This window comes from Entelurus aequoreus, linkage group LG05 (genome assembly GCF_033978785.1).
Source record: "Entelurus aequoreus isolate RoL-2023_Sb linkage group LG05, RoL_Eaeq_v1.1, whole genome shotgun sequence".
Lineage (NCBI taxonomy): Eukaryota > Metazoa > Chordata > Actinopteri > Syngnathiformes > Syngnathidae > Entelurus > Entelurus aequoreus.
This window is the reverse complement of record NC_084735.1, coordinates 35420637-35490462: the sequence shown is the minus strand read 5'-3', so window position 1 is coordinate 35490462 and position 69826 is coordinate 35420637. Positions and strand designations below refer to the sequence as shown.

The 69826-nt window shown below is 39.5% G+C and overlaps 1 protein-coding gene across 2 annotated transcripts; it reads left to right on the top strand.

Annotated features, from left to right (window-relative positions):
• Positions 1–9090: 9090 nt before the first annotated feature.
• Positions 9091–55761, top strand: LOC133650575 (gap junction delta-2 protein-like). 2 transcript variants are annotated; one of them, XM_062047971.1, is made up of 3 exons: positions 9091–9352; positions 12923–12979; positions 53531–55761. In XM_062047971.1, exons 1-3 carry the CDS (start codon positions 9282–9284, stop codon positions 54393–54395), a joined length of 993 nt encoding a protein of 330 aa, XP_061903955.1. In that variant the 5' UTR covers positions 9091–9281; the 3' UTR covers positions 54396–55761. The 2 variants fall into 2 exon arrangements, with proteins under 2 accessions (XP_061903955.1, XP_061903956.1); XM_062047972.1 differs by lacking the exon at positions 12923–12979.
• The last annotated feature ends 14065 nt before the right edge of the window (positions 55762–69826 follow it).

Sequence of the window (69826 nt, the reverse complement as noted above, 5' to 3'; positions counted from 1 at the left end):
ACAGAATAAACTTTTCGTGGTTAGCTTTATTACTACTTCCCTTACCGCGTGATTACGTGCGGATTCGCAAAATCTCGTAAAAAGTCTGTGCTTTTTCGCTGCACGACGGAGCCGCATCAGAACGGCGGTGGAGATTGCCGAACGACAGTAAGCGGTGCCCTCCTGCAGTGAAGCCGGTCCGCCGCTGTTTCGTATTCAGTGGAAATTCAGAATTTTAGAGGGAGGGGTACTGTAATGATCTGGCAGCTCTGCTGCCGCCTGTCTGCTTTTTGTTGCAGTGCCTGGTTTCTGGGTTACAGGGCGAAGCCACGTTCATGTTTACCTGATTCCCATTTTCTTCTGATTAATTAAACTCTCCAGTCAATTCACTGGGCACAAGTAGATTCCTGATCGTTCACCATTTCAGTCGTCTACATATACCCTGATTTGGCTCCCCTCACGCTTCTTGTTTCCTGTGGTTTCTTCTCTGTAATGAGGTCCTACTCAGTCAAAGCCGATCGTGACACTTCCTTGGCTGCTTCCCATGTGCATCCTGTTGGCTCCAGACATCTACCCATACCAGTGGCTCTGCCTGGTAGTTGTACTGACGTTTTTTCCACTCCTTTTTGAGAGTGTTTTCTTTTTCTCCCACTCCTGTTTGAGTGCGCCTTGTGTTACTAAGTTTAGTGAATTTTGGAACCTGTCTCTCTCTCTGCATTGGAGTCCTACTTCGGGTCAGCCGCCTTTAACAAATAGATTGCAAACAAAAGTCCACATTATAGGGCAATATTTTTTACAAAAATGGTAACATTGACAAAAGACATAAACCAAAAACACATGTCCACTGCAGTGGACATTTGCGTTTTGCATGACAGATTTTTTTTTTTTTTTGCTGAAACTTGTAACTGACAAAAAATGGAATTAAAAACAAATGCTGACTGTATTGGTTTTTTTTTGCATAATAGTGACAGCACTATCTGTCCACTGCAGTGGACATTTTTTGTTATGCATAATAGGGCTATTTTATTACGAATATTGTAACGTTGACAAAATCGACATAAAACACGGTCACACTTGTGTTTTGCATGACATACTGTAGATATATACAGTATGTATATATATATATATATATATATATATATATATATATATATATATATATATATATATATATATATATATATATATATATATATATGTATATATATATATATATATATATATATATATATATATATATATATATATATATATATATATATATATATATATATATATATATATATATATATATATTAGAGCGGCGAATCTTTGGGTGTCCCACGATCCGATTCAATATCGATTCTTGGGGTCACGATTCGATTATAAATTGATTTTTTTCGATTCAACTCGATTCTCGATTCAAAAACTATATTTTTACGATTCAAAACGATTCTCTATTCATTCAATACATAGGATTTCAGCAGGATCTACCCCAGTCTGCTGACATGCAAGCAGAGTAGTAGATTCTTGTAACAAGCTTTTATAATTGTAAAGGACAATGTTTTATCAACTGATTGCAATAATGTAAATTTTTTTAACTATTAGATGAACCAAAAATATGACTTATTTTATCTTTGTCAAAATATTGGACACAGTGTGTTGTCAAGCTTATGAGATGCGATGCAAGTGTAAGCTACTGTGACACTATTGTTCATTTTTATTTATTTATTTTTTTATAAATATCTAATGATAATGTCAATGAGGGATTTTTAATCACTGCTATGTTGAAATTGTAACTAATATTGATTTTGTCACCCCCGGGTGATTCCCTCGTTCTACTGGGGGCCTTCAACGCTCATGTTGGCAACGACAGTGAAACCTGGAGAGGCGTGATTGGGAAGAATGGCCGCCCGGATCTGAACCCGAGTGGTGTTTTGTTATTGGACTTTTGTGCTCGTCAGAGATTGTCCATAACGAACACCATGTTCAAACATAAGGGTGTCCATATGTGCACTTGGCACCAGGACACCCTAGGCCGCAGTTCCATGATCGACTTTGTAGTTGTGTCATCGGATTTGCGGTCTCATGTTTTGGACACTCGGGTGAAGAGAGGGGCGGAGCTTTCTACCGATCACCACCTGGTGGTGAGTTGGCTGCGATGGTGGGGGAGGATACTGGACAGACCTGGCAGGCCCAAACGCATTGTGAGGGTTTGCTGGGAACGCCTGGCAGAGTCTGCTGTCAGAGAGAGTTTAAATTCCTACCTCCGGAAGAACTTTGAACATGTCACGAGGGAGGCACTGGACATTGGGTCCAGTGGACGATGTTTCGTACCTCTATTGTCAAGGCGGCCGATTGGAGCTGTGGCCGCAAGGTGGTTGGTGCCTGTCGTGGCGGTAATCCTAGAACCCGCTGGTGGACACCAGCGGTAAGGGATGCCGTCAAGCTGAAGAAAGAGTCCTATCGGGCTCTTTGGGCTCATAGGATTACGGAGGCAGCAGACAGGTACCGACAGGCCAAGCGGTGTGCGGCTTCATCGGTCGCGGAGATAAAAACTCGGACATGGGAGGAGTTCGAGGAAGCCATGGAAAACGACTTCCGGACGGCTTCGAAGCGATTCTGGACCACCATCCGCCGCCTCAGGAAGGGGAAGCAGTGCAACGTCAACACTGTGTATGGTGAGGATGGTGTTCTGCTGACCTCGACTGCGGATGTTGTGGATTGGTGGAGGGAATACTTCGAGGACCTCCTCAATCCTACCAGCACGTCTTCCTATGAGGAAGCAGGGCCTGGGGAATCTGTGGTGGGCTCTCCTATTTCTGGGGCTGAGGTTGCCGAGGTAGTTAAAAAGCTCCTCGGTGGCAAGGCCCCGGGGGTGGATGAGATCCGCCGGGAGTTCCTTAATGTTGTGGGGCTGTCTTGGTTGACAAGACTCTGCAACATCGCGTGGACATCGGGGGCGGTACCTCTGGATTGGCAGACCGGGGTGGTGGTTCCTCTTCTTAAGAAGGGGAACCGGAGGGTGTGTTCCAGTGGCGTGCAGTCACTAGAGGCAGGGGAGGCACGGCCTCCCCTGCCATCATGGAAAGAAAAAAAAAAGTAAAAATAAAAAAAAAAAAAAAAAATTGTTATATGTATCCAGTGATTATACTAAAGTTATTTTCCATTTAACTTCACCAGTTTTAGATTATTTTTATTTTTATTTTCACATTTGCCGTTCAAATACTGAGAAGAGACGGTGCGGTGATCAGCAGCCAGTTGAGGCACGTCACTGCGTTGTGCCTCAATATGGATTGTGCACAATGACTCAGCTAACTGCTGAGCTGCTGTGCAGTGAGACCGTATTGCTATATGAATTATATTATACATTTCCATAGTTTAGTTAGCTGAGGTATATAATGTACAGTGTATTTTGTCAACAACTGTATGTGTGTAACGTATTTCTTGTGCTGAGCGATCATAAAACTGCTGCGAAGACACACTGTGAGAGGCTCGTCTCATAACCCCGCCTCCTGGTGCCAAGCACCTCCGCCGCAGAATGCACCGCCCGACGGGAGCGCCACACCAACCAAAGCCCACACCCAAACCCTCCACGTGCAAGACCGAATCCACCCAAAAAAAGTCACTTAACAAGAAGCCAAAAAGTGCAAAAACAACAATGCTCGCGAGTCGCGCTGGAGGAGCCGCGAACGACCGCAGGGACACAACATTAGGTACACCTGCAGACTGAAGCACGGATTTCATATTTCATTCATTCACAACTCTTCCAACACGAATACCACTGTTCCCGCACTTATAAGTAAAGGTAAGACCATAATAACGTTTTTTTTATTAAATGTGTTTTTTTGTGTGCTACAGTTTGTAAGTGTAAAGTTAAAGTTAGGTTAAAGTACCAATGATTGTCACACACACACTAGGTGTGGTGAAATTTGTCCTCTGCATTTGACCCATCCCCTTGTTCACCCCCTGGGAGGTGAGGGGAGCAGTGGGCAGCAGCGGCGCCGTGCCTGGGAATAATTTTTGGTGATTTAACCCCCAATTCAAACCCTTGATGCTGAGTGCCAAGCAGGGAAGAATGCTGGTATGAGCTTTTAAACATAACCCGTTAACTGCTGCCAATCAAATGGTGAATAAGATACTCTTTAGGGTTCATACGTTTGTAAATCTGACTGTGATGAAGTCAGTGCCTCACCTGACATGAACCTCACCGCACGTCACTGGTGTGTTCCAACTATCATGGGATCACACTCCTCAGCCTTCCCGGTAAGGTCTATTCAGGTGTACTGGAGAGGAGGCTACGCCGGATAGTTGAACCTCGGATTCAGGAGGAACAGTGTGGTTTTCGTCCTGGTCGTGGAACTGTGGACCAGCTCTTTACTCTCCGCAGGGTCCTTGAGGGTGCATGGGAGTTTGCCCAACCAGTCTACATGTGTTTTGTGGACTTGGAGAAGGCATTCGACCGTGTACGGGAAGTCCTGTGGGGAGTGCTCAGCGAGTATGGGGTAACAGACTGTCTTATTGTGGCGGTCCGCTCCCTGTATAATCAGTGTCAGAGCTTGGTCTGCATTGCCGGCAGTAAGTCTGACCCGTTTCCAGTGAGGGTTGGACTCCGCCAAGGCTTCCCTTTTTCACCGATTCTGTTCATAACCTTTATGGACAGAATTTCTAGGCGCAGTCAGGGTGTTGAGGGGATCTGGTTTGATGGCTGCAGGATTAGGTCTCTGCTTTTTACAGATGATGTGGTCCTGATGGCTTCATCTGGCCAAGATCTTCTGCTCTCACTGGATCGGTTCGCAGCCGAGTGTGAAGCGACTGGGATGGGAATCAGCCCCTCCAAGTCCGAGTCCATGATTCTCGCCCGGAAAAGGGTGGAGTGCCATCTCCGGGTTGGGGAGAATATCTTGCCCCAAGTGGAGGAGTTCAAGTACCTCGGAGTCTTGTTCACGAGTGAGGGAAGAGTGGATCGTGAGATCGACAGGCGGATTGGCGCAGCGTCTTCAGTAATGCGGACGCTGTATCGATCCTTTGTGGTGAAGAAGGACCTGAGCCGGAAGGCAAAGCTCTCAATTTACCGGTCGATCTACGTTCCCATCCTCACCTATGGTCATGAGCTTTGGGTCATGACCGAAAGGACAAGATCACGGGTACAAGCGGCCGAAATGAGTTTCCTCCGCCGGGTGGCGGGGCTCTCCCTTAGAGATAGGGTGAGAAGCTCTGTCATCCGGGGGGAGCTCAAAGTAAAGCCGCTGCTCCTCCACATCGAGAGGAGCCAGATGAGGTGGTTCGGGCATCTGGTCAGGATGCCACCCGAACGCCTTCCTAGGGAGGTGTTTCGGGCACGTCCGACCGGTAGGAGGCCACGGGGAAGACCCAGGACACGTTGGGAAGACTATCTCTCCCGGCTGGCCTGGGAACGCCTTGGGATCCCCCGGAAGGAGCTGGATGAAGTGGCTGGGGAGAGGGAAGTCTGAGCTTCCCTGCTTAGGCTGCTGCCCCCGCGACTCGATCTTGGATAAGCGGAAGAAGATGGATAGATGAATGGATATTGATACTGTTGTTGATAATATTCATTTTTGTTTCACTACTTTTGGTTTGTTCTGTGTCGTGTTTGTGTCTCCTCTCAATTGCTCAGTTTATTGCAGTTCTGAGTGTTGCTGGGTCGGGTTAGGTTTTGGAATTGGGTTGCATTGTTATGGTATTGCTGTGTATTGTTTTGTTGGATTGATTCATTAAAAAATAAAAATGAATAAATAAATAAATAAAAAATAGATTTTTGAAAAATGAGAATCGATACTGAATCGCGCAAATGCGATTTGAATTCGAATCGATTTTTTCCCACACTCCTAATATATATATATATATATATATATATATATATATATATATATATATATATATATATATATATATATATATATATATATATATATATATATATATATATATATATATATATATATATATATATATTATTATTATTATTATTTTTTTTTTTTACTGAAATCTGTACCAAAAGAAATAGACCTAAAACAAATGTGTACATAATAAGGCTATATTCTTTCCAAAAATGTTTAATTTTACAATGTCAAGGCCCGGGCGCATGCCAATGCGCACTCACTGTGCGCTTTGTTAATTGCGCCTCCAAGACCGCACCTGCATGCGTCACACTGCAAGCAATCAGCTCTGTGGTTGATGATCTCCCTGGGCTTCTTAAGCCAGTGCAGACCTGCGTTCCGTGCCAGAACGTAATCTTTTGTTCGCGTACAGTAAGCTGTATTCATGCTTGATGCTATTCTGCTTTCTCTGTGTTTTCCCCTACGTGTTTCATTGTGCGTTTTCCTGTGTCATGTCGTTCCTGCAACAAATCCCTGTTCCTGCGTGACAAGCTGTGCGTCTCGTCTTCCTTGTTTTTTCCCCTCTGGATTCCGGACTGCCTCCCTCGAACCTCCACACATCGCTTTGGACACGGACCTCAGGACGCCTCTCTCTAGCCTCACGGACCTCCCGCTTGGATCACAGATCTATGAGCCTGCCCTTCCCCTTTTGGACTTGCCTCTCGCTCAACATTTATGGTAACACTCAACAGTTCATTCATACACATAGTCACACACACACACACACACACACACACACACACACACACACACACACACACACACACACACACACACACACACACACACACACACACACACACACACACACACACACACACACACACACACACACACACACACACACTTTGGATTTGTCACACTCCATTTCCTTGTTGATTAATATTATTATTGTTTGTTATTATATATATATATATATATATATATATATATATATATATATATATATATATATATATATATATATATATATATATATTGATTGATTGGCATATATATATATATATATATATATATATATATATATATATATATATATATATATATATATATATATATATATATATATATATATATAATAAATCATAGCGTTTATCTACGCCCCCTTGTGGTCTGAGCCGTCTACTCCTCCTGTACATAACATGCAAAATACATAGACTAAAAACACTGGTCCACTAGGGGGGACATGTTACATGACAGATTTTTACAGACACTTGTATTTTGACAAAATACCTGTACATAGACCCAAAACAAACACTCACTGGAATAGGCATTTGTTTTTTTGCATTATAGGGATAACGCCGACTAAAGAAAGAGAGCAAAAACATATTCCCAATGCATCAAAGGGGTTGACTTTATTCTGAAAATCATAAGGCTGAGAAAATAAATTGACATAAAATAAATGTCCACTGCATTGGACGCTGGTTATGTGCTGTCAAATAGAGTGAAAACAACAGGGCAATATTTTTTCCCCAAAATTATTTAGTTTGACAAAAGAAATAGCCCAGAAACTAATGTCTACCGCAATGAGCTAATCACCCCGCCCCCCCCCAAAAAATTGTAACGCTGACAAAATAAATGATGTCCATTAGTGGGCATTTGTGTTATACATAAAAACTATTTAATTCAGTAAATTGTAACACTGACAAATAAATTCCACCAAAAGTAAATGTCCACTGTAGTGGACACTGGCGCTTAGTAGTGTATGGGGGAAAACACAGAGTACCCTCCTTTTTTATTTCCCTGAAGGTACACACAAATATGGATTTCCTGAGCTGGCTGTTGATGTGTGAGTGTATCAGTGACGCATCTTTGACTCGATGTGTGAGCATGATGGAGGGAGACCTTCCCATCTCCACATCACCTTAATATAAATCTAATGAATGCAGCTTTCAATGTCACAGCAAAATGCAGTACAGCACTCAGGTCTCCTGAGAGGGATGGGGAGCACGCGGGATGTAATGAAGGAGGAGGGAGAGAAGGGCGAAATGAGTGAAGCACACAGGGGCCAGTTAGAAGAGGGAATGACATCAGGGTTGGGTCAGGGTAAAGTAGGTGTGTTGTCATCCCTAACAGTAAGAAGTGGAGAAGGACATCAGTGGGGGATGGTGCGGGGGGAACAGAGCCACAATCCCCCTGAAATCATTTTTCCCCGGATGAGAGGAGAAACGGAACAAAGGATTGCAGCAGTGATGAGACGTAATGCAGTGTAAGATGCTGAATCCTTGCATTTGTGGCCAGAAGGAGGCATTCTTGCAAGCATAAGTGAAGCAGCGATGAGGGTAAGCACATTTACCAGCGAGGGCGGGAGAGAGGGAGGAGAGAGAGCAGATCTCTGAGTGGGTGTTGGGGGGATTTCTGCATGCTCACAATGTGACAGGGATAGAGCGACTCCATGCTGGAGAAAGAGACAGAGGTGGAGAGGAAACACAGAGATGGGGACGGTGCACTGAGAGCTAGTTGGGAAAGATCTGCACACACACGTGAGTAAAACAATAGGTGGAGGGTGAAGGAGAGGGGAGGTTTAGGGGCTAGAGGAGGTTAGGTTGGGTGATGGGAGTCAAGAGGATGGAGCCCAGAAATAGGCTTTACAGGACGGCTCTTCATGTGCCGCAGACGTGACTCTGAGCACTAGTGGGCTGAAATTGGCTAAAAGGGGAACAAGACAGGACGGAAGGTCTGCAGCGTCTTGGTTTAGCCTCACTGGATGCAGCAAGGCAGCTGATTTATTACTAAAGGGCTTGGTGGCAGCGTGCATGTGTGTGTTAGTGTATATGAGTGTGTGTGTGTTTTTTTTACGAGTCCTTGCACTGTATCGCTTGGAGCTTTGGGAGAGACCATTCCTCCAGTCATAAAATGACATTCAGCAGGCAGGAGCTGTGTGTGTGCTGCTGCAGTCCTCAGTAGGAAGTGGGAGAGTGCGCTTTTAGGTGCAGAAGAGCAGAGGGTCTTGAGACAATGCAAGGAGGGCCGCAGAGGAGCACTGATGGCAAGGAGACCAGCTGAAGTATAGAAGGAGGATCACCAAGAGGGTAAAGAGTGGAGGGAGAGAGAGGCTGCAAAGAGAGGGTGATCATGGCTGTCAAGCAGTGAGCTATAGCATATGCTGTAGTGCAGAACACAGTGGTGCGGCAGGGGAGGACAGGCATCACTGCACAGGAGAGGAGGTGGGGTGAAGGCGAGGAGAGGGAGGAGAGGGCTGAGGGAGGGGGGCGGGGGGGGGGGGTAGGCAATCAGTTCAGCACCTCTCCACCACTGGCAAGAGAATCATCGCACGGCAAGCCCGGGGGAAGCACAAAAGCATCACCCAAAAGGTGTAGAGGTCAACAGGGAGCCAGTGCAGCACAGAGGTCAACAGGCAAGGGGGGGCGCGAGGAAGAAAGGTCGAGTACCCCGTTTGGTGTGACTATACCCTGACACCTCACCATGGGAGAGTGGACCATTTTGGAGCGGCTGCTGGAGGCGGCTGTCCAGCAGCACTCTACTATGATTGGCCGGTAAGAAACTTGTTCATCTTTCACTATATGCTTGTGCTCACACTCATCTTTCTACAGTGCATCCCCTCCCACCCCTCCAGGCACAGGATTGTCCCGCTGCTGTATATTCTAACGCAGAACTCCTCAAATACTGGGACGGTGGACTTTTAGTTAGACTTTCAGTATTAATATATTTATTCCTGCTTGAACGATGCACATGCCTCCAGGAAGGGGACAGCAGTGCTCAACTCATAAAAGAAGTACACAGAAATAGAGAGGGTGTCACAGACAAGGAAAACAAATGACGATAACCGTATCAAAACGACTAAGAAATATGACAAAGCATACATAAGCCCTTTGGGTTTACCGTGACTAAGGGATGGGTACCAAATTCGGTACTACGACAGGTACTGACCGAATTGTGGTGGTACCACCGGGTACCGACTCACGTGACATCAAACAATACCTTTGTTGCACTTGACGTCATATCTGCTTGCAGAATAAACATCGGCTCAAACACTTAGCAGGGAAACAAGCACTCAAGAAGTGGACTCAGTCGGACTGCCTCTAATGTTACAAAAAAGAAGGTGCCCAAAAGTACAGAAAGCCTCCAGATTTTTTAAATGTGCTGGTTTAATGCTGATTAACATTGGATTCGCCATAGACCTGCGACCGATTAGAATTAGTGATTTTACATGGCAAGTTACATGCACGTTACAATCAAAAAGTACAATACTTACAGTATACTGTAAATGTAACAGAGGTCAGCCGGTGTGGCTGGGCCATGTGTACGTTGGTAAACCTCACTCCTTGGCAACCTCAAGAGCAGGGCTGGCTATCAGGTTGATCTCTCTGGCTTTTAACTCGGTAGCTAACACGTTCAGGCCGGCGACCCAGGTTCAAGTCCCGGGCAGAACAGAAAGCAGGCACTGAACCATGCGGGTTAAATAAACACTTTGTAGGGCGCAACATAAAACTAGACTGGCACTTTCAACTCTATAGCAAAGACTACTATGGCAACACACTTTAGACTATACACTACTGTCACCGAACATTTGGGAATTGCAACTGCATGTAAAATCTACTATAATCTGGGGTGTCAAACTGGTTATCATTGCGGGCCACATCTCAGTTATGGGTGCTGTTAGAGGGCCGCTTGCAATATTGAATATATGTGAGTATAAATGTATAATCGCCTCATTATATATTTGCACAATTGTCTACGCGTTTGATAACTTGCTTTTAAATCATAAGTCGAGGTGACAAGTAAATATTTATATGTTCATTTTATCCACATAAAATGTTTGGAATATCTTGTTGCATGATCAGATAATATTAAAGTTAAGAAGATATGAAATTGCATGTAGTACATTTCTCTATGTAAAAATTGAAAGGTCAAATAGATTTATCCATATGGATTAGGTGCTTTTATTGATACACATTTACAAGCTATCGCGGGCCAACTTAAATGATGGTGTGGGTCAGATCTGGCCCCCGGACCTTGAGTTTGACACCTGTAGACTATATAATAATTGCAAATGAGACTCAGAAGTGTAAGATAACAAGTTATAACAACTGTACAACAAAGTTATCATTATCAGCTCAGTGGTAAACGTTAACAAAAACATGAGATTTCCTTATTTTTAAACAATTAACGTTCATCAACACACACACAAAAGTACCAAGAAATGGTACCGCATCGGTTCAAAAGTGAAATGTACCCATCCCAACCATGCCTGTATTGTTGTAATTCAGTGATTGTATGCAGAAATGGTTTGTACTGATAGACAAATACATATTATCCTGTTCTCAATTCAAAGAGGGGATATGACAGTGAAACTGCGCTGGTCACCCTGTTTCCTCGCCCGTATCCTGCACACTTATACGTAGTTAGGGGATAAACTGATCACACATTATCAATAGCAGGCTTTACTGGGTATTATGGGAAGTTCAGAGAGGTTCCTGTGTTGATGCTACCTAAAAGAATAGTATTGATAGGATAAGGCTCAGACAGAAGGAGCTGGATGGTGAGGAAAAAACAAACAAAAAAACCCCGAAAATGCCATTGTTTTTATTGAGCTGCATCATCTAAACGTGTCATGGTGAAGAAGGGTTTGATTGGCGAGCGGGGTCATGCCAAAATATACATGTGCAAAAACAGTGTGCTGGGTGCTCTGTGTGAGGAACTTAAATTTGTACACCCAATGCTCATGATCCTCATGTCATGGAAATGTGTAAAATCTTCGTACTTATACTACTGGCTCATTCTCGCTGCATCACAAAGACAGAGATTATGGAAGCTGCATTATATCAACGCCAAAGGAAAACCTGCAAGTACGCTGACTGAGTTTAAAGATGCATTAAGTTATGGCTTCTCATCATTGGGATTTTATGACCGCAGTTTATGGGGCTTGCCACTGGGAATTAAGCTCAAACTTTCAAGTTCTGTAGCGTTTTGACTCATTTTCTTCAACGCAGTAAGTGCTGAGTCAGGGATGTAACGATAGGAACATTTCACATCGCAGTCATTGTGAGCAAAATTATTGCGGTATTGTTAAATATACTCAATAAGTACTTATACACACACACACTGAAATATTTTCACCAGGTTTTATTTTTTTTAATGAAATGAATAGACACACAGTACGGTCATCCCTCGTTTATCACTGTTAATTGGTTCTGGGCATTACTGCAATTAATGAATTTTCGCAATGTAGGAATCATTAATCATAAATCAAATATTTTCATAGCCAAAGAATAAAAACTGTTTATGACCTTCTAAATTTGTTTTTCAATATCGTAAGAGCCCTACATGCATGAAATAATGCCTTTAAGTGACCGTTACACTCTTTTAATCTCATATAATAATGCTGCCTGAGGCTGAGCCAATCAGTGGCCACGATACTGAACAGCGCGCTCTGATTGGTTTGGTGTCCTGTAGTGGCCAATAATTGTAGTTTATTTAGCTTGAAAACAGTTATTTAGAACCATTTGTTTTACTACGCTTTAAATTAAAAAACAAAACATTTAAAAAAATATGTGACGTGGTTAAGACGCAAAATTTGAAGTGTGTTGTGGTGAGGGGCAACTGTATACTTTCTTGGCAAAAGGAACGTTAAATATCGTTCTGGTTTCTTAAGAGCCGTATTGTTTTAGTTGAGTGTTTAAATATGTTAATCTTCTTCCATTTTGAGTTAGATTTTTAAAAAGTGTCATATTTCTTCGTGTGTCTCAATAGAGTTAAACGTGCCCAAATGAATATCTTAGTTGCTTAGACAGTAATGCGTTCAGTATGTCGTTTCTAAATGGGGAAAGACATTGTTAGCACTTAAGTTAGCTAGCGAGCTAAAGCTAGCTTGATCCACCATTAAATGAATAGTGTCACAGGGCTGAGTTAATCAAAGTGTGGTTATCAATCACGCTTTTATGATGATTTCAATTTAAAACGGTAATATTAACTGAGGTTTGTCATTATCCCATTTATCGTTACATCCCTAGCGCTGACGAATACTGTTTCATATCTAGCGAGCGATAAATACAACCAAGTACAAGGGCTAAAACGCCAGTGAATATTGGAATTGCGTCCAACAGGTGGCCAGCAAAAGGAGACCAAAGGGATGTCCGTGTTGCTCTGTTTCTACTGGATGTGTAAGTAGGCAACTGTTTGCTAACCTGTCAGCCATGACTACTTTGCTAAGCTAAATGCTAACTGTTGTGACTTTGTTTTGGAGTCTTTCCGCCCCCACTAGTGGTTTCAGAGGCAAGGAGGCAACTCTCAATTGGTCTGCTCCCTCTTTCAAAAGTCATAACAAATACTATAACCATGTAACGGCTCCCTTTCCTGTGCTTAATTAAGCCATTTGTTGATCATGCACTTCACTGGCTGAACATTAAAATGGTTCCCTGAGTCACTATAGTAATTAGCCTAGAAGCTGTTGCGGCTCCGTTTATAATAGTCCTTTAAGTACTTGTTTTTGTTTTGTTTCTACGACAGGCCACAAGTTTAATAACACAAAATGACACAAACAGGGCTAAGTGTTAATGTGAAATGGGGAAATAATCCAGAAGGTAGTTGATGCCCTCTGGACATGAACATCCCACCTGTGCTAAATAGAGTGATACACTCGGTAAATGTGTTTTGCTTTCTTTCAGACTGTGTTTGTCCTGCAAGCCGCTCAAGCGAGCCCCCGGGCATTAGATGTAACATTAGAGCTTTCCGATGAGGTTTTCCGACATCTTTCCCGCTTGCCGATGCAGTTTGAGCCCAGAAACATTGTCTGTGGTGTCTCGGTGTGCACATTTGTAGGCTGCAGGGTCTGGGATATTTTCTCCTGGTTAATTGCAAAGGCGATTTGGATTGTTTTTTTTTTTTATTGTAGCGAGGGCCCAGGCTTAGTTATCATAAAATTGTGACCTGGTTGAATGTTTTAATTCCATCTGTAAGCAGGTGTTCTTCAGTGCATTCAAGTACTAAACCCACACTGAAAATTAAAAGAAAAAGAAAAATACTAGAATAAAGTGGTAATCACTTACAGAGCCATAATTTAATTTGGAGATAAAAAAGTTGCAATATGATCAGAATTAAGTCATAATATTGAATGTTTACACGAATGAAGTCGTCTTTTACCGGAGTGAAGTTGTAGCATTATCAAGGAAATAATTTTGTGACGTACATACATACGTACTTGTAAATGCTAACTAAACCGCAGAGGTCAAGGGGCTGTTTCAAACCAAAAAAATTAGGGCACTCAAAAATAACAAGTTAAAGGTGCTGTTTGCAACTTCCTCACAGTAACATTTTTCAAAGCAAAAAATATAACAAGAACAGCTTATGTTACCATTAGTGGTTTAACAGAACGCATTTGTTTGACAATTGTCTATATTTTTCATAATTATAACAACATTTTTTACGGGCACGAGTAAAATGATTGGAGTTTACGGCTGTCACTCACCCGGTCACTTCAACACGCAAAGAGCGCATGCACACATACAAAAGCAGTCCAAGAGAAGCAACATTTTGCAGTCATGCTGTTGTTGTGATAGAATGTACATTCAATGACAGCTAACGCTAGCTATCCAAATGATTATTATTAGCTAACAACACCTAAAGCGCGTACATGTGTTACGTACGCACGTACGTAATTACGTACGAGGAGAGCAGGATGTGTGTAAAATATATTGGAAAGTTGGCGCCCCCTAGGCATCTGTGTAAATATTGCAAACAACCCTTTTAACTTGTGATTAAACACAAAAATATATTATTAATCATGTATATACTCAGTTTAATCACACAGTTTATTTTGACTGTACATGCTCCTTTACCTTAACCGCGGACGGTTACCTAGAAGGCAATGCAAGTTTTTATATGGACAATGATAAGATCAATGCATATGGAAATTTATAAACATTTTTAATATAATAATAGTTTTTTTGCAAATAGATGTAGTGCATTCAAGTAAAACATTTAAAAAACTACATGACAGTTTGGCGATAAAATTGCATTTGTGTCCAAATATTGTTTTTTTTATAAGTTAAATCAAAGTATGCAAGCGTGTAATAACGTGCTACATATCATGATTAATAATTTGACAGCACTACTTACCATTCGTGGTTTAACTGAAGATGTTTTTTAATGTGTTTATATTTTCCACATTTACTTTTTTATTGAATAAAATTTGCTCATGGGTCCGAAAAATTGTTTAACGTTCAGTCTTGTTACTAACCGCCGTCTTGTCCACACGCACATGCAAAATCGTGATGGCTAATGTTAGCTATCAGAAGTGCTATCGTTGGCTAACAACAGCACAAGCGAATGCGCGCAGTTACGTCTTTACATGGTAAGAGGGCGGGATATACAACTTAAAAATCAATGAAAAGTTAGCACCCTCTAGGCATCTGCGTAAATGTTGCAAACAGCCCCTTTAACTGGAGGCAGGCAATTTTAGTTCAAAAATTGTATAAATGTTAAAAGTCATATACTGTACACAATGGTTTGAAGTGTACAGGGAAGATGGATCTCTTGACCACATGGCCATTTTTGAACAAGTATATTGTACAACAAATGTATAATAGCGGTAATGGTTTCTTTGTAAACAACAGTTCAGCATGAGTTCCACACAAATAGCTGAGTTTTTAGCGGTAAACACATATTTAGGATGCTACAAATGCAGCTATTGCCATATTGTGGCTTTGTTAAAAACTAATCCAGGAGGTTGCCTACAGCCACAGCTGTTGATACCTGTGTTATTTGTTTTTGTAGACCAAGCATGCAGCAGTAAAATTGAATAAAAGTTTTAATTGGAGTAATATTACCATTAAGAAAAATGTCAGAATTTGAAATGGTTGTAATTTTGCGAGAATAAAACAATAGGAGAGTCAGTTTGGGCAGTTGAATGCCACAATACAGCAAAGAAAATAGACCGCAAATAGGTTCTTATGAAGATATAATATAAGTAAAGAGTTAGTGTGGGAATTTTGACATTCGATTGTTTTAATAATGACTTTATTCCAATAAAATGACCACTGTCTCAATAAAATATGACTTTATTATCATAATGTTGCAACTTTTTCCCCAGTTTTCTTTTATTTTCCTTGTGGCCCAAATACAGCAAAACCACTTTGTTAGGGCTAGTCCACTAAGCATGTGTTTGCATGGTTAGATAATAAATCCCCATTATTTTGTGGGAATGTACCAGCAAGTTGGAGAATTGTTCACCCTCTGGCACAATCTTATGCTGCACAGGTGCCTCTTAGATTGGATCCACTCCACACCATTAAGAGTGCATGGAGTCCAAATTTTGTTGCACTGACCTCTACGGGTTGAAAGGTTCAAGTTTGTTGCACCACTGATCACAGCCAACACGTCAGTTGGGTGTGGTCAGGTGTGGTCTGTTGTTGCGCACGTGCTAACGCAACCAACTGTGGTTGATCACAGTTGTGCATCCTGAAGTGCATTTTCACACCTTAGCATGCGGCAACTGGCATCACAAATAGAATTGTGTAGCTTTTGAGAAACACATGTGCATGTCTGCAGTTGGGAGTTCGAAGCCTGCTTTTCAAAATCATGTTGGCTGATGGTGTCCTTGGCTTTTATAACTGTGGTTGCATGTCAGTCATCTGTTTGACCGTTCTACTGCAATTTAAAGAAGATATTCCAACCATGACACTGTCTATTCCAGCTATAATAGGAATTATTCTTAATTGCAGACTTTAAGCTAACTGTTGATCTGGCATTAGGTGGTTGATTAGCTAGGAAGCTAGAAACAGAAGCTAGGAATAGAAAGTTGAGTTTTCTTGATTATAGTCTTTCAAACAGATACATTGAGATTTGCTTCAATGCCTCAGGTGGCCTGCATATAGTAACCAGTGTATTTACAATTCTAAATCCGGTCTCATCTTGCACAGTATGTACATGATTACCCAATGAATACATTTACATGCATTGTCCTTGTGTAGCGTTAAACACTATTTCATAATTTAACTATAGCCCATAAAGCGCTACAGCACACTAAATACTTTTTTCTCTTAAAACAGACTTTTAATAGAGGGTTTCAACGTGTAGATCTACCCTTTATCTAAAACGACCTTACCAAAGGGGTCAAATTGAGTCAATTTAAAGCATATTCTATGTACTTTTAAAATTGAAAAACAAATATTGTATTGATTTTTTACTCGTTTTTTTTACCACACAAACTTAAAAGTAGACAATATATGGAATTAAAAGCACATAATGAGAGCTCACTTTCAAATTACTGTACTGTTTTAATTACATTTAAATAAAAAATAGTAATAGTTAGAACTAGATTATGTTTTGTAGAAATTTTGTGTGAATGCTCTAATGTTGAAGCTGAACTGAAATGCTGATGAAATGCAGATCAAATGTAAGAATAGTTTGAATGTTGAAACAGTTTGAATGTTGACATTGTTCAAGTGTTGAAATGGTGTGAATGTTGAAATGGTTTAATTGTTAAAGAGCTAACGCTTAAATGAAATTCGAGTGGAATGAAGAAATGGTGTGAAAGTTGAAATAGTTTAAAGGTTAAAAATATTTTGAGCGATGAAGAGCAGAAGCTATACTGAAATGTATTATGAATGTTGAAATGCTAACTGTTGGTATAGTTAATTTAAGCATACCACAAGAGGTTACAAAGTAACAGACTCAATACATATTTGCTGTAAATATATCCCATTACCTAAAATGCTGGCATAAAGAGTTATCATGTTAACAGGGGAACAGCTGCATGTACTTCTAACATGGCGACAAGTAACAGAATCTGTGATTAAAATGTCCAAAATTAGCTAGAATGCTACCATGCTAACATTTTATGTAAACTTTAGCAACGGAATAGCTAATATACGTCTAAGATGGCGACAAGTAACAAAATCCATGTTTATCATGTTAAAAATGATAAAACTCGCTAAAATGCTAACATAACACATTAGCATGCTAACATTAGCATGGTAACATTAGCAAGGTAACAGGGAAACAGCGAGAATACTTCTTAGATGGCCCCAAGTAACCAAATCCATGTTTAGTAGGATAAAACATAACAAATTAGCTGTGCTAACATTAGAACAGTTTGCATACTTTCAAGATGGCACCATGTAATACAATTAATAAGCTGAACGGACTGGTATTAGAACTAATTGAATCGGTCAAGAAATGTGGGAATTGTGAACTTGGAAAAATGTCCCATTCATTTCAATCGAATTTTCCTGGTAATTTGGGAGATTCGGGAAAAGTAGGATTTTTTTTGTAAAATGATAATGGCACATGTGTCTTGAATGAGCTGAATTGGTTGGCATTGGAATCGTTTGAATCTGTTGAGAAATGTGGAGCTTTGAAAAATGTCCCATTCATTTATATGGGAATGTCCTTGGGAAAAGTGAGAATTTTTTAAAATGTGATAAATGGCATGAATGTCTTGAACGAGGTTGGTGTTAGAATTGTTTGAATCAGTTGGGAAATGTGTTAGAAGTGACAATTTAATTTTGAGAACAAGTGTTGCAGAATTCCAGGAATTCCATAATTTCCTGAAAAAAACTGAATTTGGTTTGGAACGTGGGAGAGTGTTCATTTAAATTTGCAAGATGTGTTGTGTTGAAGGTGGAATAATTTGAATCGGTTGAAAAATATAGGAATTGTGGAACTTTGAAAAATATCCCATTCATTTCAATGGGAATGTCCCAGAAATTTGGTAATTTGGGGAAAAGTGGAATAAAAAAAAGAAAAAGAAAAGATGAATAGCTTCAATGTTCTGAATGTGCTGAATGTGTTGCTGTTGGAATTGTTTGAATCAGTATAGAAATGTAGTAAACATTTCTATTTGAGAAATGGTATTACGGAATTCCGGGAATTTTGGGAAAACCAAGAATTTTTACAGTTTAAAAAAAAACAACATTTTTTTTTGTCCTGATTAAGAGGAATGTTTTGACGGTGGAACGGTTGAAATGGTTTTAAAAATGTGGAAGGAGTAGTTGAAAGAAACAAGACTGACTATAGGGCTTGAAAAACTGGGAATTCTGGGAATTTGAACTTGGAAATGGGTTAAAGGTGGAATGGTTTGAATCAGTTGAAAAATGTGGACATTCATTTTGAATGGGAAAAATACTTTAGAGCATTCACACAATTACAGAAAAGAAACACCACCTTGCTTATTTATGTCCACAAGTTGCAAACATTCTTCATGTATATTTCACGCTTACGTTTGTTTATCTTAAAAGTGCCACATGTAATAATGTGGCCAGAAATGGTACTGCAATCTTGGTCAAAATTCTGTAATCCCCTCCCACTCTCTATGACTGAGGTTGCCAGATACACAGCCGAATCCGAATCCTACTCCAAGGAACTTCAAATGGCAATCGACGAGTCTTACGCTGTAGGTTTCTCTTGTTTATGCTTCTTGCGAGATGGTTTACTAAGTAATTATGCCACATTTTACTGATGTCGATTAGCCAAATGTATTTGTAAAGTTACGCAGCAATATTTTAGTCGGGAGTCGGGACAGATTGTTGGCATTACCCTGCTAAAATGTCTAGTTTGACCGCACGGAACACCATCGAAATAAATATATATAATAATATATGTATATTACATATCACATAGGCCTACTTGGATGGCAAGCCAAGGCCAACAGTAAAATTACCGCCACATTTCGTTCAGCATAACTCCATATTGCATCCAACCTGACGCACTGCATTCTCTTCCATGTACGCACATCACCATCTTTCAGTGCAGAGTGCGATTCTGTGAGCCAACCCACGTTACGCATAAACCACATTACGCATAAATCATATAGCCTACTACCATGTCAATACACAAAGTAGAAAATATTACATGTAATGCATTATATTGTACCAAGCAAATACCACCCCATATGTGCCTGATGCACACACAGTACCAGAAACCGCACTTAGCCGTGCTAACACATTTCCACAGCATATCAACATATTGAAAACAAAATAGGCACTGACACTACCCATATCATCATTGGTTTTATTTGTCGAAAATATATTTTGCCCTGTCAGTTGGATGACACATCGACATACATGCTAACGGGCATATATTTCCCCCGTTAGCCCATATATCGATGTGTCATTGACCGGGCTAGCATGCTAAGCTACACTAGTGTGATGTTGCTTTGCTCCTAAGCATTCGTTGTACGATCATACTAGCTTTGTTAGACAACATCATAGACTGTATTGGACAATATAGTATACATACGAAATGTCCATTGCCATTTATTACAAGTAATAAGAAAACGTAAATGCCTGACTTACCTATCAAGGAGGAAATTAGCAAGTTTGGCGTCAAAAGAAAAAATCTTCTCCGCCTTCAATCGTCTCCATCTTTCAAAGGCATCCCCGATACAAATCCTTGTTTTGTTCCTGACTTTGTCATGAATAAGTTGAGAATCGTAACGACGCCTTTTAGATTTATTAGGTCTTACATGTTTAGTAACTTTACCAGTGGCAGGACAAAGGTGGCGGCGCGTAACTGGCAACCTGGATGTGACACACTCACTGACTTTCTAATTGGTCAAATGGTTGAAGGCAGGTCATCGAAATTAAAACAATAACAAGATTTTGGGGCTGTAAATCAAATTTTTAAATGAGCATATCCCAGCTGAACTACAGTTATCAGTTATAGAGGTTTTCAAAAAGAACATGATTTATTAATGCCTTTTGACATATCAGGGCTATTTAATGATGACTTGACATGAAATTATTACATATGGCACCTTTAAGCATTTATTTATGTCCGAACACATTTAACCCCGCACGTTAAGATCATTTGTGAACTGTTGAGAGCAATCCATAGTGCTAATATTTGTTGGTAAATACAGTAAGAGACGATGAAATAATATCATCAGACGGCAACCTATCTGTCATGTAAATGCTGCTTATTTGCAAGCAATCTGTCCAAAATTGAATAAATGAAGGTTAAATGAATATGAAACTGCATAAATGAGGAAGTGAGGACACCAGTGTGTTGCTTAATGTTCATACACTACATTACCCAGAAGGCTTAGCGCTGTAGACAGGAACAGGAAGTAGGTCTGAGCTCTGTGGCAGGATGACAATTGTGTCATTTGAGCAATAAAGAGTTGATACATGTTGCTGTTCCTGCTTCATCTACACAAGAAACAAAAATGAAATGCGATTAGACAGTTGACATATGCGGCAGAGCGCCATTATGCTTATTGGCCAAAATGTGCTCACCTCTCCTTATTTTTGGAAAAGTATCTCTAACAGTGATGAAAGTTGAAAACCCCTTGTAAAGAAGCCTTTTTAAGCACCATCTAAGCACATTTCCAAAGGGGTACTGCACTTCTTTTTTTTTTTTTGTCTATCATTCACAATCATGAAAGACAATGACGATGGAAGTTTATTTTTATTTTTATGCATTCTAACTTGTACATAAATGTAAACAAATGTCTGCTTATGGGATGTTCTCTATTCCGCCCATAAAACCCTATAAAAATCATCCAAAAAGCAGCAACAGTACTCCATTTACATTTTGTGACTTGAATATTAACCAAATATTAGTGATATTGTTATTATAAGCGCTAACACAGACAAACTATTTATAGCGGCGCGCGATCACTAGAGTGTGTCCCTATGTTTACATCATCGAGCGGTCAGCTGTTTTCTCGCTTCCCTGCTCATCAAACTTTATTCTAGATCATAAATAATGCCTCGCACCTGGATAATAGAAGGCTGAGGATGTATTCCGACAAGTTAGTACACTTTGACAGTCAATTTTGACCCGTAAATGGCGAGAACGACACGAAAAGATGCTTGGTTCCGCCTCCTTTTTATTCGCAAAGATTATGAGTCATTCTTCATCTAAACGGGGATATAACAAGACTCTATCAGTCTGCATTCTAATGACAGCAGACATTGTCTGGTAAGCAGGGGCGCCGAAAAGGGGGGATAAAGGAGACAGATTCTAGGGGCCCATGATGGAGGGGGGCCCAGAGAGGCCCCTAATGATGATGCAATTATAATACAGGGGGCCCTGTAAAGATTCTTTTCATGGGGCCCAAAATCCCTAGCGGCGCCCCTGCTGGTAAGTAATGTTTTATTATGTTTGTTGGCTCTCATGAAGTCTGCAGTGAGTTTTAATCAATGATGTAGTTTTAAAAAAAAAGCTAACATTGTGATGCGTTTTTGAAATTAAGGGGCTTTGTGTGCTTAAAATTATCAAAATACGTAAATATTCAATGTTATTATAAAAGTGCCCATTACTACATTACATATATACTTACATCATGTATATAAAACCTTGATGGACGTGTTTGGATGTTTTTCCAAGTACTTTTATAGGCAGAATAGCGCGTTTCCCATAAGCTCCATTGTAAGCGGACTTTTTATCACATTTATTTAATATTTAGAATGCATAAAAAACAAAAACATGTATGTGTTCTTGTCTTACATAAGCATTGTGAATGATAAGCACAATTCCTAATGAATTGCAGTTCCCCTTTAAACAATATTATTCTTGTCTAAAAATAGAAATTTACCTAAATTACGGGGTGCTCCTGAGTCCATCCATCCATCCATTTCCTACCGCTTGTCCCCCTTGGGGTTGCGGGGGGTCGCTGGCACCTATCTCAGCTGCAATCGGGCGGTAGGCGGGGTACACCCTGGACAAGTCGCCACCTCATCGCAGGGCAAACACAGATAGACAGACAACATTCGCACTCACTTTCACATACTAGGGCCAATTTAGTGTTGCCAATCAACCTATCCCCAGGTGCATGTCTTTGGAGGTCGGAAGAAGCCGGAGTACCCGGAGGGAACCCACGCAGTCACGGGGAGAACATGCAAACTCCACACAGAAAGATCCCGAGCGCAGGATCGAACCCAGGACCTTCGTATTGTGAGGCAGATACACTAACCCCTCTGCTGCCCTGCACCTGAGTCATTTATGTAAAATAAATTGGCAGTGACACTGAAACTGTCATTTTGTAGTAATATAATTGCATGACAATGAATAAGACTGTGTGTTGTTGAATAAATAAATATATCAAAACAGATACACTACTGATGTTACAAAAAGTATTTTAATCCATCCATCCATCTTCTTCCGCTTATCCGAGGTCGGGTCGCGGGGGCAGCAGCCTAAGCAGGGAAGCCCAGACTTCCCTCTCCCCAGCCACATCGTCCAGCTCCTCCCGGGGGATCCTGAGGCGTTCCCAGGCCAGCCGGGAGACATAGTCTTCCCAACGTGTCCTGGATCTTCCTCGTGGCCTCCTACCGGTCGGACGTGCCCTAAACACCTCCCTAGGGAGGCGTTCGGGTGGCATCCTGACCAGTTGCCCGAACCACCTCATCTGGCTCCTCTCGATGTGGAGGAGCAGCGGCTTTACTTTGAGCTCCCCCCGGACGGCAGAGCTTCTCACCCTATCTCTAAGGGAGAGCCCCGCCACCCGGCGGAGGAAACTCATTTCGGCCGCTTGTACCCGTGATCTTGTCCTTTCGGTCACAACCCAAAGCTCATGACCATAGGTGAGGATGGGAACGTAGATCGACCGGTAAATTGAGAGCTTTGCCTTCCGGCTCAGCTCCTTCTTCACCACAACGGATCGATACAGCGTCCGCATTACTGAAGACGCCGCACCGATCCGCCTGTCGATCTCACGATCCACTCTTCCCTCACTCGTGAACAAGACTCCGAGGTACTTGAACTCCTCCACTTGGGGCAGGGTCTCCTCCGCAACCCGGAGATGGCACTCCACCCTTTTCCGAGCGAGAACCATGGACTCGAACTTGGAGGTGCTGATTCGCATCCCGGTCGCTTCACACTCAGCTGCGAACCAATCCAGTGAGAGCTGCAGATCCTGGCCAGATGAAGCCATCAGGACCACATCTGCAAAAAGCAGAGACCTAATCATGCAGCCACTAAACCAGATCCCCTCAACGCCTTGACTGCGCCTAGAAATTCTGTCCATAAAAGTTATGAACAGAATCTGTGACAAAGGGCAGCCTTGGCGGAGTCCAACCCTCACTGGAAACGTGTCCGACTTACTGCCGGCAATGCGGCCAAAGCTCTGGCACTGATCATACAGGGAGTGGACCGCCACAATCAGACAGTCCGATACCCCATACTCTCGGAGCACTCCCCACAGGACTTCCCGAGGGACACGGTCGAATGCCTTCTCCAAGTCCACAAAACACATGTAGACTGGTTGGGCAAACTCCCATGCACCCTCAAGGACCCTGCCGAGAGTATAGAGCTGGTCCACAGTTCCACGACCAGGACAAAAACCACACTGTTCCTCCTGAATCCGAGGTTCGACTATCCAGCGTAGCCTCCTCTCCAGTACACCTGAATAGACCTTACCGGGAAGGCTGAGGAGTGTGATCCCACGATAGTTAGAACACACCCTCCGGTTCCCCTTCTTAAAGAGAGGAACCACCACCCCGGTCTGACAATCAAGAGGTACCGCCCCCGATGTCCACGCGATGCTGCAGAGTCTTGTCAACCAAGACAGCCCCACAGCATCCAGAGCCTTAAGGAACTCCAGGCGAATCTCATCCACCCCCGGGGCCTTGCCACCGAGAAGCTTTTTAACTACCTCAGCAACCTCAGCCCCAGAAATAGGAGAACCCACCACAGATTCCCCAGGCACTGCTTCCTCATAGGAAGACGTGTTGGTGGGATTGAGGAGGTCTTCGAAGTATTCCCTCCACCGATCCACAACATCCGCAGTCGAGGTCAGCAGAACACCATCCTCACCATACACGGTGTTGATAGTGCACTGCTTCCCCTTCCTGAGGCGGCGGATGGTGGTCCAGAATCGCTTCGAAGCCGTCTAGAAGTCATTTTCCATGGCTTCCCCGAACTCCTCCCATGTCTGAGTTTTTGCCTCCGCGACAGCTGAAGCCGCACACCGCTTGGCCTGTCGGTACCTGTCCGCTGCCTCAGGAGTCCTATGAGCCAAAAGAACCCGATAGGACTCCTTCTTCAGCTTGACGGCATCCCTCACCGCCGGTGTCCACCAACGGGTTCTAGGATTACCGCCACGACAGGCACCAACTACCTTGCGGCCACAGCTCCAATCAGCCGCCTCGACAATAGAGGCGCGGAACATGGTCCATTCGGACTCAATGTCCAGCACCTCCCTCGTGACATTTTCAAAGTTCTTCCGGAGGTGGGAATTGAAACTCTCTCTGATAGGAGACTCTGCCACACGTTCTCAATGCGCTTGGGCCTGCCAGGTCTGTCCGGCATCCTCCCCCACCATCGCAGCCAACTCACCACCAGGTGGTGATCGGTAGAAAGCTCCGCCCCTCTCTTCACCCGAGTGTCTAAAACATGAGGCCGCAAATCCGATGACACAACTACAAAGTCGATCATGGAACTGCGGCCGAGGGTGTCCTGGTGCCAACTGCACATATGGACACCCTTATGTTTGAACATGGTGTTTGTTATTGACAATCTGTGACGGGCACAAAAGTCCAATAACAAAACACCGCTCGGGTTCAGATCCGGGCGGCCATTCTTCCCAATCACGCCTCTCCAGGTTTCACTGTCACCGCCAACATGAGCACTGAAGTCCCCCAGTAGAACGAGGGAATCACCCGGGGGAGCACTCTCAAGTACTTCCTCGAGTGAATCCAAAAAGGGTGGGTACTCTGAGCTGCGGTTTGGCGCGTAAGCGCAAACCACAGTCAGGACCCATTCCCCCACCCGAAGGCGGAGGGAAGCTACCTTCTCATCCACCGGGTTGAACTCCAACGTGCAGGCTCTGAGCCGGGGGGCAACAAGAATTGCCACCCCAGCCCGTCGTCTCTCACTGCCGGCAACGCCAGAGTGGAAGAGAGTCCAGCCCCTCTCGAGAGAACTGGTTCCAGAGCCCTTGCTGTGCGTCGAAGTGAGTCCGACTATATCTAGCCGGAACTTCTCCACCTCGCGCACTAGCTCAGGCTCCTTCCCCCCAGCGAGGTGACGTTCCACGTCCCAAGAGCTAGCTTCTGTAGCCGAGGATCGGACCGCCAAGTGCCCTGCCTTCGGCTGCCGCCCAGCTCACATCGCACCCGACCTCTATGATCCCCGCTATGGGTGGTGAGCCCATTGGAGGGGGGACCCACGTTGCCTCTTCGGGCTGTGCCCGGCCGGGCCCCATGAGCTCCTGAGTCATTTATGTAAAATAAATTGGCAGTGACACTGAAACTGTCATTTTGTAGTAGTATAATTGCATGACAATGAATAAGACTGTGTGTTGTTGAATAAATAAATATATCAAAACAAATACACTACTGATGTTACAAAAAGTATTTTAATGTGTTCTCACCAAATAAGCAAACAATGCTGCAAACAATTAAACATGAAGGACATCAAGTTTCAAGGCCACTGCATTATCAGCTGGACTACACAGTCCTAAATCAGGAACTTTATATCTTCAGCCACATATAGCATATACACGATAAATAAAAAATAATAGATATAAAAACGCTGTGCTGGGCCCATATGTTCTCGGGACCTCAGGTGTGTGACTTTCTAGCGTAAAAACACAACCCCTTCAGGGCTGCATTATTAAATCTGAGGTTCACACCTTGCAGGTAGAGGAAGGAAGTATGCTGCTGCATGCTCTCCCTCGACACTGCAATCCTGGGGTGCAGGAGCCAAAATCAAGTGGAGCGGTAGAGATAACGGTAGAGTGATACTAGGAAGATAAAATCATAAATGCTGCCGCTGGATGAACAGCTGGAGAAGAGAAGATGTATGGCTGAGAAGGCCGCAGAAAGAGTCAAACAATGTTTCCTCGTTTTAATGGTTGAAAGGATATACAACTTTAACATGTGCACGCTCTTTATTAGATGTGAACCCCCCCCCCCCCCCCGCACTCAAACACACACACATTCCTCTGCACGGAATTTGGTACTGCAGTGCTATTTAGAGAGGAATGACATGCAATATTCACCATCCACACAGACACAGCAATGCAGCTTTGGCTGAATAAACAGCACCTTTAATCAGCAGCGCAGACTGCATCTTCAAATAAATTATGGCGCTTTTTAGAGCACACTTTCATACAATGCTAATATAATTCACATGAAACATTTACACACCAGCCAGTACATTCCTGAATTTGTTTCTCTTTCTGCCGACTGGCATTTATTGACCACGCAGTGTAAAAAAAACAAAACTGTTGTAAAATCTGTAAGAGTATTAGGTGGTTGTTAAAAGCTGCAACAGATGTCATGTCCTTTATTAAAAATGGATATGGACGTGACCAGCCAGGAGGAGCTACGGTTTATACACCTTGTTGCTCGCTGGCCTACTTGGTCAAACATTGGATGGCTTGGAGCGTTGGTTGTAGAGTGTAAGCAAAGCTGCTTTGACCTGCGTTCCATTTCTGGCCAATGCTTTTTGTTTGGGTATAGCTCAGCAAGCACAGCGGTTTGTAGTGAGTGTAGTGTTCTGGATTTTAATCTGGCTTCCTCTATAACAGGGGTGTCAAAGTCAAGGCCTGCGGGCCACATCCGGACCGCGAATGAATTATCTATGGCCCCTGGGATGATATTTGATTAGTATTAGAACCGGCCCGCAGGCCACAGCCACCTGCTGCTGTTTTGCACGCAGCAATACTCCATCAGTGTTGGCGCTAGGAATATTCAAAATGGGGTCCCAGGGACCCCATCAAGTCATAAAAATGGAGTCCAAAAGTAAATTTTTGGGATCCCACTTTTTTGTAACCGTTTGGAAAACAAATGATAAATGTATGCATTATCCTGTTATATCTCACATTCTATATTGTGTTTTGGAAAAAGGTTGTCATAAACGTTCCTTAATTCAATAAAAAAAATAATACAAAAGAAAACTCATTTTTATGCATATGTAAATGTATTCAGTTATAAACATTCATTCACTTTCTTCTTTCCTTCATGGGTCTAAACCAGGGGTCTCCAAAATCAGGCCCGCGGGAAGTCCCAAGTATTAAAAAAATAAAATAAATAAATAAATAAATAAATCTGTCTTTTCTTATCCACTTTGTACATGTATATATATATATATATATATATATATATATATATATATATATATATATATATATATATATATATATATATATATATATATATATATATATACATATATATATATATATATATATATATATATATATATATATATATATATATATATATATATATATATATATATATATATATATATATATATATATACATACAGCCCGGCCCCCGGCCAAATTGTTTTAACCCAATGCGGCCCCCGAGTCAAAAAGTTTGGGGACCCCTGGTCTAAACTTTACCACTGCCGGTAGTTTTTTCTATATTTTTATTGTAATATTTTCAGAATGTGTTTGTTCTATTTTTGGCCAAAGTAAGACAAAGAAAACAATCTGAAGTTGTCTTTATTTTTTTGTTTTAATGCCATGATTTTATAGTCCGGCCAGCTTGTGCACAGATTTTCCTCCATGCGGTCCCTGAGCTAAAATGAGTTTGACACCCCTGCTCTATAAAGTCCCTGCTGTTGTGTCCATGGGCAAAACACCTCACCCACAGGGCTGCCCACATATGGATGCTTCATTGACTAGTATGCTGACCCATGACCTGGTTCTGCACGATTGTTGCCCGCTGCTCCTCAAGAGGGCGGCTTGAATGCAGGGACACATTTTGCTGTACATTCTACCTGTGACAAAATAAAGATCTCATTCATTTAAAAATCGCAAAAGACGTTCCTCAGGTTGTACAAATCAGAATTTGACCAAAATCTTCAGGGGAAAAATATCTAAAATCACACTAAGTTTCAAGTGCATCATTTTGCATGAGACCTCAGTCTAGCAAGTATTTACCATATTAAAATCTCCAGGGTGTACTCTGCCTTCTGCCCATGCAGCTGGGTTAGGCTCCCGTCCCCCCTCGACCACTAAAGGGACAAGTGGTAGAAAATTGGATGGCCTAAAATAAAAAAATCTCCCATTTTTTTAATCCAAAAAATGATTGCCAGTTTTTTCCCTGCTTTTGAAATAAACCATTGCATACACATGACAGAGATAACAAGGTTGTTGTTTATTTTATCAAAAACTAGTAGATTGAAATGACACTGCATACACGGCATCTTACCTTTCGCAAAATTCTCATTTGAATAATGTTGTTCTTTTTTTAGACCAGATAAAAATTTTACTTTTTATGGAATAATTTACGTAGAACTAAATTAAGAGCTTCCTCTGGTAAGCAATAAAATACTTATGTATCAAAAATGTGTTGCATGCAAATAAATAATAATCTCAACAAAGTGCAAGCTTAAAACGTCCGTCTTGAATAAAATACTTGTGTCAATAAAAATGTATTATTATACATTGTATGCAAACAAATAAACAAGTAAAACATTGAGAGGACTAAAGTTTGTTTCAGTAAGTGGATAAAGTAAACGCAGGCTTTTTCATTCCCACATCTTGGCGGTGTCCAGAGTGACTGCTTTAGTGATCGCTCTGTGCATTGTGCTTCTTTCTCATCATACATGGCATCATGATACGTACCTTGTGTGAATGATTCTCCCTAAGTAAGTCGATTTTTAGCCCGGAGTTTGTTTGTTGTTGCAGTCTTGTTCGCCTCGTAACCAGTTGTATTTCCCGCACTCGACTGGAAGCTTCGTTTTCAGATGCAAGATATCAGTTTGTTGTGCTGCTGTCCTATTTAAAAAAAACTTTGCAGCCTGCAGTCATTTGTTCCACGCCTGTTGCGTCAAAACCAAAGTATTGACAACCCTTTCCTTTTCTTTGCAATAAACGTCTTGCTCTCGTTAGCGTTAGCATTGGCCATGTTTTCCTAGGTGTGCCGCTAAGTAGGTAAGACGACGGTGCAAGCTACGGAAGCCCCTGAGGGGCAAAAAAAAATGCTGGAGCAAGAGGAGAAAAAAAGTATTTTTTACATTTTTTAAATTGTTTGCAACAAAAATCTATGGTATTTATATATCAGCCGCAGATACATACATTGTGAAATGAGTTATTTACACAGAACTTTTTTATAAATGATTATTTGCATACCTTAATTATTTCCAAACGTTGCCTGTAACACGGCAGTAAAACGGCTGATCAAACAAAACAGAAGTCATCGTCTTGGACCCACTAGCGTTTTGGTGAAATTACGAAACTGTAACAATACGAAAATAATGCCATTGTAAGTTAATCATACTAACACAGACACTTGTAAACATTTTAGCATATTTGCTAATGCTAACGACATCAGCTTGGTTACATTACGATAGCATGTACAAATATGCATGAAAACACTTCTACAGAACTCACACGTGGGATGGATTAGTAAGTATGAATTGTTTTAGTTGTATTGTAAAACTTACAAACATTGCTTGGGGTGATTGATGACGAATCCTTTCGAGCAAAAACGATTTTGGACGGTTATACTTCCAGTTCAAGGAACGAAACAGAAAGTACATTTTTAAACCGCAGCACCTGCAGTGAGCGAAGTCATTCCAAAAATGGCACCGTAGCACAAACAATAACACACCTTTTTTGTGTCCCCGTTGGTGTAACATGAAAACTATTTGTTGAATACAATACATGGCCGTTAGCGAACAACAGTTCATAAATTAGCCACACCGTTTTATAAGCCGCAGGGTTCAAAGCATGGGAAAAAAGTAGTGTCTTATAGTCCGAAAAATACGGCACTTTTTATTCATCTGTATTTTGTCCCCAACACTGGAACAGCGTTTATACAATTTCAAATGTCACCAACTAAAACATTCTGGATTACCTGCAAAGTCGTGCAAAACTTCCTAGTTCCAACCTCCATCGTGCCTCACGCTATGCAAGCACATTCAAGAGCATGTCATAAAATTTGTATTTTCAACTTTAAACTTCGCTGACCGAAGTGCTGCACATAAAATGCACTGTATTTGCCTTTTGAGAGACATTATTCTAAACAGTGTTGAATTCAACACAAAATCCATCACTAGTCCGGACATAACAGGAACGTCACATTAACATAATTTAACACGTCCGCAAAGGAGTAGGAAGAAGATGAACTTATTCAGTCCTTTGCCTTCTCCATCATTCTGCAGTTATTGATAGTTGGTTGGCTGCCATTGTTTGGCATGGTAAATGATTAATACAAACAAACGAATAAAGTAATTAAAGATGATACAGAAGTAGAAAACTGACAGAAACAATGTATAATGTATAAATAATGGCAGAACAAAGACTAACACATCATGTATTCATGAAATTCAGGATGAATGATATCAGACTTTTTCTTCTTTAATGTACCGTGTAAACACCACAGTATAAACAGGTGATGTTTACACTGTTTCTCCAACAAGCTCATATCCCTACGTTGTTTGTGTTTGTTGCTCAACTCGTTCCATAATTACACATACTTTAATGTCACTTCACAAATTTAAAGTTGATGTAGGTCTGATGCCGATAGTTTGACCCCATTTATATTTCTCTTACTTTTAATGGGTTTTTTTTGTGAGAGATCTAAACAAATTAAAGGTAAAAAATAAAGAGAGGTTACGACAACAATTCTGAATCCTTGCCAGAGTTGGATTGTAAAGAAAAAGATAAAGATGAGAACTGACCTCTAAACCCCAAAGTAGTTGTCTGCTGCAGTAGTTATTTGTATTCTAGCCTAAATAGGTCAAGATATCTCCAGCAGGGGGAGGTACCCTACTTTGACAAGAGCACCCAGGTTCTCCTAAAATAATCTCATATGTTGAACACTGCTGACTTCCTGTAGATCTGTATATATTTCATGTATGATTTTTGTGTTATCAAAGCTTTTTGGCCTGGCATTGAGCGATCCATAATATATAATGACCTGAAGGACTTAATTTGTCTATGAGATTAAACTATTTGTCTGCACTTCTCGAAGTTGTCATTAGTTTATTTGTGCAGCAATCCGCGGTGTTGACTGCTATTGATTACACTGCTTGATGGCGGATTTTCCTGGTATAGCTGAGCTCAGCGTTTGCTCACTGCAGGATATTATTCATCCCGGCAACATATTGATGGGGTGTGTAAACTATGAGAGCATGTGTAGTGTTTGGGGGCCGGATGTTTCAGTCCGTGCTTTTTGTTTTCCGGTTCTGCAAAAGAAAGTCCACTGCAGAGGTCACTGATTCTCAGGAGGGTATAAGCACTATACTTCACTATAGTCAGCCGTGTGAAGCCCTATACACTGCCAGTGACCTAATGTTATATTATGTTATTTACTAATTACATGTGCAGCTCATGTACTTATAGTTTCATATTATGGAGTATATTTGAGTTGAGTTGAGTTTGAGTTTATTTGGAACATGCATGCATACAACATGATACATCACCATTTCCAGTTTCTCTATTCAACATGTTCCAAAAGGAGAAGGAGGAAGCAGAGTTTATTTATTCCTACCCCTTTTCCTTTACATAGCAGTTGATAAAACTTTTGTTCACTTCCTGTTCTCAATTTATTCACAATATACTCTATAAGTAATAACAATAAAAATAAATAATAATTGGTGAAGTGAGTTATATTTCATATGGTGAGATGAGTAAGATTATCTTGAAAATGAATGAATGGATGAAATAAATTCAGAATGTTTATCATGGTTCGTCTTCTTTTTACTTTGTAAACACTTTTAAGTTTGAAGAGTTTCTTGAAGTGGATCATATTTGTACATTGTTTGATTTCTTTGCTTAATCCATTCCATAATTTAATCCCACATACTGATATACTGAAGGTCTTAAGTAGAGATGTCCAATAATATCGGCCTGCCGATGTTATCGGCCGATAAATGCTTTAAAATGTAATATCAATCAATCAATCAATGTTTATTTATATAGCCCTAAATCACAAGTGTCTCAAAGGGCTGTACAAGCCACAACGACATCCTCGGTGTCGAGTGGGTCTGACATAATATTGTGAAAGTCCAACACATCAGCGAAAGTCCAGTCCATAGTGGGGCCAGCGGGAACCATCCCGAGCGGAGACGGGTCAGCAGCGTAGAGATGTCCCCATCTGATGGACAGGCTAGCGGTCCACCCCGGAGCAGAGTAGAAAAGAAAACAAAAGAAACGGCAGATCAACTGGTCTAAAAAGGGAGTCTATTTAAAGGCTAGATTATATCGGAAATTATCTGTATCGTTTTTGTTATTATCGGTATCGTTTTTGTTGTTGTTGTTTTTTTAATTTGTTTTTATTATATCAACATAAAAAACACAAGATACACTTACAATTAGTGCACCAACCCAAAAAACCTCCCTCCCCCATTTATTCTCATTCACACAAAAGGGTTGTTTCTTTCTGTTATTAATATTCTGGTTCCTACATTATATATCAATATAGATCAATACAGTCTGCAAGGGATACAGTCCGTAAGCACACATGATTGTGCGTGCTGCTGGTCCACTAATAGTACTAACCTTTAACAGTTAATTTTACTCATTTTCATTAATTACTAGTTTCTATGTAACTGTTTTTATATTGTTTTACTTTCTTTTTTATGGAAGAAAATGTTTTTAATTTATTTATCTTATATTATTTTATTAATTAAAAAAAAAAAAAGGACCTTATCTTCACCATACCTGGTTGTCCAAATTAGGCATAATAATGTGTTAATTCCACGACTGTATATATCGGTATCGGTTGATATCGGTATCGGTAATTAAGAGTTGGACAATATCGGATTATCGGATATCGGCAAAAAAGCCATTATCAGACATCCCTAGTCTTAAGTGTTGTACGTGTGTACAAATTTTTGAAATTCCATTTTTCTCTAAGATTATATTTCTCCTCTTTTATTGAGAAGAATTGTTGTATATTCTTGGGTAGCAAATTATAGTTTGCTTTGTGTATGATTTTAGCGGTTTGCAAATTCACTATGTCGTGGAATTTTTGTATTTTTTATTTAATAAATAAAGGGTTTGTATGTTCTCTATATCCAACTGTCAGGTTCAAACACTGATGACATCTATTAATCAGACAAGAAGCAAGGAATCATGCAGAGACAGAGTTCAATTTAACTCATGGGGAGAACGCATGGAGCTGCACACTTAGTCACAGTCTCGCCCTACGCTCTAAGGTTCAGCTCCTGCGTCCCTCTATTTATTCAGGAGTTCCACAGTCAACAATACGAAGGCCGCTTCTAAAAGGAGTGGTCACATATATTATGCAAAGCAGGTCCAGGACGCACGATACGTGACGGAATGTGCTGGGGGCCTTGTGATTTCGCCTTGTCCCCGCTTCATCTGCGTGTTGTCATCTTATCTTCGTTGAGGTCCTTGAAGTCTCTGCTTTGTCTGCTTGCTGTCATTTTATCTTCGTTGAGGTTGTTGAAGTCCTTGGCTGTTAAAACAAAGATAACATCTACGGCTGAGGCCACCCCTCAGACAAGAAGTCTTTGTCCTTGCACAGATTACAAAAGTCCAACTTGAGCGCAATAGCTAAATAACTAAAGCAACGGACTTTAAGCATACTAAAGTTAGTGTGATAATATATACATAATTATTCTAACACCAACATTATGTATTATTCTAACTGATCTTTTTTGTAACACCGTTAATGAATGAAGTGTACATTTGTAGTTATTTCCCCATATTTCTACACAATAACTCAGATATGGAAACACTAGCGAGCAGTAGAGAATATGGAGTGATTTTTAGTCTAGAACATGTTTTGCTTTATTCATTATTGACGTGTTTCTTGCTACTTTATGTTGTATATTTTTTATATGAGATTTCCAGTTAAATTTATCATCAATCATTATACCTAGAAATTTGGTTTCATTTACTCTTTCAATCACTAGTCCATCTATTTGTATTTGTGTTTGACTTTCTCTTCTACTGTTACCAAATAGCATTATTTTAGTTTTACTGAGATTCAAAGATAGTCTGTTTTGTCAAACCATTTAGCTCTACAAGAGCCTGGTATCCAGGCCAAGCCCCATGCTTGTGACTAAAAGCAATGTAGGCAACAAACTGTTGTTTTAAATGGTGAAACGAATGCATTGCAACTCGGTCTGGGAAGTCGTAAGCACTCAGGGGAAGGAAAGTAGGATGAGGCTGGGCTGGTGAATGATGACATGGTTCTGCAGAGGAGAGCAGAGAGAGGACAGACAGGCTCAATGGGCCATACTGCCACTGGTGTCAGATGCTCTTTTATCATCATATATCAACAAAGACAACACAGAAGGCCATAGGCCAAGGAAATACATCAATCACGACTCCACTAAGACAGGAGGGTTAAAGCTAATTTAATTTCATCCTTAACCTTTCCCTGCATACACTTTCCTATTCCCACAAAGTAAACTAGAGGCGTTGGGTTAATACACTATAATATACAGCACACAAAAGGCTTGATCTACTAAGATATAAATACCACTCGCTAAACAGCATGCGCAAACTTTAAAATTGCGTGTACTATTAGTGGGCGTGTTGTGTGTGATCTACAAGAGCAAAAGTGGTGCAGATCACCCTGTTTATGGGGATTTTGCGTGCTTAAAGTGTACAAAAACCGAACTACCACTGTGAAATATAATGTACCGGTAGTCAGTTCCTTTAAGATTTGGCTGACTTAAAAAAAAGGAAGATTGATATGGCCTAAAATGCCTGACTATGCTTCAGCTTTGTCAACAAATTGCAAAGTTTTGAAGCAATTTTTTGTCTAAAGCATTGGTTCAACTTGTGATAGCATGAAATTGTTACCAATTTTTTAAGTCTTCCTTGTAACATTCACTGCAAAAAGCGCAGGGCTTCAACAACAATGGGAAAACAAATACTGTAATGATGTTTTACTCGTTTTGTACCACATAGACTTAAAAGTAGGCACTTGAGAGCAGTAAAAGCACACACTCAGAGCTAATTGTCAAATTACTGTAATGTTATTTGATTATTATGAAATGAAATGAATTATATTTATATAGCGCTTTTCTCTAGTGACTCAAAGCGCTTTACATAGTGAAACCCAATATCTAAGTTACATTTAAACCAGTGTGGGTGGCACTGGGAGCAGGTGGGTAAAGTGTCTTGCCCAAGGACACAACGGCAGTGACTAGGATGGCGGAAGCGGGGATCGAACCTGCAACCCTTAAGTTGCTGGCACAGCCACTCTACCAACCGAGCTATACCGGTTAAATAATGATAGTAATAATTAATTATAATTAGAGAAAGAAACACCCCCTATGTCTTTCTTATTGTCCGCTGTCTGCTCTGTCGTCCGCACGTTGCAGACATTCTTTGTGTATGTTTTACGGTTGAAAAGTGTTTATCCATCTTAAAAATTAATTCATGTTCCAACAGATTTACCCACGCATGTTAAGAGCATTTGTTAACTGTTGAGAGCCATCTATATTTTTACATTTTGTCAGTAAATTAGAGATGATGAGGGATTATCATCACATATCAACATATCTGTCACATAAATGCTGCCTCTTTTCTAGGTTGGCATTGCAAAAGAGAATATGTTATTAATTTACTTACCCTGGATAAATAAAAGTTACAGATTTTCCGAGACTGGAATATAAGCCGCACCCACTAAATTTTAAAAGAAAAAAATGCATTGCAGATATGTGTGAAATGACATATTGACACAGAAAGATGCAAGAGCAAAAGCTGAAATGATTTGCTGCATCGTTGTACAAACGTATAAGCCGCAGGATTCAAGGCTTAGGAAAAAAGTAGCGACTTATAGTCCGGAAAAAACGGTAAATAAATACAATAATACATGTGAACTAGGAAGTAAATGTGGTCTGTATAATTTAGTATATAATTATCAAATAAATATATTTTGTACTGACCAGAATACAGTATAAAACAACCACTCTTTTTAAAAAAAAACTAACATTTTTGTAAAAATTTCTGGTACCAAATATCTAATGTTCTCCATATTAGTCAACTACCAATTTGTGAATTGCAATAAAAAGTTCATAAATTCATCTCTACATTTTGAATATAAGACGACTAATGTCTGACTTTGTCAGACATTTTTCAAGGGGAACAAATTCCGTCATAGGGTAAATGTGTTTAAGTACTATTTAAAACATTTGCATTATCATAAATGTTTCTATTCAGAAATCAGAATTATCCCTTTATGATAATTATGGTGCCCCAATTCACTATCTATAGTTATTGTTAAATTCTGATTAAAGTGCTGCTTTATTTTGAGGGTTTGACTGTGGCTTAAATCCAATATTAATTGTATTCAACCTTATACAAGCAAAATTATAAAAGAATAAATAAATGATTACTGTGTATTAGGGATGTGGGAAAAAATTGATTCGAATTTGAATCGTGATTCTCACGTTGTGCCATTCAGAATCGATTCTCATTTAAAAAAAATCAATTTAAAAAAAAAAAAATTAAATTATTTTTATTTATATATATGTATATATATATATATATTTTTTTTTTTAAATTAATCAATCCAACAAAACAATACACAGCAATACCATAACAATGCAATCCAATTCCAAAACCAAACCCGACCCACCAACACTGCAATAAACAGAGCAATTGAGAGGAGACACAAACACGACACAGAACAAACCAAAAGTAGTGAAACAAAAATGAATATTATCAACAACAGTATCAATATTAGTTACAATTTCAACATAGCAGTGATTAAAAATCCCTCATTGACATTATCATTAGACATTTATAAAAATAAAAAAAAAGAACAATAGTGTCGCATCTCATAAGCTTGACAACACACTGTGTCCAATATTTTCACGAAGATAAAACAAGTCATATTTTTGGTTCATTTAATAGTTAAAACAAATGTATATTATTGCAATCAGTTGATAAAACATTGTCCTTTACAATTATAAAAGCTTTTTACAAAAATCTACTACTCTGTTTGCATGTCAGCAGACTGGGGTAGATCCTGCTGAAATCCTATGTATTGAATGAATAGAAAATCGTTTTGAATCGGGAAAAAAATCGTTTTTTAATCGACAATCGTGTTGAATTAAAAAAAAAAATTTTTTGAATCGAATCGTGACCCCAAGAATTGATATTGAATCGAATCGTGGGACACCCAAAAATTCACAGCTCTACTGTGTATATAATTTGTCACAGTAGTTTTCCAATGTGCAAAATAACATGCCATGTTTGGGTTTTGAACCTTTGAGAGGCTTATTACTTAATATAGTAATAATAATAATAATAATAATACATATACTATATAATCATCATTTGCCGTAGCAGATTTCTAATGTGCAAAATGCATAAAAACAGTGACTTAGGGTCCTGATAGAATCTATAATGAACTATTACTTGCATGAAGGCCTATAAAGAGACAATGTAGGCGACTGGATGAGGATGAAAATAACACCGTGTATCAAATTAGAATTTTTATCAAAGTCGTATGGATATGCTCTGTGTTTTTTGTTTTGTTTTGGAGAGAGAAAAACACATTATGATGACATAGAAGCTGTCATTGCCCCAAAAATAGCAAAACAATGCGATTAATGGGTGATTCAGAAACTGCGTTATGATGCAATCAGCAAAACTGCACTCAGTCATTCATCTAAAACCTTTAGGAACACATATGTTTACTTTTTCCCTGTAATGTAAGTGAGATGAAAATACAATCTATAATTTAAAAATTAAAGGGTTATTCTAAAAAAAGAATGGAAAAGAGGAAGCTGTTTGTTTGTACTTCCCTACACTGTGATGGGAATTAATACCTTGTTACAGACCTCTGAACTCCTTTCCTAACTACAGAACGTTGTTCCTTTCAGTTCAATCTATTTATAAAAATGTAATCTCTGCGTAAAAATCACTGGTTGAACCGAGTGAACCTGAAAGTTGAGAGAACGCTTAAAAACATCCGTCACACTTAGAGGACCCTCAGGCCGTATGTCTGCCACATATTCCAAACTATCAAAGCGCTAAGGAGAGCATGAGTGGCAGTAGCATAGAAATGTCTGCACGCTCATCATTAATTTGCCTAATTTCTCCCGCTTGCTGAAGTCTTTATTCATTTAAGCAATCGGTGGAGCTTATTATCCGGATGAATATTTTTACTCCAGGTCTTATTGCAGAGATTATTACTAACTCTTCAGATAGGACTGACTGCACAGTGGACGGAAGTCAAACACCATATGTGACAGCTCATTTATTTGGATTTGTAAAGGATTTTTCCCTGAGGAACTAATGAAAACAGGAAATGTTTGTTCCAGAGTCAAGCTGTGAACAGTTTTTCTGTTGCATTTTGACATTCTCAAACAGCAAAAAAGTTATGTTAATTGTTGACATTATCGTGAAAGTTGTGATGCAGATTTTCCTAATGTGTCTTGTTTGTTTTTTCATTCACTAACTATAATACATAAAATCAATAAAATCTACCAAACACCCCAGAAGTTGTACAAGCACAATGTGCATGTGGAATGAAATAATAAACAATAATTAGGTAAATGTAATGAAGAAATATAAAACAAAAATAAAGTTAAAAACTAAATAATACAACTAAACAAAAACAACTAAAATACAGTAAAAATAATAGTGATGTTATAAAAGAGAACCATCATGTGTGTGCAGAATGCTACGGTCCCAAAGTAGCATTTCATAGGTATTTCTGGAATGAATAAGCCTGTCGGTTGCCAGGCAAAATAGGCACACATTATTAGGCTATTCACTTTTTGGGACATAAAATCAGTACATATTTTCCAAACTGTTTTTAGCCACATGCTATTTACATTAGTCTCCGGTTGGTAAATGCAAAATGATATATGTGGGATTTGACATTAAATTACCAAATTTTCGGGACTATACAGCGCGCCAGTATATATGCTACACCCACTAGATTTTCGAAAACAATTTAAATAAAAACATCCCCATATATTTGTCGCACTGGACTATAAGCCGCAGATATATACATTGTGAAATAAGTTATTTATACAGAAATATTTGGTCAATGTTTACTTACATACCTTAATTGTTTCCAAACAGTGGCTGTAACACGGCAGTATAACGAATGATCAAACAAAACAGAAGTCATCTTCATGGACCCACTAGCTGCGGAAGCTAGCTCTCCAATGAGTTAATCAGACTCAATAACTACACAGTGACATTTTGGTGAATTTACTGAGGAATTTGTGAAACTAAAACAATACAAAAAGAATGCCAATGTAAGTTAATAATACTATCACTTGTAAACATATTAGCATATTAGCTAATGCTAACAACACTAGTTTGATTACATTACCATATCACGTACAAATATGTATGAAAACTTTCCTACAGACCTCACACTTGTGTGAGTATGAATTGTTTTAGTTATATTGTAAAACTTACAAACGTTGCTTGGAGTGATAAATGAAAAAAACATAGGAGCAGCATCGCTATGGACGACTAGTAGACGGAACGGCACTTATACTTCCTGTTCAAGGCATGAACAGAAGGAAATACCGCAGACTTTAAATCAGCAGCGCCTGCAGTGAGCGAACTCGTCCAAAAGATGGCGCCCGAGCACAAACAAGAACACACCTTTACAGTGTCTGTGTGTGTGCAAGTTTGTTGTACTCAAAACATTATGGCTGTTGGCGAAGAAAAACCCATAGATAAGCCGCAGATGTGTATAAGCCGCAGGGTTCAAAGCTTGGGAAAAAAGTAACACTTATAGCCTAGAAAATATAGTAAATGTGTATTGTACTTGGGAGAGACCTAACAACTTACAATAATATCATTCTGGATCTGTGGTTTTTCTCACACTTTTCATTATTGTCATCGATGGTACACTTCTGTGGTAGCATAAAACAACGAAAAACGTTGAACGCCCAAACGTTTTACAGGCGCAATGTGCTTGTGTGTTTGACACTACTTGGCTACTTCTTAAGAAATTGATACTCATTATGGTTAATCGTGACATAAACATCTAACTTTCCACATAGTGTTTAGCTACAGGCTATTTACATTAACCTCCGCTTAAAAAAATGCCCATTATATATGTGGAATTTGACATAAAACTTACATCACAATACCATTATTGATCTATGGTTGTCATCACACTTTTCATTATTGCCAACAATGGTACACTTCTGTGGTAGCATTCTAGAACCAAAACATGAAAAAAAAAAAGGGCTTTCAAAGATTACGAGTTAACTCGTGATTAATCACAAAAAAATATCGCAATAATGATGCATAATACCAGATTAATCACATTATTTATTTTGACCGTTCATGCTCTTTTACCTTGACATTCGCATGTAGTTGGTTTGTCCCATTCCTTGAGTTTTTTAACCCTATAACCCTTCCTGCCCTAAGACAACTGGGATAGGCTCCAGCATGTGGTTCCGCTGTATATTCACAGTGTGTGTGTGACAGAATATGTGTGCATTATTTAATATGTCTAGCTGTCATGCTGTGGGCCCTTGTTGCCCCTGGGGAATGCAAGCGGCAGCGGCTGCCTTATGAATGAATGTGTGTGTGTGTGTGTGTGTGTGTGTGTGTGTGTGTGTGTGTGTGTGTGTGTGTGTGTGTGTGTGTGTGTGTGTGTGTGTGTGTGTGTGTGTGTGTGTGTGTGTGAGTGATAGACCAAGTTTTGCCAACACACCAGCGGCACAACACCACACTCGTCCATTAATCCGTATATTTCTTTTGCTTCAACAACATGCCATCATGTTCTTATCGTGTTCACGTCAGAAGTAAACAATCAGCTTATGTTGACATTTTGAGCTGACAGTAATACATGGTAGAAAATTACAAAAAAAAGGAAAACCTGCAAATAAATGTGTGCGCTTGCGAGCCACATCCTTGCAGATTGAAGCAGCAATCCCCTCCAAATGTTATTGAAGCTGTGGCACCCCGTCGTCAAAAAAGTAATGATTAGTCGTAACCGAGAGGACACCCTCGGGGAGGCAGACAGCTGTTGTTACCGAGGCGATGAGCGGTGACTGATGGGAGAAAAACGCACTAGTGTGTCGCATGCCACTAGGTGTAATGTAATAATTTAATGGTAAAGTGTTATGAAAATGTACCCCTACCCTCTGAAATGACCAGGAAATGAACATGTTTTGGTTGCTAACTTATGATATTTTTTCACAAATAATATTGCAAAAGTGGACTCAAACACCCTGCAATTACATGGAAATTAACACATTTTGGATACTTAAATAGAACTTTTGACATTATTTCATAATGAAGATTTCAAACCAGGACAATAACTCCCTGTAATTACCTGGAAATCAGCATACTTTGGTTAGGTAAACATGACTTTTATTGTTTCGTAATAAATGTTGTAAAAATGTTACTTAGCCCTCTGTAGTTACCAGGAAATCACAATATGTTTATTACTTAAACGTAACTTTTGAACTTTTAAAAATGTACTCAACGTGTAATTACAAGGAAATGAAGATATTTTGATTATTCAAAAATAACTTCAGATTTTTTTTTTTAAGCCCTATGTGATTAGCAGGAAATTAACATAATTTGTGGGCTATTGTTTAAAATAATACATACACGGTTTTACTCTGCAACACACTGGGGTGAAAAATCCGGAAGTGGTGGTTATTTGAAAATGATTTGACTATTGTGCAGATTCAGAGCTTAGAGCAGTGCCGCGCCAATCTGCTCCAAAGTACACTATTGGCTAAATGCAGGGCTAAAACACTGATGTTTGCAGATAACCTTCCTTCACTTCTTTCTGCTGATGCAGCAATCTGTCATGCATGTGCTGATTATCCTGTTATCATGCAGCAGATTGCACATATTGACACACACACACACACACACACACACACACACACACACACACACACACACACACACACACACACACACACACACACACACACACACACACACACACACACACACACACACACACACACACACACACACACACACACACACACACTCACGGTATATATACACCCACGCGAACACGCACACGTACAAACGCGCACACAAAACACCCAATAAGTTCATTGTTCCAGAACCTATTAATGATACAAATTGCCCCAACAATGAATGGCTCAATATATACTGTACAATACGGAATAAATAAGATACATCTAAAAGGAAAGTTATTGTCAAACTTTGTGTTATGTTACAAGACAATTAAATAACATTTACTGTGCTAAAAGTGCTATAAATTATAGCACTTTTAGCACAGTAAGACAGTAAAATACACATTTTCAGTGATGAAAACTTAATTAGTAAGCAATAAAAAAAAAAGGCCATATCCGCTGTCGGAGGTAAGAAATAAACATGAATACTGTATTTTTTCCCTAAACATAACTTTGATTTATTGTGTACAATGAATTTGTTGAATGATACAAATTTACTATGTAACCCTCTGAAATGTGTGGAAAAATGTTTTTATTTTGGTTGCTTATACTACCTTTTTTAAATTATATTATGTCTTTATGTATCTTAAATGATAAATGTTAGAACATAGTCTGTGACAATCATTGGTACTTTAACTTTAACTTGAAATAGTACTCCCACCACCTGCAGTTAGAAGGAATGTAACATATAGTGTTACTACTTTTAATTACCAGGAAATTAACATACTGTATTTTAGCTAATTAAACATTACTTTTGATGTTTTTATTGTACTTACAATTACTAGGAAATTAAAATAATTCAATTACTTAAACACTAATATGTTTAAGTAATAAATGTTTTTAAAAAGGGAACCGAGTTATAGTTACCGACCAAATTCCGTTGGTGCTACCGGTTACCATTACACGTGAAATCAAACGGAACTGTATTTCGAAACCTTTGTTGCATATGACGTCACTTCCAGTTGCACAGGATTAGGCGCTTGGCGGGCTAGCAGGCATAGTTGTAGTAGAATCAGTCTGTCTCCAGAGATAATGTTACAATTTTCCATGCCAACAAAGCTAGTATGCCTGATAAGCGCTCAAAAGTAAGGCTCCACTTTTCAAACTGTGCTAGTCTGATGCTCATTTATATTGGATATGCCATATACATGCTACTGATTAGCATTAGCGATTGTACATGGCAATCTCAATGTGTGACTGTGAGTGTGAATGTTGTCTGTCTATCTGTGTTGGCCCTGCGATGAGGTGGCGACTTGTCCAGGGTGTACCTCGCCTTCCGCCCAAATGTAGCTGGGATAGGCTCCAGCATCCCCGCAATCCCGGGAGGCGGAAGCGGTAGAAAATGGATGGATGGATGGAATATCAACACCCCCAAATTTGGCAATTAAAACTACAACTAAGATGCACATTCCAATCAAACAGTTTGTGTGTAAAACAGTGAATACAATACTTATGTTGTAGGACTAAACAAACCACAAGATTGGCATATCCAACATCATGGCAAAGACAACTTCCTGACATTTTTAACACACTGAGGACAAACTGAAATGAATCCATACTTGCAAATGAGACTTAAAAGTGTAAGAAAACAAGATATAACAACTAGACAGCACCGTTATTATTATCAGCTCAGTGTAAATGTATTTATTTATGTATTATTAAATAAATTAACATTTGTCACCACATAATCCCACACAAATGTACCAAAAGTTATTACTGCTGAGTACTGGCATGGATTCCCAGGTTCCGGGAATGGGTTCAAATGCGAAAGGTACCCATCCTAACTATTTGTAACCATAATAAAGTTCCTTGAATCCTAAAACCTCTGTAATTAGCAGGAATTTAACCTACTTAGGGTACATAACCTAAACTTAAAGGCCTACTGAAACCCACTACTACCGACCACGCAGTCTGATAGTTTATATATCAATGATGAAATCCTAACATTGCAACACATGCCAATACGGCCGGGTTAACTTATGAAGTGCAATTTTAAATTTCCCGCTAAACTTCCGGTTGAAAACGTCTATATATGATGACGTATGCGCGTGACGTCAATCGTTGAAACGGAAGTATTGGTACCCCATTGAATCCATACAAAAAAGCTCTGTTTTCATCTCAAAATTCCACAATATTCTGGACATCTGTGTTGGTGAATCTTTTGCAATTTGTTTAATGAACAATGAAGACTACAAAGAAGAAAGTTGTAGGTGCGATCGGTGTATTAGCGGCTGGCTGTAGCAACACAACCAGGAGGACTTTGACTTGGATAGCAGACGCGCTAGCCGACGCTAGCCACCGACCACACGGATGATCGGGTGAAGTCCTTCGTCCTTCCGTCGATCGCTGGAATGCAGGTGAGTACGGGTGTTGATGAGCAGATGAGGGCTGGCTGGCGTAGGTGGAGCGCTAATGTTTTTATCATAGCTCTGTGAGGTCCTGTTGCTAAGTTAGCTTCAATGGCGTCGTTAGCAACAGCTTTGTTAAGCTTCGCCAAGCTGGGAATTATTAACAGTGTATTTACATGTCCATGGTTTAATAGTATTGTTGATCTGCTGTCTATCCTTCCAGTCAGGGATTTATTTATTTTGTTTCTATCTGCATTTGAGCCCGATGCTATCACGTTAGCTCAGTAGCTAAAGAGCTTTTGTCGTGGAGATAAAAGTCACTGTGAATGTCCATTTCGCGTTCTCGACTCTCATTTTCAAGAGGATATAGTATCTGAGGTGGTTTAAAATACAAATCCGTGGTCCACAATAGAAAAAGGAGAAAGTGTGGAATCCAATGAACCCTTGTACCTAAGTTACGGTCAGAGCGAAAAAAGATACGTCCTGCACTGCACTCTAATCCTTCACTCTCACTTTCCTCATCCACAAATCTTTCATCCTCGCTCAAATTAATGGGGTAATCGTCGCTTTCTCGGTCCGAATCTCTCTCGCTGCTGGTGTAAACAATGGGAAAATGTGAGAAGTCCTTCCTCCGGTGACGTCACGCTACTTCCGGTACAGGCAAGGCTTTTTTTTATCAGCGACCAAAAGTTGCGACCTTTATCGTCGATGTTCTCTACTAAATCCTTTCAGCAAAAATATGGCAATATCGCGAAATGATCAAGTATGACACATAGAATGGATCTGCTATCCCCGTTTAAATAAAAAATAATAATTTCAGTAGGCCTTTAAGGGTAATTATAGCTAATTATTGTTTAAAAATATATATATTATATTAAAAATAATTTACATATTTAATGAGAAGGCGACTTGTCCAGGGTGTACCCTGCATTCTCCCAGTGCAGCTGGGATAGGCTCCGGCACCCCGCAACCCCGAGAGGAACAAGCGATAAAAAAAATGTATGGAATTTATTTATTTTAAATGTTATAAGAAATTAGCATATTTAGGGTCAACACATTTATTTTCATTAATTTTAAATAAAAAACCCAGTGTATAAACATTAACATCCTTTGTGTCAACCCATGAATGCATTTTCTTTGATTGTAAACAAAATGTGATACATTCGGAAGACGGAGGCAAGAGAACAGTATTTCTGTTTTTTTCTAATCAAAACAAATAAAAAAACGTACATGTACAAGTTTTGTGATTGGAAAACGACAAAATTATTTTAAAACATTTGGCATATGACTGTGCCAATCATTTACGTGATATATAATAAAGTTAAGTTAAAGTACCAATGATTGTCACACACACACTAGGTGTGGCGAAATTATTCTCTGCATTTGACCCATCACCCTTGTTCACCCCCTGGGAGGTGAGGGGAGCAGTGGGCAGCAGCATTGGCCGCGCCCGGAAAATTTGTTAGTGATTTAACCCCCAATTCCAACCCTTGATGCTGAGTGCCAAACAGGGAGGTAATGGGTCCCATTTTGGTATGACTTGGCCGGGGTTTGAACTCACAACCTATCGATCTCAGGGCGGACACTCTAAATGGAAGTCATATTCAGCTTTTGTTAAATAATCCTAATAAAAATGCTTTTAAAATGTTTATTTTAAGTGAACAACATATGGACCGACTAAAACACCAACAACTATAAAATAAAATGAGATTTGACTATGATTTATGACGTTTTGTGTGTCTCTGACAGCAGGAGGACTGAGTGACATTTAGTTAAATGCTTTACGTTGCAATCATCTCTGCTGTTGCTGCATTCAGTAATTTGCAGCTTGAACAATCCCAGTTGGGCACAACAAGTGATATTTTCCTCCAATACTATCTTATAGTATTGTACAATATCAGCTTTTTTTATTAGAAATATTACATTTAACTAGAGAAGCTCCAAAAGGTGCAGCTGAGCTTTATGGTTATTCCAAGCGCTAAGAGAGTAAAAGTCAGTGTAGCGTACACGCTCGCAGCTGCTCGGAGCACAGACGCTCGGCCACGTTTGCCATTTTGCACAAGTCACACACATGGCTGATTCTCAGTCATTGTCTTTGTGTCTGCGTCTCACACAGAAGGAAACACACTTAGCATTCGCTCGCAGGTGGAGCGCCGCTCTATTTTAGACCTTTTTCACACTAATGACACAAGCTCTTCGGCTGATTTGACTCCGTGACGTCCTCAGTCGCAGTCGTGAGCTCTCGCCAAGGAGACAAATGAAGACGGATATGAACATGCAGCAAAACTGTGTATTACATTCAAAATGTCATAGAACTCCTCAAAGAACAAGCTTTACATTTGAGGGATATGTTTATCTCATACACTGTATAGATATCCTCTTCTCACCTTGCTCCTCTTTCCCACATTGCGGAAGTTGCTTTGGTAACTGGCCTTTAAACACCAGAGAGAACTACTATATAAAGATTATAATCAGTCCCTCTGGGATTTTTTGTCCATTTTGTGATTGTTATGGCCTAAAATGCCTGATTTTAAGGCAGCTTTCTCAAAAAGTTGCACAAAAATTGTTGCAGTGTAAAAACTTTTTTTTTTCCAATTTGTTATCAATGTTTTCTTGTGAAGTTTAGTTAATTTGGTGGCCACTAAACAAGCTTTTATGGCCCCGTTTCCATCATTAATAATACTAGGATTTGATTTTCTAAGTTGCTAATCAAATTGAACCCTCCAAGACTGTAAATGTCACTCATTATTAAAAATACAGCATCTACAGTAAATTGACTTGAACGTGGTCAGAGCCTTTCTGATCATGTGGCACCCGCAGCAGGGCCGTATTTAGTCATGATGGCAGCACGGTGGCTAAGGGGTTAGTACGTGTGCCTCACAATACGAAGGTCCTGGGTTCAATCGGGATCTTCCTGTGTGGAGTTTGCATGCTCTCCCCGTGACTGCGTGGGTTCCCTCTGGGTACACCGGCTTCCTCCCACCTCCAAAGACATGCACCTGGGGATAGGTTGATTGCAACATTAAAAGGGTCCCTAGTGTGTGAATGTAAGTGTGAATGTTGTCTGTCTATCTGTGTTGGCCCTGTGATGAGATGGTGACTTGTCCAGGGTGTCCAGCACCCCCCGCCACCCCAAAAGGGACAAGCGGTACAAAATGGAAAAATGGATGGGACCCAAAGCAAATCTAGCCATTGGGAACATTCACATAACAAAAATAAAAAAGTATTTTATCATGTTGTGAGAAACTACCACGAGAGCTACACAATTAGTGTTGTATGAGAATCACTGATATCTAGGATTGTGTTAAAATTAAAATGCGCATAAATCAACATACAGTCGAACCGCAATTTACAAACCCCTCTATTAGCAAAGTTTTGGATTCACACATTTTTGGATCGGCCCAAGTATGCTTCCGTGTGCGAACCATGTCTCTGTGTACTAACGCTTCATTCAGCCATTCATTTTCACGCACACAGACAAAAACGCAGGGTGTATTATTGTAGCGGAGTCGGAGCCTTCCATTCACTTCCTGCACAAGACACACTCACGTCTCACAGCTTCAGTGTGTGTGCTTTTTGTGCGTTTTTCCCCTTTTGACTAGTTTCGTGCATTTTGCTAACTCAAAATGAGTCCCAAAAAGCCAACATATCAGCGAGAAATGAAAAAAGAGAAGCCTCACACAAAATAACTATTTGCTAAAGGTGCTGTACATTAATGGCGCTTGCGCTTGCAGGCTCCATGACAGTGCCACAACAAGTTTTAATTGTTAAAAATATGCCCGATCAGACTAATTGCACAGCGACTAAAAGATACGACAGGTACCGCTTCTTAAACACAGGTACTGCTTCTCCAGCCCCCGATCTCCCATCTTTCTCTCCCCCTCTGTTTGTATGCTGCTTTCATTCAGCTCCTTGTCAATGTGGGTGGATTTTATTTTTTTAAATGTTTATTATTGTAGCAATATAGTTGTTAAGGTTAAGGATTTCTGATCGTTTGGGAGGGCACCATAGTGGCTTCTGTGTTCGGGCGCATATAAAGCACAGTTCTGCTTGTTTTTAAATAGAAAGTCAACTCTTGTTATGTTTGTTTGATACACAGTACTGTATAGCACGTTATATTGTGTTCAAATTGTACAAACCTTTACTAAAATACGGACTTTTGCAGAGGCTTTAACCCAGGGGTCCCCAAACTACGGCCCGCGGGCTGGATCCGGCCCCCCAGCATCCAAAATCCGGCCCACGGGAAGTCCCAAGTTTTTTTTTTGTTTTTTTGTTTTTTTTTAATATCTTTCATTTCTAATCCATTTGCTACCGCTTGTTACTCTCGGTATCTCCTAGCCGCTCAGGCAAATCATATTGTCTAAAAATGTATTTTCCCATCGATAACGTGACAATGTTAAATGACAAAACAGATTAACTCGCTGGAATATAAAGACAATGTATATATATATATATATATATATATATATATATATATATATATATATATATATATATATATATATATATATATATATATATATATATATATATATATATATATATATATATATATATATATATATGTACAGCCCGGCCCTTGGCCAAATTTTTTTAACCCAATGCGGCCCCCGAGTCAAAAAGTTTGGGGACCCCTAACCCATTATTAATATTTACATTGTTTCTTATGGGGAACTTTAGTTCACGAGACCAACTTTTCAATTTACGAACCGTGTTCAAGAACCAATTAGGTTCATAAATTGAGGTTCCATTGTATAACAAACTGTAACCCCTTTTTTCGAGATCTATATTTTGTTAGCCATTGCGAAGAACAGTGTGTGACTGGTGGGAAAAACAAAGCTCTGAGCGAGACGAGACTGTTGACTTTAAAAAAGTGCCGATCTTGCACTACATCTTACCACCCAGACCCTCGGTTACAATAGTTTACCATTCGAGGGTTTTACTGTTCTCATATTCGCGATGAAAAGTTCCACTCTCCACGTGCATCCTACACTGTCTATAGCTCTTGCTGTGTTGATCACAAACATTCGATGTCACTGCATTTATGGTGAGCGCTATTGACACTATAACAATATTAACACATTACACAATATTGAAATTACTTGCTTAATCTATTTTATTATATACAGTTTTTTAAGCAAAACAAAAGTAAATAGTACAAAATAACTAAACAAAATCCAAAACTACTATCTATAACTCTTTTGAATCCTGTTTGCCCTCAAAGTCCTCCTTCAAGAAATGATTCCCTAAATTTGTAAGCGTGAACAAAAAATGATTTTAGAAAACAAAAACAAATCTAATCACTCTAGTATCTATCATAGACAAATAAACTGTAGATCCCTAGGCACAGATTCCTGAATCCTGCCCTCGTCACCAGCCATAAAGAACCCACCTCAGCCCCATAAATAAATATATACAAACATAAAAAAACATAAAACATTTAAATATGTATTTATATTCATTTTAACAACAGGAGAGGCTAATATCAGCTGCTCCTTGTCAGTATGTTCATTAAACTTGGAAGGTCCGATTAAAATCATATACTACACATTTTAACCATTTGATTGCCTATTTTCTGCTTTCTTTCCCTTTTTAATTGTTTATCTTTTCTCATCTGGGTGCCGGATTTTTTCTTACAGGCCCGGATCTACTTAGATCCAAATAACACTTGTGCAAACTATAAAATTGTGTACTATTATTGGGCGTGTTGCGTGTGATCTACTAAGACTGCGTTCGCAATTTATGACTGGTGCATTCAAAAGAGGTTTTTGCATGCCCATGCTCATTTCCCTCCACATTCATGTTATCATGCTCTACAACCTGTGTGCAATGTAGTTGAACAAGCAGCACATATCTATAATCTATAATGGCATAAAAAAAATGCCAGCAGACACCAAAACGCGTAAGTTGAACTTGTTTTGATCAGCCTTTGAAGTTATGCAGCAGCTATAACATTAGTAATGACGAGATTTGGTGTTGTGATTGAAGATGGCTTAAGCCTTGTTAGGAGTCCGTCCACAGTTATTATCACGACATACAACATGCCGACATCTTCCTTGCCTGCTTTGTTAACAAGGAAGTAAATGTGCTTTAACCTGCTGAGAGTCTCATTTGTGGTAAAATTACAAGGGTGTGAAAAATACTCCGTTTTATTGTTGTGGTATGATTATTAATTTCTTGTTTAACAACCACAGTCAGTATGACTCAGTTCAATTGTCCATCAAAGCACACAGTCTGCTCTCCAAGCACCTTTGTAAAGGTTTTTGATAGTGCACATGTACCAAATATTTCAGCCAGTCAGTAAAATAAATGATATAAAAACAGACATACATCATTGTGTTTACCGTAGTCGCTCCATCCCACCCGGGGCCATCGATCTCCACCCTCCCGGCCTCCCTCCCTTCCGCCGCCTTTGCATGGAGACAAGTGCGTCCTAAGTAATTGGCTCCCGCACTGTAGGAAGCGTGCACATCCACTGCATTTTGGCACTGGGCGGCCCACAGTGGGCAGGCGCTCAGTGCTCATTAGAAAGCGCTGACAGAGCAATCCTAAAGCCCACAGTCCTCCTCTGCAGTGGCCAAGCTGGACCAACACCGCAGAAAATAATAGTAAAACGCATCCAGTTTGTGGAGTGTATCAAAAAGCTGTTTCAGCTTGCAAGGAGTCACACACACACACACACACACACACACACACACACACACACACACACACACACACACACACACACACACACACACACACACACACACACACACACACACACACACACACACACACACACACACACACACACACACATCGAAGTCAAAGTCAAGTGAGTCACTCTACTCGCATCTCATAATTAGTCAGCTTGTGTGTGCATGCTTTACTAAATGAAGCCGTCATCCTTTATGTGTGTGTGTGTCACAGCTGCTGAGCAATAACTTGTACATGCATATGCATGAAGTTGGATGCCTACTCAAATGCACACACACAAACACTCACACGCATGCACGCTCACGCACGCTCACACTCACAGTGGCGTGACAAAACTTCTTGGCCAAGTTTAGCATTTTTCCCGGTGAAAGGTGAATGTTGTTTATCAAACAAACATCATTTGCAAATGCTTAACCTGCAGGACTTGTTGTTATAGTTTTGTGATTCGACAGAGAGGAGCCTCTGAAGTCAACATCCAACTTGAAATAGTATTTCCCATAACAAATAGTTATACAAAAATAATTGATTCCATGATCCAAACTTTTATGAACAGTATTGCTGTTTAAACATGTTTTAAAGTGTAAAAAAAATAAATAAGACAACAACTGTTCATCATAAAACAAAGAAAATATATATTTACGTGCAGAATTAAAAAAAACATTTTTAAAATTATTTTACTAACGAATGATAGAGGCATAATGTGAAGGTCATTTGCTATGCAGATCTTCACAAATGTGCCAAATTGTCACACATGTGATACAGTCTGGTCCTACTGGAATAAAGATCACAAAAAAAAGTCAAAGAAAAAAGTAAAAGTTAATCCTTTAAAGTTTAATGAACAGAAGTGAAGTACTGTCTAGGACTGTCAAAAACAATGAGTTAACTCATGTGATTAAATGTGTATACGCAGATTAATCACACAATTTATTTTGGCTCCTTTACCTTAACCTGAAAGGTGTTTTCTTATACGTTCAGTGATAATACGGCAGTGCAAAGATGAGTGAGGGAACTGGCAAATGTTATTTCAAAATACAGCCAGATGGTATTTTAGATAAAACTGTTACCAAGTTTTTAACAAATAAAAAGTGCATTCCAGTAAAACATACAACAAATGTTACTGTATGACATTTTGACTGCATTCGTATCCAAATACTGGGCTTTTTAAAAAAGTTAATTTAAATAATGCCAGCGAGTAATAACCTGTGATTAATCCCGGTTAATCCAAATTCAAAAGGGTGATTAATCGGCTTGTCAAAAAATCATCATGTGACAGAAACTAACTCTGACGTCTTACTAAGGTAGGACTAAAAAGTTTGGTATGACCTTAGAGGGGTCTTTCTCCCTAACAGCTGACTTTAGAGTTTACAATGTATCAACATACTTTGTTTATATATTACACAAAATGTCAGTTTTTCTTTTATTTATTTTGGTTACAGCACAACATCTCTACTGTTATCATTTGTATTAGCTTCTGTGTGTTTTCTCCTAAACAAAACGTAGTCGTGCCGTCTGTAAATATTACTAACTTTAATTCCTTTGTAACTTTACATTTATACTGTATAGAGATTGAACAGTTTTGGTCTCAGTATTGATCCCTGTGGTGCGCCGTAAGATATATTTTAAGCTGTAGATGTGTCTTCGTAACATATTGCTTCCTGTTGGTCAAGAAGCTCCTTACCCAGTTGAAAACCAACCCCCTGATGCCATACCGTTTTAAATTTGTAAATTCAGATTTTACGGTTAATTGTGTCTAATGATCTAATAGGTCCATAAACTCTGTAGCTGCACACTGTTTACCATCTATTGCACTGGTCATTTGACTTGTTAAGCAAGCCCGCAACAAACAAAACGGCAACTTTGAACAATGACATCCCTCCTTCTGTCTCCCTACAGGATCCTGCTGACAGTGGTGGTGATCTTCCGTATCCTGATAGTGGGCATAGTGGGTGAGAAGGTGTACGAGGATGAGCAGATCATGTTCATCTGCAACACCATGCAGCCCGGCTGCAACCAGGCTTGTTACGACAAAGCCTTCCCCATCTCGCACATCCGCTACTGGGTCTTCCAGATCATCCTGGTGTGCACCCCCAGCCTGTGCTTCATCACCTACTCCGTCCACCAGTCGGCTAAAGCCCGGGACCGCAGCTACTCCCTCCTGCACCCTTACATGGATCACCACGGCCACGGCCACCACGGCCGCCATCACGACCATCACGCCCGCAAGCTCCACGCCCGCAACATCAACGGAATCCTGGTGCACCCCGACAGCAGCAAGGAGGACCACGACTGCCTGGAGGTCAAGGAGATTCCCAACGGACCTCGAGGGGTCCCTCAAACGCACAAGAGCGCCAAAGTGCGACGACAGGAGGGAATCTCCCGTTTCTACGTCATACAGGTGGTGTTCCGAAACGCGCTGGAGATCGGGTTCTTGGCGGGGCAGTACTTCCTGTACGGCTTCAACGTGCCGGGAATGTTCGAGTGCGACCGCTACCCGTGCGTGAAGGAAGTGGAGTGTTACGTGTCTCGCCCCACCGAAAAGACCGTCTTTCTGGTCTTCATGTTCGCCGTCAGCGGCATTTGCGTGGTGCTCAACCTGGCCGAGCTCAACCACCTGGGCTGGCGGAAGATAAAGACCGCCATCCGGGGGGTGCAGGCCCGCAGGAAGTCCATCTGCGAGGTGCGCAAGAAGGACGGGTCTCATCTGTCACAGGCCCCCAATCTGGGCAGGACCCAGTCAAGTGAGTCGGCTTACGTTTGACAGAGGCTTCACCGCCTGGGGGTTCGAGGTACATTTTGGACGTTTCGGCAACGGACCCCTGAGCATCAGCGCACAAAAAGTCACCGCCGCGTTAAAACGACTAAGAAGCGCGGACTGACTGTCAGCTTTAAGTCAAGACACCTTTCAGATTCCTGAACCTGACCTTTGGTGCTGCTCCGAAAGGATGGAGTGTTGTACTCTGCCTAGGTGACACTAGGTGCCTTTAAAGAACCCAACAGACATAAATGAGCAATTTAATAACCACTAAAATACTGTAAAAAGTATAGGTTGAAACGGCGTTAAACGACGCCCCTCATTATTTGCCTTTGTTGTAGCTCATGAGTAACGCGCTCGTTTTCCTAAAATATGTGCACATATGCAAAAGCCAGGCGCATGAGCGTGGGGGAACAAAAGCCAATCGTTGACATGAGTCGGGAACAGTAGAAAAAGATCATCTGAGATGCTGAGGGAGGGACTCAAACATCTTGTTTGTATTGTCAAAAAGTACACAATTAGGCATTAAATATAACAGCGCTAACTCAGAACGGCCTCGTTGCTTTGGTCAGCAATTTGGCAAAGCGTCAGTGGAACACACACTCACTTACCTCCCAACACTGTGTTACACACCTCAGTGCTAAGGATGCCTGCAAGGCCGTACCTTTACGCTGAGAAAAAAGAAAGAAAAAAAAGAAGTCAAGAAAAACACTTTGTGTGTACGATCACCATCGTAGGGCACAACACACACACACACACACACACACACATCTTTTCAATTAAACGGTAATATATATACATATATATTGTTGTCACACAGCTTTTTCACAAGCATATTTGGTGCCACATTTCAAAGGTACTGTACATAGATGAATTCCCCTGAGAGTTGATGAAGAAGACTCCTAGATGACCAGCTTTAATAACGTGTATTATCAATGTGCTCTTTGTTAAGCCTCCACCTGTCTTATACAAAACATATGTTCTGACCCCCCCCCCCCTCCTCCCCCCCGCCCCACCCCTATGGACTGAAAAAGGCACGTTAAAGAAGCATTAACTAGAATGGATAGATTAAGACATATAACTTAAGAAGAGTTTTATTTATTTGCATCCTGCTCCTGTGAATTGTACTCAGCATGCATTACGATAAAAAAAAAAACTACTACATAGCCTCCTATGGTGGGAACACTGACAGCGAATATTGGAAAGGCTCCCGAACTGCAGCAATAATAATAATATATGATATGTGAGAAGAAAATAAGTGAATAAATGATTATGCAAACAGTTTCATTGGCCTTTTGTTCCTTCCGTCCGTCATTCTTAAGGCTGTGCAGGGTGTTAAAAAAAACCAAAAGGAAAATACAAGATGGATATATTTGTGTATGAAGTGTTGAGGATAATCCACAAGACATCGAGGATAAGCAAACGTCTGTCACTTTCCTGACAGTAAGCTTTTCCGTTTATTTAAATTTGCTAACTTCATAGTTGTAAATGAATGTAGCATAGTAGCACATGTTCTACCACCTATAGCATTGGTTCTCAATTGTTTTTTACCAAGTACTACCAAAGAAAAAAACTTGGCTCCCCAAGCACCACCATAATGACCTACATTAAAATACAGTAGCATAGTAGGCCCACTTATTCATTAAAAACAAGACAGATGTTCTATTTAAGTATATTTAATATTTTTGGTCACTGTAACATTACAAACAGTTTGAACAGTAACACTGTGATTGAATATAGGAAAATAAAACACTGTACTTTAATCAAGTGATTATTTGGCGTACCACCAGATGGAGCCCAGTACCACAGCTTGAGAATCACTGATCTATATGTTTAGGGTTATGGGAAAGCTGGAGCCTATCCAAGCAGACTTCACTCTAGACTGGTGGCCAACCAGTCACATTGCTATATTTGTCAAGCCTCCTGTTTTCCCTGGGAAACGCTCATATTTTGCTCTCTTTCCTGGTGCCTTCTGGTTTTCATAAATTCCCGGCATCAATTCCCCATATTTTATCTTGGACAGAAGAAAAACTCAGGTAGGGATGTCCCAATCAACATTTTTGATACGATTTTTTTTGTCTGACTCAGATCCGATTCTATTTGAAGTCCCAATCCGATATTTTGACAATAGATTATAGAACTGAACATGTTTCACAGCAGGTTACTAAAGTAAACCATTTTTACATAATTACATGTAGAATTTGCTAGTGTATGTTTTCAATCAGATGACATATTTAATTATTGAATGCTACATACCATTTATTTTTTTAACAAAATAGTGTGCCTAGTGCACAATAACTTAACAAAAGTTAAAACTACTATTGGCTTTCATTTGAATTATTTGGCTATTGACCTCAAAGCCTTCCTATATCCAGAGACTTACTCCCTGAATGTGTAAACAATAACAAAAAACACCCAATACATTATTTTGTCAAAATAAAAAACAAAACAAAAATAAAAAATATTGATCTACCGGTAATTACTTTATTCTTGTTTATAAACTGATACTATACTAGTTATCAATAGTATCGACATCTGGATCGATCACCCCTAGAAGCTTTAGCGGTTAACTTCTTGTGTCGTCCTGCTCAGTGTTTGTGTGTTGCTTCGCCATTCCTTTTCCTCGAGTCCTCCAGTGATAACGATACTATATCAAATATTTATTTACCATATGAAATATTTATTTTCCCGCAAACTTGTTTATTTTCCGCCATGGCGGTGAGGATTAGTATCTTAGAAATGGTTCCACGCTGTGGAGGGGGTTTGTTGCGGCTTCTTTTTAAATTGGAGCCGGTGCTCCAGCAAGACATGCACACTCCTGGAAATCATGCAAATTCTGCTTGTGTGTCGCAAGAAATACGAAAATGTAATGTAAAGATCAGGTTAAAAAGGAAAATGTCGGCCCATGATCGGCGTCAGGACAATAATACTGCCAAAGCAGCAACATTTCCGTCCACTCAGCAAAAAAAAGTCAGTCCAGAAATTTTTTGGTGCACTGTTAGCCCAGATTATATATCTAATTAAAATATTTAAGTATAATATACATACGTTATTTGATAAGAATAGGAGTTTGCTGACAATAACTTGATGTTAAATTGACTTAAATCACCAAGTTTTAGTCGCTCATGAACACATTTTTTTATCTGAGTATCTCCTCCTCAACTATAGAATTTCCCTTATTTTCAAATGCACATTTTGACAGATATGCAAAGTGTATGCTAGCATGCGGAAAATAAAAGTATGTTCCCCAAGAGAAGTCCGAGCCTGGACTAAAGCAGAGAACCTCTCTTTTGTCAGGCATGAACTAATCATATCATTTTGCGAGGTACGCAGGAAGGCCCCCAACCTGGGCAGGACCCAGTCCAGTTAGTCGTCTTACGTCTGACAGAGGCTTCGCCGGCGGGGGGTTCGAGGTACATTTTGGACATCAGCGAACAAAAAGTCACCACCGCGTTAAAAGGAAAAGGAAACACGGACTGACTGTCAGTTTTAAGTCAAGACTCATCCTTCACTTTAAGCTTGAGTGAAGAATGCACTACCGGCTTACTAAGTCCGAAAGAGAAAGAGATGATACAGTATTATCTGCTCACAGATGCTACCTGGTGGTTGTTTGAACCTACGGCAGCCAGTCCTGCTAATCCCACTCCTTAAAGGCCTACTGAAACCCACTACTACCGACCACGCAGTCTGATAGTTTATATATCAATGATGGAATCTTAACATTGCAACACATGCCAATACGGCCGGGTTAACTTATAAAGTGACATTTAAAACTTCCCGGGAAATATCCGGCTGAAACGTCGCGGTATGATGACGTATGCGCGTGACGAAGTCAGAGTAACGGAAGTTATGGTACCCGTAGAATCCTATACAAAAAGCTCTGTTTTCATTTCATAATTCCACAGTATTCTGGACATCTTTTGCAATTTGTTTAATGAACAATGAAGGCTGCAAAGAAGACAGTTGTAGGTGGGATCGGTGTATTAGCAGCGGACTACAGCAACACAACCAGGAGGACTTTGTTGGAGCGCTAGCCGCGCTAGCCGCCGACCTCACCTTGACTTCCTACGTCTCCGGGCCGCCAAACGCATCGGGTGAAGTCCTTCGTCCTTCTGCCGATCGCTGGAACGCAGGTGAGCACGGGTGTTGATGAGTAGATGAGGGCTGGCTGGCGTAGGTGGAGAGCTAATGTTTTTAGCATAGCTCTGTGAGGTCCCGTTGCTAAGTTGCTAAGTTAGCTTCAATGGCGTCATTAGCACAGCATTGTTAACCTTCGCCAGCATGGAAAGCATTAACCGTGTATTTACATGTCCACGGTTTAATAGTATTGTTGATTTTCTATCTATCCTTCCAGTCAGGGGTTTATTTTTTTGTTTCTATATGCAGTTAAAGCACGATGCTATCACGTTAGCTCGTAGCTAAAGCATTTCGCCGATGTATTGTCGTGGAGATAAAAGGCACTGAATGTCCATTTCGCGTTCTCGACTCTCATTTTCAAGAGGATATAGTATCCGAGGTGGTTTAAAATACAAATCCGTGATCCACAATAAAAAAAGGAGAGTGTGGAATCCAATGAGCCAGCTTGTACCTAAGTTACGGTCAGAGCGAAAAAAGATACGTCCATCACTGTCTCTCAAGTCCTTCACTGTAACGTTCCTCATCTACGAATCTTTCATCCTCGCTCAAATTAATGGGGTAATCATCACTTTCTCGGTCCGAATCTCTCTCGCTCCATTGTAAACAATGGGGAATTGTGAGGAATACTAGCTCCTGTGACGTCACGCTACTTCCGGTACAGGCAAGGCTTTTTTTTATCAGCGAGCAAAAGTTGCGAAATTTATCGTCGATTTTCTCTACTAAATCCTTTCAGCAAAAATATGGCAATATCGCGAAATGATCAAGTATGACACATAGAATGGATCTGCTATTCCCGTTTAAATAAAAAAAATCATTTCAGTAGGCCTTTAATGCTTCAGTCACACGCAAGATTCTCACATCAATGAGGCAAAAAATAGCTCCTGTATGTGCTTTCTATCTGTATTACACAAAGGCACAATATAAAAAAAACATTACTGGTGTAACAAATCATCGATATATCAATTTATATTCGTAAGATTCACCTACTTCGATCTGTGCTCGGCAAGTTGGATATCGCTTTAACATCATTATCAAAGGCAGTTATCGATTTGTATCAATACTAGAAAAATAAAACATTGGATATGAACAGCAGACTTTTATATGTCGTTTATCACTTTTAATGATAAGGACGGTAACGTCATCAAAACAAGAATGGCGGATACCTACGGTGGTCGAGAAAGGTCACAACAAACACAAACACCACAAGACAATAGCATAAAGAAACAACCAAAAATTTTCAGCTACAGCTCAATTGCAAAAGCCACAACAAATACAAACACAACACAATATTATAAAGCCGCAACACAACTTTAAGCCACAAAGGACGCAACGGACAGAACGAAAGTAAGTTTCGCAGAAGGACCAAGCTGAGGCAGAAGGTTAAAAACATTGTAATGAACATTATATTATTGTAAAACTAAAAACGTTTTTAAAAAGGTATGACTTAAAAAGTGGTCACACTTCCCTTACTTTTCCAACTTTGTTCATTGCATCGTTTTCACCTTTCCGCCTCAGCCATTTTGGTCCGTCGCTGAAACTTGTCCTCTGTCACTTCCTTCGTGTCTTTGTAATGTCGTGTTTTGGCAGACACTCTAGTTGTGTTATGGCCTTATGTTGATGTGTTGTCGCGTTTGTATTTGTTCTGACTTTTCTCGGCCACCGTAGCGTAGCGGTTTATTAAAATGAGAGTAGTAGCAGATCAAACCACTGCTTGTGTCATCTGCACTTAATCTCTCAGGTAAACCTACTGTTTATTCAACCTGAAGATATGTTCCTTGCACTTTATTTTAGGATATTAATATTGTATTATTTTTTTGTTGAAAAACAAAAGCGTAAGTAGCAGGTAAATCTACTGTGAAAATGTTGGTTACTGTACTTTTATTGAAAATTGTTTGAGTATTGAAAATGAGAGCAGAACAGATGTCCTCGTGTTAACTCAAACTAAAGTGTCTTTACTCAAATAAGATGTGAATGCATAGGCCATTAATTGTTGTTTACTTGTTTGTAAGTATATCCAATATCCATTTATATCTAATTACCTTACAAGAAACAACAGGACTATAGGAAACGTATCCCTGCAGTGTCCAATTTCCACTATTTATTTCACAGTCACTCACATGAAATCTGAGTTTCCGCAAAAAAACCCAAATAAAATCTTTTTTGTCCAGCTATTCAGGCAAATCTAACTGTGATCTGCTTAAATACACACTGAACAGAATAGGTTCTTCCCTATCATATAGTTGCAGTTTCATGGTTTTTCATGTAATCATGTTGACAAACAAACAAACATAGAAACATACAGCACATGACCAAAAACATTACAGCGGAAACTTTTGGGGGTGAACCCACACACTTTGAAACATTATTATTAGAACAAATGGAGCATTACAGGATTTTTTTTAGGGAACATTTGAACATGTTGTCTGCAATTTAGCTATTACCTCTAATACGCTAATGATTATTGACAAAGGCTTTATGTGCCTTGTACATCAGTAGGCGAGTCAATTTTTTGGATGTGGGTCCCTCTTTTTCTTTGGTTCATGGCTCGTTTTGTTTTTTGCCTGCGGTATTATGTAGAAATAAAATTAATTAACTCAATTAATGAATAAAAATATTAAATACTACAAAAAATATAATGAATCAAATAAAAAAATATTTTTAAAGGCAAAAATAGAAAAAATAGACAATGTATAATTTTTTTTAGCTTTTTTACAAATTTAAAAATGACTGTATATAAATACCTTATACCAAATAAAAGTTTTAATTTAAAAAAAAGCAAAAATAGAAAAAATAGAGCATTTATAACTTTTTTTTTATAGAATTTTCACATGATTGAAAAAACTATATTGTACATAAACATATATTAAACATACATAAATATATATATTTTCTATCATTTTTACAAAATAAAAAATACCGTATATAAAAGTCTTGTATCAAACAAAAACCTAGTAAAAAAAGGGAAAACATATGGAAATTAGAGCAAAATCTAACTTTTTGTTTTTTACTTTTACAAATTTTAAAAATAATATTGCACATAAATATCATACATCAAATAAGCAAACTAAGAAAAATAGAGCATATATCGGTTTTTTAGCACTTTTTTTTTAGCTTTTTTTTTTTAATGTAAAAATACTGTATATGAAAATCTGTCATCAAATAAACATATTTTTAAAAAGCAAAAATAGGAAAAAGATAAGCATTTATAACTTTTTTCTAGCGTTTTTACATAATTAAGAATATAAAGTATTTAAAAATAAGATCCATCCGCATCCTTTGATTTTTCAGTATGTGGCCATCAGTGGAAACAAACTCTCCTGATTTAGAGGTTCCATCATCATTGGCTCATAAAATGATGGACACATTCAATACCTACTTTTACATAATTCATTCTGCAATTGAGCTGTAGTAACATTATTACTGCATACGTTCAGGTTATAAAGCCAACGACACTGCCATGCTTTCACCTGCACAGATTTGAAAAGTGACTTTAATATTTATGATTCAACCCTGACAAATGATACATCTCTGAGAGGGAGGATACATAAGTCCATCTTGAGTTTCTGCTGATGAATTATAGATGGTGAAGCTTTTTTTTTTTACATGTTCTAAAACTCAAAAGCACTGCACTCAAGTGAGTTTATCCTAAAACTACATCCAACTTAAAACGTTGCAGAAATAGTCTGTTGTTGTTTTGGTTGGTGCTGCAGTGTGTTATGTAAAAGCAGTGATGGGCAATCTACTTGGAAAATGTAGCAAGCTAAGCTACCAGTTACTCTTGGTTAAATGTAGTTAAGCTACAGGGGAAGCTATCCCCGGAGAATTGTAGCAAGCTACACTACAAACTACACGGCAAAAGTATGATTCTACATTTAACAGCATTTATATATATGCGCCCATATGTATAATATCAATGTTAATGTAAGTGAGAGTGTACAAATAGAGCCAATAAGAGTCCATTACTATTAACTATCTGTCATTTAGCTGGGGACACCCTACAACTACTTCTAGGGGTTCCCGCACTCCACTGTATGTATTTACAAACTCCGTTTCCATATGAGTTGGGAAATTGTGTTAGATGTAAATATAAACGGAACACAATGATTTGCAAATCATTTTCAACCCATATTCAGTTGAATATGCTACAAAGACTACATATTTGATGTTCAAACTGATAAACTTTTTTGCAAATAATCATTAACTTTAGAATTTGATGCCAGCAACACGTGACAAAGAAGTTGGGAAAGGTAATAATGATAAATGATAAATGGGTTATACTTGTATAGCGCTTTTCTACCTTCAAGGTACTCAAAGCGCTTTGACAGTATTTCCACATTTACCCATTCACACACACATTCACACACTGATGGCAGGAGCTGCCATGCAAGGCGCTAACCAGCAGCCATCAGGAGCAAAGGGTGAAGTGTCTTGCCCAAGGACACAACGGACGTGACTAGGAAGATAGAAGGTGGGAATTGAACCCCAGTAACCAGCAACACTCCGATTGCTGGCACAGCCACTCTACCAACTTCGCCACGCCGTCCCTTGGCAATAAATACTGATAAAGTTGAGGAATGCTCATCAAACACTTATTTGGAACATCCCACAGGTGAACAGGCAAATTGGGAACAGGTGGGTGCCATGATTGGGTATAAAAGTAGATTCCATGAAATGCTCAGTCATTCACAAACAATGATGGGGCGAGGGTCACCACTTTGTCAACAAATGCGTGAGCAAATTGTTGAACAGTTTAAGAAAAACCTTTCTCAACCAGCTATTGCAAGGAATTTAGGGATTTCACCATCTACGGTCCGTAATATCATCAAAGGGTTCAGAGAATCTGGAGAAATCACTGCACGTAAGCAGCTAAGCCCGTGACCTTCGATCCCTCAGGCTGTACTGCATCAACAAGCGACATCAGTGTGTAAAGGATATCACCACATGGGTTCAGGAACACTTCAGAAACCCACTTTCAGTAACTACAGTTGGCCGCGACATCTGTAAGTGCAAGTTAAAACTCTCCTATGCAAGGCGAAAACCGTTTATCAACAACACCCAGAAACGCCGTCGGCTTTGCTGGGCCTGAGCTCATCTAAGATGGACTGATACAAAGTGGAAAAGTGTTCTGTCGTCTGACGAGTCCACATTTCAAATAGTTTTTGGAAACTGTGGACGTCGTGTCCTCCGGACCAAAGAGGAAAAGAACCATCAGGATTGTTATAGGCGCAAAGTTGAAAAGCCAGTATCTGTGATGGTATGGGGGTGTATTAGTGCCCAAGACATGGGTAACTTACACATCTGTGAAGGCGCCATTAATGCTGAAAGGTACATACAGGTTTTGGAGCAACATATGTTGCCATCCAAGCAACGTTACCATGGACGCCCCTGCTTATTTCAGCAAGACAATGCCAAGCCACATGCTACATCAACGTGGCTTCATAGTAAAAGAGTGCGGGTACTAGACTGGCCTGCCTGTAGTCCAGACCTGTCTCCCATTGAAAATGTGTGGCGCATTATGAAGCCTAAAATACCACAACGGAGACCCCCGGACTGTTGAACAACTTAAGCTGTACATCAAGCAAGAATGGAAAATAATTTCACCTGAGAAGCTTAAAAAATGTGTCTCCTCAGTTCCCAAACGTTTACTGAGTGTTGTTAAAAGGAAAGGCCATGTAACACAGTGGTGAACATGCCCTTTCCCAACTACTTTGGCACATGTTGCAGCCATGAAAGTCTAAGTTAATTATTATTTGCTAAAAAAAAAAAAAGTTTATGAGTTTGAACATCAAATATCTTGTGTTTGTAGTGCATTCAATTGAATATGGGTTGAAAAGGATTTGCAAATCATTGTATTCCGTTTATATTTATATCTAACACAATTTCCCAACTCATATGGAAACGGGGTTTGTATTTAGTTTTTCTTTTCTTTGGCCCACCTCTATAATGTTACTTATTTTCTCTACCTACAGTAAAAAAACAACACATATCATTATCTTGACAAAAAAAACCCAACAACAATGACTTGTGTGTTGTTTGGGAACAGCTGGTAAAGGTTATGTGTAGTAAAACTTTTCACAAACTCAATTCATCTTAAATTGTGTTCCTAAATTTGTGTTTGATGTCTTAGATCAGGGGTGTCAAACTCATTTTAGATGGGGGGCCACATGGAGAAAAATCTACTCCCAAGTGGGCCGGACTGGTAAAATCACGGCACAATAACTTAAAAATAAAGACAACTTCAGATTGTTTTCTTTGTTTAAAAATGAAAATGTACAAATCATAATGTTTTTTGTTGTTGTTTTTTTTACAATTACATGTTGCGGCTAATGATATTCTATCTTTATTTGTCGTTATTTACATTTTCTGAATAAATTATGTGATAATGTTCATCAATGTTCATCAACTCATTGGTGTTAAATTTCAATCTATCAAGATTAAAAAAAAATATCAAATTCAAATTACAGGATGTTATTTATGTAGTTTGATCATTTTCCTCGACTGATGTACTAACATGTGGTTTATTTTGTACATATGTAACATCATCTACAAAGATACAAATAATTGCTATTGCGACATCCAGTGGAGACATTTAGAACAGCTGTTTCTTTCATTCCAAAATTTCAGGTTAATTTTATATACCTAGCAAACTCATCCCGCGGGCCGGATAAAACCTGTTCGCGGGCCTGATCCGGCCCTCGGGCCGTACGTTTGACATCCCTGTCTTAGATGAAGAGAGCAGTTCTGATTTTGGTTTACAGAGTAAACAACTAAAAACTAATGTTTTGGGCATTGTTTTCTCTAAACGCTTACATTTGTCCAAACATTATTTTGGGTTTTCTGCACGTCGTCTTTATCACTAAAGGAAAAATCTAATCTGCGGGAGAGAATTCTTCTGCCATTTTTAAGTATGTTTCTTTTTTTTTCTTTTGAGTGGTCGGCTTGAAGTGTCCCTCTGTCTCCGACTCCCTCGTCGTCATGTGACATGAGTGCGTGACTGTTATGATTTTGCTTCCTGATTTCGATGACCCGCCTTATCTTGCCTCTGATTGGCCAGTCTATAATGTTTTGCCCTAACCTTAGCCAATTGTGACTCATCATACGAACACCAACCAATCATCATGGATTTTTCTACATATGTATAGATGTTCTCATTCATTTCATTTCATTTGGCCTGGATTCACAGTCCATTTTTTCTCTTTGTAGCTTGTAGCTTTGATGTAAGCTACCTAGCTACATGGGTCTAAAAGTAGCTAAGCTACAAAATAAGCTACTCGTTAAAAAAAGTAGCTAAGCTACCCCCAAGCTACTGAAAAATGTACTTAAGCTAAGTAGCTTAGCAAAATGTAGCTTGTTACTGCCCATCACTGTGTAAAAGTAAGTTATTAGCGCCAACCTGATCCGCAACGGTAGTGGAGAAAATTAGAGGGTTGGTTCTTGGCAGGGTTCTAGGATGGGTTCCCAAGTAGCAGCATTCCTTTCTTTTTAGAATTTGGTTGTTAGCTATGAGTCCAACTCCAACCTGGAGAAATGGATAGCACTTTGTCAGGCCTCTACCTTCACACCTGTGCAACTTGAGTGTGCCACCTGGAGACAAAGCTCCTGCTGGTAGCTCTTAAAGTCACTGAGGTACGCAACGCCCTGACCACAATGATGTGGCAATCCCTCAACGGTGAAATAAAAAACTAAATAAAGTATCCTTCACCACAACATTTATCTTAACTTGATGGCCTATTTCTTAAATTGAATTTAACCTTAATTAGGACTTCACACATAATAGTCAATATTTACAAAACTGAAAAGTATAGCACCGTATTTTTCAGACCATACAGTGTTTCCCATAAACTGCCAAGATACCTGTGGCGGTGGGGGCGTGGCTATGGGCGTGGTCGCAATGACATCATCGCATAATTTGCATAATTTACTACAATGATAGGATTTTCTCTAAAAAGGCTAAAAAAATGTATACTTACTAATTAATAATAACAGTTTTGTTTTAAACGTCCATCCATCCATCCATCCATTTTACAATATAATTACAACACTTTATGTACATATTTATATACAGATTTGAACAATAAGTTATTCACTGAAATATATTTATTAATTGTGGTTCTTACAAAAAATATATCTTATAAAAATATAAAAGCTAAAATGTCTCTTAAAGCTCTGCCCCTTTAATTAGTGCATACTAAATAATTTAACTTTAGCCTACTACTACAACCATATTATTTACCAGCAACATAAAGTGAAACAGAGGCAGAGGTGTCCTGCCACAGTCAGTAACAAATAAACAGAAAACAGTAGTGGTGGTAGAAAGACACAAAGCTTCATCAAACATCTGATCCACTGAACAAAGAGCTCCAAAAATCTTGATCCCACACTTCTCTTTTGTAAAGTAAATCTGAACAGCCGATATGGGCATCTACATCAACTATATGATTTGCCTGAGAAGCTGGACAGGACAAAAAAAAAATATATATATATATATTTTTGTGGCGGCCTTCATTCTTTTGTGGCGGGCCGCCACAAATAAATGAATGTGTGGGAAACACTGCCACACATGCACCGGATTATAAGGCGCACTGCCGATGAGCGGGTCAATTCAGGTCTATTTTCATACAAATGGTGCACCGGATTATAAGGCGCATTAAAGGGGTCATATTATGATTTTTTTCTAAATGGAAAATACTTCCTTGTGGTCTAGATAACATGTAATGGTGGTTCTTTGGTCAAAATGTTGCATAGATGATGTTTTACAGACTGTCTTCAAGCCGCTTTCTGACAGTCGCTTCAGGATGCGCTGTTTTATGGGCGGTCTTATTTACTCTCTAATAACTAAAGTTCCGTGGGTGAATTATGTAAACCCACTACACTGTTAGTTTTTAGCGCTTCCATAGCGAGATACAAGGTAGAACTTTACGCTACTTTTTATTAGAAATGGCAGCAGCAGAGGGTGAATGCCCCATAACAAGAAGATAGTGAAAAAGAAGAAGCTTATCGACTACGGTATCGGCACAGACTATAAAATTTCAGGACTCATGCAGATCTCAAATACACATCAGCAGGTACCAGAAGGTAAGAAAACTTGGTTTTGCATAATATTGTGAAACAAAACGCCAGATAATATGTCTGCTAATGGGTGCCATTTTGTGGTCCTTATACACACACTATAGTAATACTTGTATCTCTGACTATGGTAGCCGTAATGGGCCGACAATCCATCAAGCGGTGCGGCTTCAAAGTCGTACTAAAACATTCTGACAGATTTTGAGTGCTGTGTGTAATGTTCTTTATTTTCAATGGACCATTTAACGTTTTGGTGTTGTTTACTGGCGTCATATGGCAGTCTATACGTATCTCTTATGTGTGACTTCCATCTACTGGTCACACTTATCATTACACCATGTACCAAATGAAATTGCTTCGAGGTCGGTAAGCATAACCACAATTATTCCGTACATTAGGCGCACCGGGTTATAAGGCGCACTGTCGATTTTTTAAAAATTAAAGGATTTTAAGTGCGCCTTATAGTCGGAAAAATACGGTAGTCTTATAGATAATACAAAAACATTCTTCTCACACTCGTTCATTATCAGGTCAGCTGCATCATGCCTTAAAGTTGATGCATTCTCCACTCATTTACACAGAGAAACCTAACAGCACTGCCCACACTCCAGACATAGTAATGTTATTTCTTAAGTTGTGTTTTACCAACTAACAGGGGGTCAGCAGTTCCCCCTGTAGCCTCTCTGCTTTTGTCCATACAGTTGAAGCTTGCACATGGTTGTGGCTGGAAACATACCTTTGTAGCTCCATCAAGTGCTACTTTCTACTTGTTAAAAGCAGTTAAGGTATAAACAACATCCCTCTCATTAACAGTGTTGCCATATTTCCAACAGGGGAAACAGAAGCAGGCATATGGCACCACAGAATACTCTAGTCATGGGTCATAGTCATAGTCATAGTCATGGTCGGGTGTGGTACCAGGCAGAGTTATCTCCATATATTGTTGACATTTACCCAAAGTGCTTTGTGCGAGTCCGCCATTTTGTTCATGAAGTTCCTACTTTTTCTCCATCCTCTTGTTGTGAGGCAGACTGTCTCGTACATTCACAGGCATCTTGTGCTGTTGCCGTTTCTGATACAAAGTTGCGTATAGTTCAAACGTATTTCTGTCAGACATTCTAAAGAAGACGCAGTTAAAGTGGCGCCATAAATAAGACCGCCCACAAAACAGCGAATCCTGAAGAGAAAGCGGCTTGAAGATGGTCTGCAAAACATGATCTATGCATTATTTTTCCCAAAAGAACCACCATTACATGTTATGTAGACCACAGGGAAGTGTTTTACATGTGGATGGAAAAAACATCATAATATGATAAATGGGTTATACTTGTATAGCGCTTTTCTACCTTCAAGTTACTCAAAGCGCTTTGACAATATTTCCACATTCACCCATTCACACACACATTTGACCCCTTTAAGTCACTGGGTCCCTGAGCAGGCTGCTTTGGGGCTGCACATGTTGGGGGAATGAAAGGAGGAGCAGGAGAAGTAGAGTTTGTTTATGCTAAAAGGTATGCTGTTGCTAAACATATACATACATACATACATACATACATACATACATACATACATACATACATACATACATACATACATACATACATACATACATACTGTACATATACATTTATACATCATATACATATATGAAATATATACATATGTATATATGATATATATGACGTATATCGGGGTTCCCCAACCGTTTTTCCACCAGGGACCGGTTTAGTGTATGCATTATTTTCACGGACCAGCTTTCTACGTGTGGCAGATAAATACAGCAAAAAAATGTGCATGAAATATTTGCCTTTGGCTACAATCTGGCACATTTGTCCATTAATGTGCATTGTCCCATGTACTATAACAAAAGAGATGTAATATACATCTATTAACAAGCTTATTGGTGTATTTAGTGGGACAGGCGAAAGTTGAGTCGGAGAAAATGCGGTAGTTTATAAATTAATTATTGTTTCTGTGCGGCCCGGTAGCAAATGCGTCACGGACCGGTGGTTGGGGACCACTGACATTATATATATATATATATATATATATATATATATATATATATATATATATATATATATATATATATATATATATATATATATATATATATATACATATATATATATATATATATATATATATATATATATATATATATATATATATATATATATATATATATATATGTGTGTGTATATACATATATATATATGTGTGTGTATATATAT

Coding starts and splice junctions, on each gene's coding strand:
- LOC133650575 (XM_062047971.1), top strand. CDS start 9,282: ATGGGAGAGTGGACCATTTTGGAGCGGCTGCTGGAGGCGGCTGTCCAG. Junction 9,353..12,922: donor CACTCTACTATGATTGGCCG/GTAAGAAACTTG, acceptor TGCGTCCAACAG/GTGGCCAGCAAAAGGAGACC. Junction 12,980..53,530: donor GCTCTGTTTCTACTGGATGT/GTAAGTAGGCAA, acceptor GTCTCCCTACAG/GATCCTGCTGACAGTGGTGG.